The sequence below is a fragment of the Solanum stenotomum genome, chromosome 3, assembly GCF_019186545.1.
Source record: "Solanum stenotomum isolate F172 chromosome 3, ASM1918654v1, whole genome shotgun sequence".
Classification (NCBI taxonomy): Eukaryota; Viridiplantae; Streptophyta; class Magnoliopsida; order Solanales; family Solanaceae; genus Solanum; species Solanum stenotomum.
The window spans coordinates 38,716,103-38,788,191 of record NC_064284.1 but is presented as its reverse complement, the minus strand read 5'-3'; the positions used below and the strand labels follow the sequence as shown (position 1 = coordinate 38,788,191).

At 34.9% G+C, this 72,089-nt stretch overlaps 4 protein-coding genes and 1 pseudogene across 4 annotated transcripts; all 5 read right to left on the bottom strand.

The window, feature by feature from the left end:
• Positions 1 to 23,617: 23,617 nt before the first annotated feature.
• Positions 23,618 to 33,571, bottom strand: LOC125858394 (uncharacterized). The gene is made up of 7 exons (XM_049538153.1): positions 33,443 to 33,571; positions 33,280 to 33,367; positions 33,130 to 33,188; positions 32,916 to 33,055; positions 31,827 to 32,037; positions 30,779 to 30,950; positions 23,618 to 23,821 (listed from the first exon to the last, which is right to left on the bottom strand). Exons 1-6 carry the CDS (start codon positions 33,443 to 33,445, stop codon positions 30,780 to 30,782), a joined length of 672 nt encoding a protein of 223 aa, XP_049394110.1. The 5' UTR covers positions 33,446 to 33,571; the 3' UTR covers positions 23,618 to 23,821; position 30,779.
• Positions 33,572 to 34,260: 689 nt separating this feature from the next.
• LOC125858938 (ubiquitin carboxyl-terminal hydrolase 2-like) lies at positions 34,261 to 36,597 on the bottom strand (annotated as a pseudogene).
• A 1,978-nt stretch (positions 36,598 to 38,575) lies between these two features.
• Positions 38,576 to 57,351, bottom strand: LOC125858937 (ATP-dependent DNA helicase Q-like 2). The gene is made up of 5 exons (XM_049538699.1): positions 57,218 to 57,351; positions 55,061 to 55,147; positions 52,438 to 52,521; positions 51,447 to 51,654; positions 38,576 to 38,785 (listed from the first exon to the last, which is right to left on the bottom strand). The coding sequence occupies exons 1-5, from the start codon at positions 57,349 to 57,351 to the stop codon at positions 38,576 to 38,578; spliced, it is 723 nt and encodes a 240-aa protein (XP_049394656.1).
• Positions 57,352 to 60,524: 3,173 nt separating this feature from the next.
• Positions 60,525 to 61,631, bottom strand: LOC125858936 (uncharacterized). Its single transcript, XM_049538698.1, has 3 exons — positions 61,420 to 61,631; positions 60,810 to 61,329; positions 60,525 to 60,731 (listed from the first exon to the last, which is right to left on the bottom strand). The coding sequence occupies exons 1-3, from the start codon at positions 61,629 to 61,631 to the stop codon at positions 60,525 to 60,527; spliced, it is 939 nt and encodes a 312-aa protein (XP_049394655.1).
• A 67-nt stretch (positions 61,632 to 61,698) lies between these two features.
• On the bottom strand, positions 61,699 to 62,965 carry LOC125858935 (uncharacterized). Its single transcript, XM_049538697.1, has 4 exons — positions 62,729 to 62,965; positions 62,441 to 62,593; positions 61,860 to 62,336; positions 61,699 to 61,770 (listed from the first exon to the last, which is right to left on the bottom strand). The coding sequence occupies exons 1-4, from the start codon at positions 62,963 to 62,965 to the stop codon at positions 61,699 to 61,701; spliced, it is 939 nt and encodes a 312-aa protein (XP_049394654.1).
• Between the last annotated feature and the right edge of the window lie 9,124 nt (positions 62,966 to 72,089).

Genomic DNA, 72,089 nt, shown 5'->3' with positions numbered 1-72,089 from the left:
GATGAAATCTTGACTTTTTCTCCTCCTTTCTCCTCTTGACTTCTTTTCTCTAATTACCGTGAAATTTTAGTGCGTAAAGTGAACCAATTCAGTTTATGCCCCTAATTAGTTTCTAAAAATGAAATATATTAATTGGGTAAGGAACAGACCAAAATAACCCTCCTAAATCCGGGTAACTTTCCTTAGTTGGACAGCCCAACTTTAAACGGGCATATCTCCCTCATACGAGCTCGAAAATTAGCAAACTTAGTGGCGTTGGAAAGAGGATTTGAAGCCCTTTCATTTGATATCTTATTTGCCACCTAACTCCTCCTATACGGAAAGGTGTGGTCGTTTGAAGTTGACCCAAAACTCATACTTAACATAACTTTGCCAAATTTCAGATTTTCATACTTTCCAAAAAAAAAAGGTTCTTTCTAATTCTAGCTCTTTCAAATAGCGGGGTGTTACACTGCTACTTCCTTCAGATCAGATTTTGTAACATTTCTCATTCATAATGAGCCTCAAACCTTCCAAGAAGCAATGTCCTCTGCGGATTCACCGTTTTGAAAAGAAGTTGTCAATAGTGAGATTGAATCAATCTTGAATAACCATACTGGGAGTTGGTTGATCTTCCTCTGGGAAATAAGCCTTTAGGATCAAAATGGATCTTTAAAAGGAAAGTGAAGGTTGATGGTACTATTGACAAGTACAAGGCAAGACTCATAGTCAAAGGCTTCAAACAAAAGGAAGGCCTTGAGTACTTTGATACATACTCTCCGGTGACAAGGATTACATCTATTCGAATGTTGGTTGCATTAGCAACAGTATATGATCTTGAAATCCATCAAATGGATGTATAAACAGCTTTTTAAAATGGAGAGTTAGAGGAAGAAATTTACATGAAACAACCCAAGGGGTTTGTGGTTCCTGGCAAAGAAACAAAAGTGTGCAAACTTGTGAAGTCACTTTATGCACTAAAACAAGCACCCAAACAGTGTTATGCAATGTTTGACCACACAATGTTGGCAAACGGATTTAAGATAAATGAGTATGACAAATTTGTTTACATTAAGGACACTCCAAATTATAAGGTAGTTGTTTGTTTGTATGACAAATGTGGATGATATGTTAATCATCAGTAGAGACTTAGCTGACATAAACACTATTAAGCAAATGCTTACTAGTAGTTTTGAAATGAAAGACCTTGGAGTGGCAGATGTTATATTGGGAATACAAATTCTTCAAACTCCACAAGGTGTGGCTTTGTCAAAGTCTCATTATATTGAAAAGGTAGTTGACAAGTTCAAATATTTGGATGTCAATATTGTCAAAACTCCAATAGACGTGAACTTTGCACTCCGAAAGAATAAAGGTGAAAGTAACTCACAATTGGACTATGTGAGAATGTTGGAAAGTTTGATGTATATCATGAACTGTACACGACCAGATATAGCATGTGTTATTATTAAGTTGAGTCGGTACACAAACAATCCCAATCAAACTCATTGGATGGCAATGAAAAGAGTTTTAGGGTATTTAAAATATACTCAAAACTATGCTTTGCATTATGAAAAATATCCAGCAGTATTTTGAAAGATATATTGATGCAAATTGGATCACCAGATCAGATGAAGTAAAATCCACAAGTGGATATGTATTTACTATTGATGGTGGAGCAGTCTCTTGGAAATCATCCAAACAGACATGTATTGCTTGCTCTAGTATGGAATCTGAATTTATCGCTTTAGATAAAGTCGGTGAAGAAGATGAATGATTTTGAAATTTCTTGGAAGATATTCCATATTGGCCTAAACCATCGGTACTTGTATGCATACATTATGATAGTCAGGTTGCAATAGGTAGGGCAGGGAGCATGATGTATAATGGTAAATCTCGTCACATAAGATGGAGACATAATACTGTTAGAGAACTATTCTCTAGTGGAATTATTACAATTGACTATGTAAGGTCAAAAGATAATGTACCGGATCCACTTACAAAAGGCCTAACTAGAGAGGGAGTTGAAAGGTCATCTAAGATGTTAAGTTTAAGGCCTTAGACAAGTCAAGAATGATGGTAACTCTACCCAACAGACTAGAGAACCCAAGAGCTAGGTTCAAAAAGATCAAACAGAGTTGTGTTTGACGGTCTAACATTGTCAAATAATATAACCCATTCTCATGATGAAAACAATGTTTAGTAACCAAAGATAAAGCTTATATTGAATTTTTTCTTAATGGTTTCTAAGTTTGGCAAGGCATATTTTTTCTTAATGGTTTCTAAGTTTGGCAAGGCATGGCCAAATAGTTTCTCTACAGGAGTAAACATTTAGAAATTGCCTATGTGGGAGTGAAGTGAAAGCCTCTTCAAGGAGAATGTTAGTAAATGCCGATTCTCTAAGCTCTCATGAAACCAAGAAGTGTTCATGGCTGAAACAAACAAAACCATGACAAACATAGATGGTAAAAGGCTGGTTGTGTGACTTATATTGTCTAGGTGTACATTCAAGTTCGATGGTTCAAAGATATCACATCTACCCATTGATCAAGTTCATCCGATATAAGTTCACTAGGAAAAATTCAAAGGGGAACACACTTATTCCGATGCAACTAGTCTTTGTTTGTAATCACACACTAGTCCATGTATATCTATCTTTCGCGTAATAGTCATTCCCATTCATGTGGGAGATTGTTGGGTTCATTTATAATGTGTTGATAGATAATGGTACATAGAATAAAGATTGGTGAATTAAAAATGTCAAAGTGTTGCAAGTATGAATGATGTTATTCCATTTATGAATACTCATGGCAAGTGAATGCAACCTTTCGTATTTCTAGGATACCTTTTCACATATCATGCATGGTTGTAACACTTTGTATTCTAGACAGGCCGAAAATGAAGATTCCAGAAGTTGTAGGTGCCACCTACGGACCGTAGGTGGGGTCCGTGGTTGGCCACCTGCAGCTCCCTTCCCAGAACCCCAAAATTTTTCGGCCAAGTCTTGACCCACGCCAGGACCTATGGACCGTAAGTGGGACCACGGTCCGTGGTTCAGACTCCCCAAAACCCCAGGAAAATTCATCTAAGTCCAGAACCATGCCAGACTACGGACTGCAGGAAAAACCATGGTCTGTGGACCAGGTCCGTGGCTTAGACTCCCCAGATCCCAGCCTCTGAAGCCAGTGATGACTAACCAGGACGGACCATAGGTAGGACCACGGTTCATGGACCAGGTCCATTGGTTGGCCCCGACAGCTTTTAAGTCAGGTTGTTTTGGTCTTTTCACTATGTGTTGGACACCAAGGCTACGTCGTTTAACCCTTAAACTACATCATTTTAGTCAGTTTTAGCCTAGTAACTTAATTAGAACTTACCCTAGTCAACTCATTCTCCAAAAAATCATCAAGTTGAACGAGAAAAAGGAGAAAGAGTTGACCAACCCTCCCCAAGAACGCAACAAGGTTTCCTCACGTTCCAGCCCCAAAATCAAAAGATTTCTCCATGAATTTCGTCACCAGGTATGTGGCATTTCATTAATTGGTTCCTTTCACCCATTAGGTCCCTAGAATTCAGTCAGACTCTTGATTCTCTATATAATGTTTAGACCTAGGGTTTCTAGAACTTCATATTATTGTTGTGATTCAGCTGTTAGACTAATCCAAATCAAATTATCACGTTTTTATGGAATTGTTGCTTAGTTCTTGCATGAAACTCAGAACCCTAGTTGTGTAGATTCGTTAAGTTCATGAATTACACTTGCTAGGTCACTCTATTTAGATATACATGCCTCAGATAAGAATATTTCATTATCAGTATATTAATGTTGCATTTTCAATTAGCATGTCAGCATTTTGAGTTATTCAGTATTACAGAAATTCAGTTATAATGTATTACTTACATAATCAGTTGGGAGTAGGCTTAATACCGAGTGGACTAAGGATCAGTCACCCCCATAGTCCCAGAATTGTGTGCCCTCATAGGATAAGTCCCCTCTATGGGCAACATATCAGTGATCATGCCAATCATGCCTTTAAACCCCTGGCAAGGTATATTGGGTCCTCTCGATGGGACGATACATCGCACTCCATGGATAACTCTCGTGGTTTTATGTCGGTTAACAGTAGCTCCCACAATCAGATTCTAATGCATTGACCAGGTTATCAGTATAGTTCAGTATTCAGTCTCAGCATGTTATGTATTTGGTCATTGCTTTCTGTTTAGTTAATATTCAGTATCCTCAATATATTTTAGTATTTCCATCATGATCAAATTATATCATTGATCTTATTGCTTTGTTCATTTATGTATATATTGTTCATCTTTATCCTGTTCTACATGCTTAGTACCTTTCAAGTACTGATGCATACTCTGCGCTACATCTTCTCGTGATGTAGGTTCAGGTTCTCAACATTCAGATCATGCATACATCGGTTCCCGATCTCCAATTCAGCAGCATTAGTAGTGAGTCCTAATTCTTCGAGGACGATTGACATGTTATCCTTCTATTTTCAGTCTTTCATTTTCAGTATTGCTAGAAGTTAGCTGGGAGCATGTCCCGACAGCTCTAGTCAGTTAGAGGCTTTTATTCAAACATAGTTAGATTCAATTTTAGTTGAGTTTGATCTTTCAATTTTCATTAAACTCAATTTTATATATTCAGATTTAGAATGGGTATTCCCCATCATTTCTCTTTATATCATGTTTAAGCTTTCGCACAGTATTTCTATGTTTAGTAAATCTTTAAGTATGCTTATGATATGCCAACAGGGTTAGTTTGAGGTCACTCGTGATCCTATCTCCCGTGTTTACGTCAAGGGGTAGCCTCGGGGGGTGACAAACTTGACATTAGAGCACTAGGTTCAAGAGTTCTAGGATGTCTGAAAAGCTACACCAAGTAGAGTCCCTTTCATGAATGTGAAGCGCACCACACCTATGAGGGGGAGGATACGAAGTGTTTTAGGAAAACTTCACTTTATTTGCTACTCTTATCGTGCGTAACGTATGATCTAAATTCTCATTTCTAATCCGTCGTTATCCGCTGAAGATCATGCCTCCTCGTAAAGCTTACCCCAGGAATGCTAAAACACGTAATGCTGATGCAGTTCCTCCAGTCCCAGATCAGAAAGTTTATAATGCAGAGTTTCAAAACGCTATTCAATTGTTGGCCAGAGTGTAGCTAACCAGAATAATCAGTAGGTTACAGTTCCTACAAATGCTAGTGGTGGATCAATGGCAACTAGGGTCCGTGATTTTGTTAGGATGAACCCACATGTGTTTCTAGGGTCGCATGTTGGTGAGGATCTCCAAAACTTTATTGATGAGGTCAAGAAGGTCTTTGGAGTGATGCAAGTGACAGGAAATGATAGGGTAGAGTTGGCATTCTACCAGCTTAAGGATGTGGCTCACATCTGGTTCACCTAGTGGAAATATAACAGGAGCTACTTCACCTTTTGTATCCTCCCCCTCATTAGATGTGGTGTGCACTACACACCCATGAAAAGGACTCTACCTAGTGTGGCTTATCAGACATCCTAAGATACTTAAACCTATTGCTCTTATACCAAGTTTGTCACATCCCGAGCTACCCCCGAGATGTGGACACGGGACCTAGGATCACAAGTGACCCCAAGCTAACCCTGCTAGCATGACATGAGCATACTAAGAATAATAAAACTGATGCAAAAGCTAAATAATAATAAAAGTCTGAAATGATGGGGAATACCCATATACTAAAACTGAATATATCAACTATGAGAGTTTAATACAAAAGAAATACCAAACTCAAATACTAAGTTGAATCTAACTATGTCTTAAAAGAGCCTCTAACTAACTAGAAGTGCTGGGACATGCCCCAGCTAAGTCTAGCAAAACTGAAACTAAAATAATGAAAACTGAAATATAACATGACTATTTTCCTCGAAGAATGAGGACTCACCACTGATGTTGTTGAACTAAAGATTGGGAACCGATCTAAGCGTGATATGGATGCTGAGAATCTAAACCTACGTCACAAGAAGATGTAGCACAGAGTATGCGTCAGTACTTGAAAGGTACTAAGCATGTAGGATAGAGTAAAGCAGAAATAAACATATAACTGGACAAGAAATGAAGCAAGAGTATAATTTGAACATGATATAGATACTGAATACTGAGCTAACAGAATGCAATGACCAAATTTAAACATGTTGATGCTAAATATTGATTATACTGAAATGTGATCAATGCAATGGAGTCTGACTGAACTGTGGAAGCTATTAATAACCAATAATAAAACCACATAAGCTAAATGTGGAGTCCGATGTATACGCCCCATCAAGAGGTCCCAATACACTCGGCCAAAGGTGTAGAGGCATGCTGGCGTGATCACTAAAATGATGCCCACAGAGGGGACTTACAACCTACGTGGCTCGTAGTTCTGGGACTATATGGGTGGCTGACCCTAGTCCAACTCGGTATTATGTTACTCCCAATAGATTAAATGATTAACACATTATGACTGAATTTCTGTAATAAACTAGATAGCTCAAAACTGACATGCAAACTGAGAATGCATATTGATATACTGCTAATGACACATTCAAGACTAAGGCAAGTATATCTGAAATACTTAAATATCTGACCTAGCATGTATAATTCAAGAACTAAAGAAATACATAGCTAGGGTTCTGAAATTGATGCAATAAACGAAGTAATAACATGATAATCTGATTTGGGAACATGTAATAACTAATTCATGATAATCTACTAAAGTTCTAGAAACCCTAGGTCTAGTTGATAATAGGGAATCAAGAATCTGACTGAAATCTAGGGACCTAATGGGAGAAAGGAATCCACTAGTGAAATCCCATATACCTGGTGATGAAATCCACGGAGAAATCTTTCGATTTCGGGGTTGGAACTGATGGAATCTTGTTGCGTTCTTGAACTAGGATTCTTGACCTCTTTTCTCCTCTTACGCTCTAAATTTTCTAAGTTTAATTAATGATTTGACTTAGGTAAGTTCTAGTTTTGTTTCTAGGCTTAAACGGACTAAAACCTCATAATTTAGGGTCTAAACGACGTATTTTAGAGGTCAAACGAATAAGCAAAAGACCAAAAAACCCCAGCTTAACTGCTATCTGAGTGACTGACGGACGGGCTTGAGTTCATCAAAGACTATGATATGAATGTGCTTTACCATCCTGGTAAGACCAATGTAGTATCATACTATCTATGGGTAGTGTAGCACATGTTGAGGAAGAAAGGAAAGAACTAGAAAAAGATGTTCACCGGCTTGCTCGCTTAGGAGTTTGCCTTATGAATATATCAGGAGATGATGTGATAGTTCAGAATGGGTCAGAATCTTCATTGGTAGCGGAGGTTAAGGAAAAACAATACAGTGATAGGCTATTTCTTCAACTGAAGGGTTCAGTTCATCAGCAGAGAGTTGAGGTTTTCTCCCAATGGGGAGATGGTGTGCTTCACTATCAGGGTCGTTTATATGTTCCTAAGGTGGGTGACTTAAGACAGCAGATTCTTCCAGAAGCCTATAAATCTAGGTATTCTATTCATCCAGGTGCCACTAATATGTACCGTGATATGCGGGAAGTCTTTTGGTGGAATGGAATGAAAAGGGATATAGCAGATTTTGTGGCTAAGTGCCCTAATTGTCAGCAAGTGTCAGAAACTAGGGGGTATGACTCAAGAGATCAACATTCCTACATGGAAGTGGGAAGTGATAAACATGGACATCATTACAGGTTTACCTCGTACTCGCAGACAACATGACTCCATTTGGGTGATACTTGACAGAGTTACTAAGTCTGCTGACTTTTTGGCTGTCAAGACTACGGATTCGGCGGAGGACTAGGCCAAGCTTTACATTAATGAGATATTTAGGTTGCATGGGGTTCCTTGTTCTATCAGCTCAGATAGAGGTCTTCAATTTACCTCTCATTTCTGGAAGTCATTTCAGAAAGGTCTTGGTACTCAAGTTAATCTCAGCACAACATTTTATCCACAGACAGATGGTCAGGCAGAGCGTACCAATCAGACCTTAAAGGACATGTTGAGAGCTTACGTGACCGACTTCAAGGGTAGTTGGGATGATCACCTTCCTCTTATAGAGTTCGCCTACAATAATAGTTACCATTCCAGTATTCAGATGGCCAATTATGAGGCTATGTATGGGCGAAGATGCATATCTCCAGTTGGTTGGTTTGAAGTAGGTGAAGCAACCTTGATAGGGCTAGATTCGATTCATGATGCTATGGAATAAGTTCAACGCATTAGAAATAGACTTAAGATAGCCCAGAGTCGCTAGAAGTCCTATGTAAATGTAAGGAGAAGGGACTTGGAGTTCCAAATTGATGATTGGGTTTTCCTAAACGTGTCACCTATGAAGGGGGTGATGAGATTTGGCAAGAAAAAGAAGTTCAGTCCTAGATATGTAGGCCCTTACAGGATCTTGAAAAGAGTTGGTAAAGTGGCTTATGAGTTAGAGTTGCCAACAAAACTAGCAGCAGTGCATCCGGTCTATCACATATCGTTGTTGAAGAAGTGTGTGGGTGATCCAGCATCCATAGTACCATTGGAAAGTGTGGATGTGAAGGATAGTCTCACTTATGAGAATGTACCAGTTGAGATTCTTGATCGTCAAGTTCGAAGGATGAGAAATAAAGAAATCACTTCAGTTAAGGTTTTGTGGAGGAGTCAGTTTGTAGAGGGAGCTACTTGGGAAGCAGAAGCAACAATAAAGTCCAAGTATCTTCAACTCTTTCCTTCCGATTCCATTCCAGCTTGAGGTAATAGTTCCTCGCCAGTCTTTCAGTTACTTATGCGTAGATTCAGTCTTAGTATAGTGTTCCTTCAGCTATACTTGCATTTTCACCGTATTTGCATGTTCATTGGAACTTAATTCAGTCAGATTTCAGTTTACACTATTTAGTGGTAGGGTTTGCAGCTCTTTCCCTCCATATTCAGCTAGTTTAGTCTTCATTCGAGGATGAATGTCCCCAAGGGGGAAATAATGTAACACCCCGTATTCTAGACAGACCAGAAATGCAGATTCCAGAAGTTGTAGGTGCTACCTACGGACCGTAAGGTGACCCATGGATCGTAGATGGGATCTGTGGTTGGCCACCTGCAGCTCCCTTCCCAGAACCCTAGAATTTTTCAGCCAAGTCTTGACCCACGCCAGGACCTACAGACCGTATGTGGGACCACAGTCCGTGGTTCAGACTCTCCAGAACCCCAAGAAAATTCAGCTAAGTCCAGAACCATGCCAGGACCTACAGACCCTAGGTAGGACTATGGTCCGAGGACCAGGTCCGTGGTTCAGACTCCCCAAATCCCAGCCTCTGAAGTCAGTCGACGACTGACCAGGACGGATCATAGGTGGGACCATGCTCAGTGGATCAGGTCCATTGGTTGGCCCCAACACCTTTTAATTCAAGGTCATTTTTGTCTTTTCCCTATGCGTTGGACACCGAAACTACGTTGTTTAACCCCTAAACTACATCGTTTTAGTCAGTTTTAGCCTAGTAACTTAATTAGAGCTTACCCTAGTCAACTCATTCTCCAAAAAATCATCAAGTTAAACGAGAAAATGGAGAAAGAGTCGATCAACCCTCTCCAAGAACGCAACAAGGTTTCCTCACGTTCCTGCCCCAAAATCAAAAGATTTCTCCATGAATTTCGTCACCAGGTATGTGGCATTTCATTAATTGGTTCCTTTCACCCATTAGGTCCCTAGAATTCAGTCAGACTCTTGATTCTCTATATAATGTTTAGACCTAGGGTTTCTAGAACTTCATATTATTGTTGTGATTCAGCTGTTAGACTAATCCAAATCAAATTATCACGTTTTCATGGAATTGTTGCTTAGTTCTTGCATGAAACTCAGAACCCTAGTTGTGTAGATTCGTTAAGTTCATGAATTACACTTGCTAGGTCACTCTATTTAGATATACATGCCTCAGTTAAGAATATTTCATTATTAGTATATTAATGTTGCATTTTCAGCTAGCATGTCAGTATTTTGAGCTACTCAGTACTACAGAAATTCAGTTATAATGTGTTACTTACATAATCAGTTGGGAGTAGGCTTAACACCGAGTGGAATAAGAGTTAGTCACCCTCATAGTCCCAGAATTTCGTGCCCCTATAGGATAAGTCCCCTATGTGGGCAACATATTTAGTGATCACACCAGTCATGCCTTTATATCCCTGGCAAGGTATATTGGGTCCTCTCAATGGGGCGATACATCGGACTCTACGGATAGCTCTCATGGTTTTATGTCGGTTAACAATAGCTCCCACAGTAAGATTCTAATGCATTGACCAGGTTATTAGTATAGCTCAGTATTCAATCTCAGCATGTTATATACTTGTTCATTACATTCAATTTAGTTCATATTCAGTATCCTCAGTATATTTCAGTATTTCCATCATGATCAGATTATATCATTCTCTTATTGCTTTGTTCAGTTATGTATATATTGTTCAGCTTTATCTTATCATGCATGTTCAATACCTTTCAAGTACTGATGCATACTCTGTGTTACATCTTCTTGTGATGTAGGTTCAGGTCCTCAGCATTCAGAGCATACATAGATAGGTTCCCGATCTCCAGTTCAGCAACATCGATGGTGAGTCCTCATTCTTCGAGGACGATTGACATGCTATCCTTCTATTTTTAGTCTTTTAGTTTTAGTTTTGCTAGAAGTTAGCTGGGGGCATGTCCCAGCAGCTCTAGTCAGTTAGAGGCTTTTATTCAGACATAGTTAGATTCAGTTTTAGTTGAGTTTCATCTTTCAGTTGTCATTAAACTCAGTTTTATATATTCAGACTTAGAATGGCCATTCCCTATAATTTCTTTTTATATCATGTTTAACTTCCGCAATGTATTTCTATGTTCAGTAAATCTCTAAGTATGCTTATGATATGCCAGCAGCGTTAGCTTGGGGTCACTCATGATCCTAAGTCTCATGTTTACGTCAAAGGGGTAGCCTCAGGGCGTGACAATTGTCCTCACCTATAGGCTATAAACATCTGAATCTTTCTCAAATATTGATAGAAGTTTATGAAACAAGTTTCCAAGAAGAAAAACACTACATAGTAAAAGAAATGTTTCTGATTTTCGAAAAACTTCATGTGTGATTACAAGCCATTAAGTAGTTCGCTGGACAGCAAATTTGAGGTACCGCTATTTGTTTTTCGTGAGTCATTTTATCCTGGGAGCATATATTCCATAACATCGGGTACTTGAGGGGAATAATTTCCTTAAGGAAACTCTTTGAATTCAGAGGACTTGACTCTTCTTCCTTTCATCTTGTTGATTATATGATTTTTTTGTTTCCAAACTTTATTGAACTTCATATTGTATATTTCATAATTTTTATGAAATTTGTTTGAAGTTATTTTGTTGGAAAAACAGATTTTACACTACGGAAAGTTAACAAGATTCACAATCTTGAACCACAAAATCAGTTCATTATGCTTGCCTCTAAAGGGGTAATTGTAACACCACTAAATACTAACCAAGAGTCGTATGTCGATACACCATTGTTTAATTACTACAGTATGTTTTACTCTCATTTTGGGAACTTGAAATGTTGTGATATTTACAAACTTGCTTAACATAAATTGTGATCGTAATTTAAGGGATTGTATTGGGGTATTTACATAATATTCTAATTAGAATTATGTAAAACTTACAAGGGAGGTGAGGGATATACATATAGGTATATATGTATGCATTTTGGGCAGCCAACTTTTTGTTTGGGCAGCCACCTTCTAGTGACAGTTGTACATGTGATAAACATAACTTTTGAGACTATATTTTGACACCTCCTCCAGTAAAATTCGTTTCCTCTATAGTCTAAGAACCTTAGAACATTATCTAACCAGTTGTTCTTCAAAATCACAAGAGAAAAACTTGTTCCTTTGGCTGTTATGGATTCTAAATATGGGACGCAGCATAGGACAAGTTCTGTCCAGATTTTGGAATTAGAAATCCTGCTTGATCAACTGTTAGTGTTCTGATTATATCATTTTGTACAAAATATATTTTGCGGTAATTCTTGATTATTTAAAACCTTAATAGATGTACCTACGTCTTTCATGAAGGATATACAGTCCAGTTTTGCCTTTTTCCTTTTCAAATCTAAGTTGTGACATGAGGTACTAAGTTGGCCAGAATTACTGTTTTGGGAGCATAGTCGTATTTGTACAGGCTAAGCTTACTTGTGATGATAATCCTGTTTTACATCAACATTATTGAGCTACTAGGAATTAAAGAAGTTATTTAATTTTATTTTTAAGGTTGTATATACTCGTGAACAAATTGAGGACCTTAATACGTTGGTTGGTCCACGGTTTGAACTCTTGAAGTTGTGTTGGACTGTTTCTAAGCTAAGTACTGAGGTTTGTGTATAAACCTGTACTTGTACTCTTTTTACCTACTGGCATATCTGAAAGTTTATCTTGGTACCTAGGTTATCTCTTGTCACTTTTGCATTATCGTGTTGTTATCCTTTAAGACATTAAAGACACTTGTGTAACTCGCCCACTTGTACGGATTGTTTGATCACTTGTCACTCTTGTTGGGACGTTGTCCTTCTTGTGGCTGTTACTTTGTCACTATTGGCATGCCTCTTGATTCGGATCATTTTCCATCTAGACTCTGGATTTTTAGTTCGTCTTAAGTATGGAAGTTGTCCATTTTAAGTACGAACTAGAAAGCCATTTTTAATATGGTTCTTGGTTCTCTTGATTATTGGGCTTTGACCCTTCTTGATGCAGGGCGTCGGTCCTATGCTTGGTGTGACGACATGATGTATATATTGGGCGAGCCTTGTTATTGAATCTCTAGTAAAATTGTGCTATGAGCGTTCTTGACATTTGAATCTTTAAATATTGAACTTGATACTCTTTATATATTGTTTACTTGATTTATTTATTATGTTTCAATTGTGCTGCCCAAAGGTAGCTTGGTGAATCTGAGGGCTCCGAACCTATAGTTTTTACACCACTAAGTTATATGATTAGCGATAAGTATTTCTATCGTAGGGAATGATCGAGAGGAGGCATGAAGTAGGCCATTGGAGATGGAGATTTTGAGAGCCTTCAGGAAGATCACATTTGCATATAGGCTTCTATATTTTGCATAAACCTTGGGACTTGTACATGATCTATGTGTTGTACATTTACATGAAATTTTGAAGGCTAACTTGATCATGTCACCATGGGTTGTAATATAAGTATGGCATATGTTTTGTTGTTTTTGGGGTGTGTAAACCCAAATCTTGTAATATACTAGATTTACTATTTGTTTTAAATGTTTGTGTGAAGCATGAACCGGCTAATTTTGGTACTCTGAAGTTGATAATATTCTTTTGAGTGTGAAGATAAAATATGCAGGAAAACCTCGTAAGTTATTTGCTTAGATTATTCTGGAAGGGTTATTCCGTTATAAGATAAAATTCTACGCAGTTTCAATTTGACATCATATTAATGTGTAAATGGACAGGCTTCACTTCTTTAACTATCTTTTTTATGAACCTAATTCCTCTACTAGACTATAACCAATATGCCCTTCGTTAATCTCTTTTAAATGTCGCAAGTATTAAATTAGATTTCTTCTTTAAATGGTAGTATCCTTCTGAAAGGGTCACTACAAGAATAAATTCTTAAGCTCATTATTTCTCTATCTATCCTGGAAATTAAGTTGTCAATCACTATAATGCTATTTAATTTGTTGATCCTTCAGTATCTAATGTGGTCCAAGAAATGATGTGGATCATAATAAATGTTAAGGTATCTATATCTCTATCAAAAATTTGTATGCCCAGCGGGATTTGTACCTCTATAAAAAATTAGCCCCTAAAAGTTACTTTGTGTGTTGTTTTGAATATCAAAATTATGAATGATTATTATTTGATTATTTCGGAACTGATATGTGCATTGTATCTTCCTAGGATCAACTTCTTGTTTAATTTGTGGCTTGAGTAATATATATATTATGCATGTATTATATTTTATTATAAATTATTTGGGTTGAGATGACTTAAAAGAGAGTGAAGTTTGCAATATGTATTATAAATATAATGTTAATGAATAAAACATGTATTATACATGTCTTATAAATTGAAGTAAAGCAACACGGTCAGATTAGTCATGTTTTTTCTTACACATCACCAATAAACTACAAAATGAATTAAACTTGAATTAATAATGTATTACACACATATTAAAATTGAATTAGAAGAGAATTAAACATGAATGTAAAATGTAGCAAACATAAGAGCAGTCAATGATTTGTAGACTGAATAAAACTTGTATAATTAATTAGACAAGTAATCTAATCGTAACAACTGAAGAAACATAATAAACTGCAAAATAAATTAAACTTGAATTAAAATGTATTACACACATATTAAAATTGAATTAGAAGAGAATTAAACATGAATGCAAAATGTAGCAAATGGAAAAACATTATGTGACCTATAAACTGAAAAAAAACTTGTATCAATAATGAATTAAACAAGTAATCCAATCGTAACAAATCATTCAATAAACTGCAAAATGAATTAACTTATATTAAAAGTGTATTACACAAATATTAAAGTTGAATTAGAAGAGAGAATTAAGCATGAATAAAAAAATGTAACTAATGAAAGACCAGATCTATAGAGTGAATTAAATTTGTATCAATAATGAACTAAACAAGCAACTAATAGTAACAAATAGTAAATTACAAAATGAATTAAATTTGCATTAAAAGTATATTACACAATATTAAATTTGAATTAGAAGAGAGAATTAAGAATAAATGAAAAATGTAACTAACAAAAGACAAGACAACGATCTATAGACTGAATTAAAATTGTAGTATTCATGACTAAAACATATATTATATGTGTCTTATAAATTATTTTGGTTTGTATCAATAAGAACATGAGTGATGTTTGCAATATGTATTAAAAATGTAGTGTGTATGCGTTATAAATTTATTATAAGTGTGTTACCTAAATCATTTGGTTGGTATCACTAAGAAGAAAGTAAATTTTGCAATATGTATTATAAATGTATTGTTAATAAATAAAATTTATATTATATGTGTCTTATAAATTATTTTGATTTGTATCACTAAGAAAATGAGTGACGATTGTAATATGTATTATAAATGTATTGTTCATGAATAAAACTTATATTATATGTGACTTATAAATTATTTTGATTTATATCACTAAGAAAATGAGTGGTGGTTGCAATATGTATTAAAAATGTATTGTGCATGTCTTATAAATGTATTATTAGTGTGTTGCCTAAATTATTCTTGTTGGTATCACTAAGAAAAGAGTGAAGTGTGCAATATGTATTATAAATGTATGATTGATGAATAAAACATGTATTATATGTGTCTGATAAATTATTTTGATTTGTATCGCTAAGAAAAAAAAGCAATGTTTGCAATATGTATTACAAATGTATTATGCCTAATATTATAAATGTATTACAAGTGTGTTACCTAAATTATTTTGGATGATATCACTAAAAAGGGAGCGAAGTTTACAATATGTAATATTAATGTATTGTTCATGATTTTAATATAATTTTAATACAATTATGAAACATGTCTAATACAACTTTAATACAATTGTGATACAGTTCTGTAAACTTCACTTTTTCGTGCTTCAATCCAATATTTCTCCTCAAAACAATTCTAAATTTAATCAAACCCTCTTAAAATTGGCATATAAACTCCAAACGACATTTCAATTATTTATAGGAACAACCTAACCAAACTAATCACAAATTCGTAAAACTCTAATAATGAATTCAAAATTTGAAGCTTTATAATGACCATCAATGGTTAACTCTTGATGCTGTAATTTTACAGATTTGAAATTCATGCTTGAGAACATGATTTTATATAAATTTCCGACCTTTCTTTTCCTCTTCTCGTCGTATTTTTTTGGTGAAAATCGTGAAATATGGACAAAAATTGATTTGAGGATAGTTCTTTAAATGAAAATTTCAAAAAAGAAGAAGAAAAGGAGAAAGAGAATAAATGGCAGAGAAAGAGGCAAAGAAGAATAAAAAGAAGAAGAGAAAAAATGGCAAAGAAAGAAGCTAAGATAGACTATAATTTTTTAATTCCAAAAAATTGTTATATTTAGTTAGAAAAATTATATTGTCATAGATGGTAAATATTTTTTTAATATAGCATATTTATGTGATTTACCCATAAACAAACGCACCTTGATTTTGTGATCTCCTGAGTTGTATCTCAAATGACCATATGACCTAGTAGCCATGGATGGCTTGTCGCAAAAAGGAGGGAAAGGATAAACGTTAAAGACCATAATATGGAGTTAGTCATGCAAGAAAAAGATGAGATAATTATGCTCAGACGCACACATACGTGCATGTGCATCCATTGGAGTGAAGGTTAAACAATTTAAATTCAGACTTTAAACGTTAAACAACGATTATACGTTTTGTTATTATCTACATGATGAAAACATGTTAAGCCTCTAACACACCCAATCACTAATGCATCGTAGAGGTGAGACCTCGTTTATCGTTTCGCTCCTCAAACAAAAAGAAAAAATGTAATTACAGGACAAAAGCACCAGATGAGAACCAAACTCCAAAATATGTCTTCCAACATCGAAAAACTTCTGACACACACCTACTATTGTACAGTTGCAGCCTGCAGGACAAAAGTCTAATTGAGTGGACCAAAAGCATAGCAAAACATGATGCAATGTTAACTTCACCAATTGAGAAGTCACATTTATCTACTGGATGAACTCAACCTGAAACATATCAACAAAAATAAGAAGGCTAACGAAATATAAAGAGAAAAGGTGGTATAATAGGAACATGTCCTTCCATTCACAGAAAAAATAAAGAAGGAGATATATAAGCAGGTTAAAGTGCAAAAGAAAGAGCTAAGAGTAGAGTACATATAAAGGGCATATTGACATTTCCCTAAGAAAGCATGGAAATGGAATCAGAAAATTCAATGGTAACCTACCGCAAAACATAGCAGATTGAGACTACAGTTTGAAAAGTTGGCACACCGTTCACAACACAGATCTACTAGATTGATAAGAAAAAACAAAGTCACTTGGTGTTATTGTAAAAGTGTCATCTTAAGAAGCTTATTTTATCTTCTTTTTTTGACAATGGAAACCCGCAGCTGCTACCCTTTGGGTGCGCACAGGGTAAAACCCCTGCTCATATGCAATATCTCGCAAACCACATAGGAGAGGTAACCCGTACTAGGAAATTTTAGTGCAACAGGCTCAACCTAGAACCCCTTGCTTTCGCTGGCAAGGGCTTTCAAACTTGAGACCTCCAAAATGGAAGTCCCAAACCCAAATCATTGGGCCACCTCAAAGGGTAAGAAGCTTCTTTTATCTTTGTTTCATTTCATTATGGGAAAAAACTATTAAGCAGCCTAGAGGTTCTTATTATTTTTTCATTTTTTTTAGATTTTGTTTAAAATATTATTATTTCCCAACATGTTTGTCACTTTTAGCTTACCGAGCGTCAAACTAAGTAAACTTTGATTATCTTCCGTTATGTTTAATTTTTTTATGACCGAAAAATCCACAAGGGTTATTGGTGCGCAGTAAAGAGATACTTGTCGAAAGGAGAGAAGAAAGTATTGATCAAAAGTACTTTGTCTAGCATCCCATATGTTTCATGTTGTTTTTGCGACACCCGATAAAGTGACAAAAAGGTTGAAAAAAATTTCAATAAAAATTTATATGGGATACAATAGAAGGAATTAGAAAGTTCCACCTAATGAATTGGAGAATTCTCACATCTCCTAAGGAAAGGGGAGTACTTAGTGAAAAATCTTTGGGCTTCCACAAAAACTTTTTAAGAAAGTGGTTATGGAGGTTTGGGGTGGAAGAGAATGTATTGTGAAGGGGTGTGGTAGTGAAAAGTGTATGGTATGATGGAAGGTAGGTGGAGGACTAGAAACATCACAATACCATTTGTATGTGGCATATGGAGAAGTATTATAAAGGGGTGGGAAGACTTAAGTAGACATGTTCCTTTAAAGGTTGGGGGTGGTAGTGAAGTTAGTTTTGGGGCATATAAGTGTTGTGGGGACATTGAACTAAGGGAAGTCTTCCCTAATATGTATATAATACTGGCTTGCCAAAAAGAGATACCATCAAACAAATTTGTAGATCTCATGAGGAAGTTCATCGAAATCTGAGGTTAGGAGGAATCTACAAGACTAGGAGTTGAAATAGTTTCTTAGTTTGGTTGAGTTTATGTATGGGCACGATATTCTAATCAATAGACCGATGTATGGCGATGGTGAGAGATTAGAGTTGACTTATTCACTTTTAAATCATGTTATGAGAGGTTATTACAGAGAGATGAATGTATTTTCCCGCATTGTGCTATATGTGTACCCAGAGTTGAGAGGTGTGTTTCTTTGCATGATTGGCAGCAAGAGGTATAATATTGATAGCAAACCCTGATAAAGAAGAAGCTCACCCATGTTAGTTGGTGCTTCATGTGCAAGATCTCAAGTGAAGATGTGGATCATCTCTTCTTGCATTGTCAAGTGGTTAACTAAGTGTCGGTAAAGGTTCTTAATTGGTTTTAGGTGCAGTGAGGGATGTCAAGCTCAGTGAAGGAGGCATTGCATTGCTACGCTTACAGGAGGGGGAAGAGAAATTATAGGGCATGGAATGTTGCCACAATAGCAGTAATGTGGGTTTATTGGAATGTCACGATCCAAGGTAGCCCCTAGGCGTAACATGGAGTATAAGACCCTGAGAGGCCCCACACAAGCCACTTAGCTTTCATCATACAACATAATATAATAAAGAGATTTAAAAGGCAGTTTTAACATATATGAGTTTTATAGAGAAAAACAGGAAATCTAAACATCGTCTCAAAGTCATCTAGTACATAAGAGTTTATCGGGGCATAGCCTGTACATCAAGTTCCAAAACTGAAAGTAAAGACAAAAGGAAAATCAAGCTCAGTCCTCGAAATATGAGGAGTCACCCCAACTTCAAACTTCTATATGAGATCCTAGCCACGGAAATGCAAATCTGTAAGGTCGGTCCTTACATTTGGGGAAATGTAGGAAAGAGTATGCGTTAGTACAAAATATGTATCAAGTATGATAGTCATGCATAAAACATTTGAAATCATGAAAAAAAGGGACATTTTGATATAGTGCAATGACCAAGCTAAATCATGAATGTAAATGGACTAGAAGACATAAGTCATAAAATATGGTCAATGCAAATAGACATCATCGTGAGTCACATGTGCGATACTTCTTGAAGTAACCTTAATTCATTATTGTGGGAGATTTCTCTTTAACCGACATATAAGACCATGTGAGCTATCGACACGAAATCCGATGTCTACCCCACATCGAAAAGGGGTGTCCTACTTGCCAAGGTAAGACCATGAACTTCTAGCTTATGTGGATCCACTAGCTAATGTCTATCTAAGACAATCATCCTATGGGAGCACATAGGTATGGGATAAAGAGATTACTTCTAGAAATCCGGTCTCTACTAACGGGAGAGCTCCCATCTCAAAATTCTCTCGGTGCCAAGCATAAATCCCACAGAATAGTTAATTTCTTAACTTGCCTTTATTATCCATGGAAGGGAACATCGTCTTTCCAATCCAAGCAAAGTCATATGTCATCCATGGAAAGGTACAATTAAATAACCAATTCAAGCTAGGTTTCATTAGAATAGCTCCTTATCTTTGATTCATTTTAGATGAGAAGACCTTTCAACCTTGGAATCCTTTTATGTGAGAAAACATTTCACATTCATGCATGAGGTAGCTATGTGAGCAATCCTTTCATAACAATTAACCACAACAGCATATATGGCTTTTACTCTCAAAGCAATCCACATCATCTCATCAATTCCATAAGAACATGCATAACTCCATAATTCACCTTTCATAGTTCAGAACCCACTTTCAATCATCAATATCTAGAAAATATAAAATCATGTAATTATCTTAATTCATGATTGACAAATCATAAAACAATCAAATAAATCAATATTTAAAAGAGCCCATGACATGGAAGAAAATTCTAACTCAATTGGGGGAATTCTAACTTTGTAAATTGGAGAATTTGGGAACTCCATGGAGGAAAGGGCTCCATGAATGAAAACTATCATACCTCAATTTCAAAATCTTGACTTCAATGGTGGAATTGGAGACTTGACTTATAAACCCTAACTTTCTTCTTCAACTTCTAGAGAGAGAAATATTTGAGAGGAAGACTTACTCTTCTTTTAGAAATTCGAGAGAATGATTTCAATTGGGTAAATTTTGGGGTTGAAATACTTATATAGGGGTTCTAAAAGAGGGCAAAACGACATGGTATTGAATTAAAATAATTTGGGGAAAAGACCAAGAACCCCAAAAAAAAATAATTGTTGTCACCAACGATGGTGGGGACCTACAGTCTGTGGTTCCACCTATGATCCACGCTTCCACCTATGGACCGTCCTGGTCGTCCATCGTTGATTTCAGAGACTCGATTATTGGACCACAAATGGCAGACCCCTTCCTACGGACCATGGTTAAGGCGACGGGATGTGGGTCGCGGCCGTCGTTCTCGACTGTGACTCTGAAATTTCTCTAAGTCTGGGACTCACCTATGAAACCTATCTACAGCTTGTGGATTGAATGATGGGCCATCCTGGTGAACCGTCACTAAGTACTGGAACTTGACAACTTTTGGGATCTTGGGCTGGCCAACCACAGAGCTAAACTACGCTCTATGTGTCAGTCCACGGGCCATAGGTGGATCGGTCGAAACTAGCACCAAATTTCTAAAAACTGAAATTTTCTCGTCTTTTCGAATCTGAGGTGTTAAATGGAAAGAGAAAAATAAGACAGTGTTTAATGGTGTTGAAAAAAATATTGTAAAGTTACAAAATAGTATTTTGCTCTAATTTTATTTTGGTGTTCACAAGAGACCCCAACTTGTATTAGAAGATTGGATCTCCTGTTTGTAGAATCATATTTTGATCTAGGTTTGTTCATTTTGTATACGGGGTTTTCCCCAAATGTTAATAAATTATTTACCTTATCATAAAGGAAAGTGTGCAGTTCAAAACTTAGGTAAGTAGTGGGTCCGCCCCTCTGCCCTCTCCCTTTAAATATCAGGCGTGCGTCGAACCCACACATCACAAGCTGCACTCTTAGCCCAGGGGCTGGATATCATTTATAGCTCTCAATAAGCAAAGAGATGACCAAATGCATAAAAATATTTTATTTCTAAGAAGTGACATCCTTGGATTTATGTTGAATCCAGTAAAATAAAATGCCTCACATTAGGTTTATCCTCATACTAGCACACAATAAATTAAGCATTATTTCGTCAACTTACCCTTCAATTGATATCATCATCTTTTTCATCATTGTCATACCCAATGTAATCCCCCATGTCAAAAAGAAGATTTAAGGAATTGTGAGACTACACTTGCACACTAGAACTGCCTTGAGAACAATTTGAGCATGGCAACCTTCAAAACCTATTCAATATTTATGCATTCAGAACAAAGGATGGATAAATTAATCTAAGCTTAAGCCTCAAAATTCCTGACTCATAGGCTTGATGCCTACCTTGCATTAGCTTGAAAATTATTAAGAGCAAAGGTCGAGTAACCTGTAACTTCATCCTCAAACCTGTCTAACAAGCTTCTTGAGCCTCCAAGCAGTGCCGGCTCTTGCCTATAAATTTTTAGGCCGGCCTCAATTTTTTATAAATAAAAAATCATGTTTAATCTTTTCATGAAAAAAAATTATTTATAATAAAAAGTACATTTATATATATATATATATATATATATATATATATATTATATTTTCTTTGCTAACACTCACATTATTTATCCTTTTTAACTCCTTCTGCACTCTATTTCTTCAAATCTTTAATAGTTAGAGTAATATTCTGTCAAAAATATGAATCAATAGCCAAAAAGTGTTGAACAAAGTAAATTACAAATATTCTCTTATTTCTTCGTAACTGTTCATATTAAAGTAGGGTATACCAAGTTATCAACTTTTTGAATCAAATTCTATGATTCTAACTCTTATCTTTATTTAAAATTTATCAACTAATTACTTATAAAACTATATTATCGATTCATATAATAATTGTCTCAATAATGATGTTTTCAATGTTGAATTGATAAAATCTTGCTTAAAAATAATAATTTTAAAAAAAAATGAAAAAATCATTTATAAAAAAGATATTAAGTAATAATTTACATCTAAAAATTTAGAAAAATAAATAAATACAGATAAAATTTATTTAAATTTTAGGCCTCTAATTAAAATTTTGCTTTAGGCCTCAAATTATGTTGAGCTGCCCCTGCCTCCAAGATTTTCATACACATATTCTAAACTTTAACCATGTCTCGCTACTTGTGAGTAAATATATTATCTCAGGAATATAAACGATTTTTTTTTTTTGAAATAGCGGAATATAAAGGATTCAAGACTATATTTGAAATATATCTCCAGCCTCAGCTTTTTCCTACACAACATTCACTACTGCTGCCTTTCTCTACCCTCTTATGTCAAGCCGTACAAAATAGAAAACCTTCCCCACTTGGCTTTACTTGAAATACTTGGCCAAACTCTAGTTCAGGATTTATCCATTTAAGCCAAAGAAAGCATCTCCAGGGTTGGATCAGATGGACTACATACTTATTTTAGATGGATGTTAGACCTCCTTTATTCAAAACTCTTTCGCCAGTCCTCTTATATATGCCATTTGTCTTCAGTATGGTAAATTCTACCTTTTTGTGAAAAAAATTGACCAATAACACTGCAGATTATGCCTTTTATCAAATAGGTAAAGTACAACCTTGCTTATAAAGAGGATGTATCTCCCTTCCATCCTTCTACCTTATTCTTTTTTTAACCATATCTAGAACCCTTTAATCCCAAGTAAAGTTTAATCCAACAATGAGCCACTTGCCAAGAAGAATAACATGCAATTATAATGGATGATATGAGGCATAAGTGCATGAGTTAAATGTCATACTGAATAGAAAACACATGAACGTCACAGAAACCAATGATTACAAGTTGAAAAAGGAGGCTAAGTTAGTGGTTACCGTGGCAAAGACGACAGCTTTTGAACACCTATATGTTGATCTAGGGGACAAAGATGGAGATAAGTGTACAAGCTCGCTAAGGCGAGAGAGAGGAAGCAGTACAAGAAAAATGGGAATTAACAACCAGGAAAATAGTCCCTAAAAGTCTATTTCTGGTCTTTAATAGTTAATACGGCCAGAAATATCTGGTCATCGGGTCCCTATAGGATTCGTAACTAAAGAACAATAACGACCGGATTTGACTGCTAGTCGTTAAAAGGTTCTAGGGACTAGAAAAATGCAGTTCCCTAAATCGCATATGGACCACATTTCTGGTCCCTAATCATACATTAATTTGTACTACAATCTTCTAGGACCCAAAAAATTGGTCCTTGAAGGTAGTAAGGACTATAGATCTGGTCCTAAAAAATTGCATTCAATTTTCGTTAATAGATCTGCTTGCCATTTTAAATACATGTTTTTTCATATGATATTTTTGAAATATATAACAGAAATTTCAATAGTAATATGCTGCTTTCATATATAAAATTTGCAATCCAGTACAAAATAGACTTCACATCCCACGATGTAAACATCAGTAGGTTTACATAATCTTTTTCCAAAAAACTAAGTAATTTGTCTAACATTCCAACAAAAATGAACCAATTTGTACAGTCTTTTAAGCTTGCGTCTTGAGTTATAAATCCACGCCTTCAAACCTGGAAAAAAAAAATACAAAATACATTTTCCTTAGAACTAATAGCAATGGACTACAAAGTATTTCAGCTAAAAAATGTTCAAATTTATAAAGACTAAGCCTTACAACATGTACTAGTAAGCTAAAAAGGTCAAAGAATGAAGGCTAAATAACAATCATATGTATACCATGTTCTCTCACAAGTTAAGCTTGAAACGAACATCAAGTATCTATATATTATGTTAAGCCTCTATAATTGAAGTCCAAATGCTTCTACTCTTCTTCCAAATTCTAAAGATCTGTGATTCTAGAGCTCTTAATAGATCATCTTTCAAACAAGTTAAACAAAATCAACCAAAAAAAAAAGAACAACATCATAGGTATATGGATCTCAAAGTAAGATCACTAAACAAGGAATCAGTAAACTTAATGAACTAACTTAACAAAGAGCATACTGCATGAATTATAGTAAGACTAGTGTTGTTTTCATTTTCTTTCTATATTATTAATCACTAACTAACATAAGTGGGATATCGTTAATGCATAGACACAGCTCAGCTCAAAAGAGAATTATTCTTTTTGTGGATGTTCAACGAAATACCTAGTAATTTCTTCCTTAATATTGCAACTATCATTTTTAATCTATTAAAGAATTTTTATTTTCCTGTAAACCTCGTTGGAATAATGAATCTAAGTAAAAATATGATGTTAGACATCAACCAGACAAAAGGTTCAGGAAAATCTTAAATGGGATCAAACAAAAGACAAGAATGATAATCACAGCTCAAAATTTTCTTCAAGTAAAAACCCAACAATGAAGAACAAGTGATGGATATTTAAGGTCGAAAAATATTAACATAAGAAAGTGCTAGATTACAAAAGATATTTCAGACATATCTAAGAATAATGGTTTTGCAACCGCCATGAAATACCTTGAGCCAAAGAGAAATTTTCATCTTAGTAGGTTCATTCGGAACTATCAATAACCAACAAAGGTATGTGCAGAGCTCCAAATGCATGACCACTGAGATGCTAATAAAACTAAAATTATTAACACCTTCGAGGCTACCGAAAGAATTATTACAATTTGTATACTTTTCAAATTACGCCTTAATTTCAAACCTTATAATGCAATCAGTATTACTTGAAATCTTCATAAAAATGAGAATAAATGATATATAATATATTCTATTCAACACCTCTTGCATGGTATCCCAAAAAATGATATAAAACTTTGATATAGTCCTTCAGTTATGTTGGAAGTATCAGAGAGCAGACAGACCTATACCTCCCCTATCTCCCCTGTTCATCTTAAGAAAGAAAAAGGAAAGGGGACTTCCTCTTCTACTTTGCTAGTTCTTGGTTTATACTATATACAAAAGCTAAACAATCTTCTTCCCATGAGATAAGAGCAATCTCTTCCCCCTCACACTAAAGCTAAGATGACCAAAACTAGTCAGATTTCAGACTGTTTCAGGAAACATAGCTTGTTGCATCAACTGTCAAGTGCAATTTACAGAGAACCAATTTCCCTAGGTTCCTCTTCAAAAGAATTCATAGGCAGTACTAGGGCACCTTGTAAAATTATCCTAGAAGAAGTAAGTTAACATATTTGATGTTCTGTTGCTTTTGAAGTTCAAAGGTGTTGGAAATATCAGTAATCTCTTCCTCTAGTCAAATATGAGGATATGAACTATAGAATGCCAAAGTTGACATACAAAATCTAGATAACCAGAAAATTCTTCAAAGATACCTCCCGTTGGACAGTGTTCAATAGAAGAATCACCCGACATACATTAAATTATCAAGTCCAATATGCACAATTGACACATGCACTACCTAACAGGTCAAAGTTGCATTTTAATCCAGTCAACAGATTCCATTTAAAAACCAAAAAAATGTTTAGAATGCCAACACAATATGAGTAAGGTCTAAAGTAAAATCGGAATTCACAGCGCACAAGAAAACATTGTTAGGAGGCCTCTCAAGACATCAGAACTAACTAATCGTTGTACGAGAAAATAAGGAACTTAGAGATGAACACTTCTGAGCTGGAGATTAGTACATAAATAACAATATAAACCTCATGTAAATAGGCGTGAGAATCTATCGTGATGTGGTCTGCGCTTCATTTATTTGCTTTAACCTCTTATTGTTATGCTTAACATTGGAGAAACAACAACAAGAATGGCTTCATTGCACTTAATTGAATGTTATGTTGTTTAAGCAAGTCAAAAATTGTGACAACCTAATAGAGGGTGGCATAATTTTTTTTTTTGAGAATGGTAACTTTAGAGGGTGGCATAATCCATTTCTTTAAAATCAATTATTTGGACAACATAATCAACAATAAAGTTATGCAGAAAACTAGTCCATGTTACAATCATCAAAACAACAAGTTATCATCTTCTCTACCAAAAGAAAAAGGGAAAAGAAAGAGCATTAAGGAACAATTGGTTTTCTGTAAAGACAATAGATTGAGTGAACAGTAACAATCCAAAGCTTTCTAATGCTAACTAGGATATCATCAACAAATGTTATTTTTAACAGTAATCAATCCATAAATACAGTTTTTAGCAAAAAAAAGTCAATATTTAACGCTCCCACATCAGTGCTTGAGTTATCAGGCACAAACTTAAGCCAAGACAACAATAGAGTGGGTAAAAGAACACCAATTCAATCAATAAATTTACTCCAACACCTATAATCAATAAATAGAAATGGGTAAATCTCCACTCACCTAACCCACTTGCCCTAGGTGTTTGCACCTAACCAGTAAATACATGGCATCTTTCATAACATTTATCACATAATTAATTAATTAATTTTTTCTATTAACTTGAATTAAAAACGGAGCCGACAGTATAATGCTCAAAACATTTACCTTATTTTGGAGGGAGTAGTTTGCGACAGAAAAAATGCAAGTGAAGAGCTTTAACTAGCAAGTCCATCACCTAGTTTGGAGGGAGTAGTTTGCTACAAAAAAAACACAAGTGGAGAGCTTGAACTAGCAAGTCCATCACTCCCTTTGGAGGAGTAGTTTGCTACATAATACAAGCGAAGGGCTTCAGCTAGCAAGTCCATCACCCCCTCTATAGTTTTATTCAAAAAACATATTCAGTGGCAGAATTCGATAGAATTGTTTCATCAAAGTATTTCTTTGATATGTTTTAGCCGAGATTATACTTGTCAAACGTAATAAGCTAGCTTTAAAAAAAAACCCCATAAAAATCATTGATAAGAAATAAGAAATTGAACTACTGAACCTAATGGTAAAAATGAATTCAATCAATTCGATGATACGAGCATGGGTAGCACCAACTATGAGATCCTTTTGAGCTCACAATAAGGATTCAAAGAGGATCTTGGATTGATCTTATGGAGCACAAAAGGATGGGCTTCCACATGAATGATAGCTTGAATCGACAGCCTATTTTGGGGATGTAGGAAGCACTTTGGCAAGCTTGAGCAACCTTTGGTGATGGCCAGCACACGTTGGCGAGCTAAAGCCATGTGGGCGATCATCAAACCAATTGGGTAATGCCATAACCTCAAAGAAAAAAACAAAAGACACAAAATTTTCTTGGCTTTCAAGCACGATCCCAAAACAGTCCTATAACACAAATTGCAAAGACAAAACCAATAGCATACACAAAACCCTACAAAAAACACACAAGTTTCTCCACCTCACAAGATTTAACCCAATACTCTCATTTTTAGCCCTCACACAACAACAATCACTACTCTAAACAACTCAAATGCATCAGTTAAGAAAGAACAAAGAAACATAATTTCTTGTTTCAATGGAAAAAAAGATACGAAGTAGACAAAAGAGAAAGAAATAAAAAACTTACCATAGCCTAATAATCACTATGGTGGACAAAGCTTGTGTATATGCGTGAGAGAGATGAAAAGTTGTTTGCAGTCCATCTGTTCTGAGATCTTAGAATTGAAATTTAGTGGTTGATTAGCGATTTTAGGGTGAGGGGGGATTTTCGGAGCCCTTTTTTAGTTTATTCTGTTTTGGTTGCCGCCTCTCACTCAATATCGATTGGGACCGGATATTTACTTTTCTTTGGGCTAAATATGTCCCTTCGTCTATTTAGAAAATAAAGATTCTTTTTAGGACCAAAAAAAGTAATCTCTTCCCTATAAATGTACTTACAGGGACCATAATTAAAACTTGTCGCTAAATCCTAGTCTTTAAAAGGCCCTTTTCTTGTAGTGAAGCTTTGAGACTTGGATCAAGTGAAGTGCATAAAAGACAAGGAAGGCAGGGTATTGGTGGAAGAGACTCACTAAACGAAGATGGCAAGCATACTTCCATAAACTCCTAAACAAGGAAAGGGATAGAGACATTGTGCTGGGTGATATGGAGCTCTTCAATCGAGATTTTTGGGTATTGTATGTGTATTAAGTTAAGGAGGTTAAGTGTGTTATTAGTAGAGCGATCAAACCTGATGAGATTCCAATGGAGTTTTGAAAGAGCACACACAAGGCAAGTATGGAGTGGCAGACTGGGTCCTTTAATGTCATTTTTACGATAACAAAAATGCCTAAAGAATGGAGGTCGATGCGTAATAAAATGGTTCCGTTGTACAAGAACAAGGGTGATATCTAAAGCTACAATAATTACAGGGGTATCAAGTTGCTAAGTCACACCAAGAAAGCTTGAGAAAGGATGGTGGAGATGAGGGTGAGTGGTGATTTGCAAAAACCAATTCGGATTCATGTCAGGGTACAGAAGCTATTCATCTTGTGAGGAGACGGGCGGATAAATATAAGGAAAGGAAGACTGATTTACATATGGGGTATTGACCTTGAAAAGGCCTACAACAAAGTCTTGAGGGAAGCTCTCTAGAGATGCCTAGAGGCTAAAGGTGTACCAATGACCTACATTAGGGCAATTAAGGACATGTATGATGGAGCTAAGACTCATATTAGAATGGTGGGAGGAAACTCAAAGGACTTTCCAATCAAGATAAGGTTGCACTAGTACTAGACACAGGGGTTGCACCAAGCACTTAGCTCGTTCTGATATGCCTTCGTGATGGATGAATTGACTAGGTTTAATTCAAGATGAGGCATCAAGATGTATGTTATTTGCAGATGACATAGTACTTATTGATGAAACATGCAACAGAGCTAATGTTAGGTTGGAGGTGTGGAGACAAACTCTACAGTCTAAAGGGTTCATGTTGAGCAGAACCAAAACTAATTATTTGGAGTGCAATTTCAATAATGCAATACATGAGGCAGACGTGGAAATGAGGCTTGACACGCAGGTTATCCCCAAGAGAGATAGTTTCAATTATTTGGAGTCTTTAATCTAAGAGAGTGGGGAGATCGACAGTGATGTCACACATCGTATTGACGCAGCGTTGGTGAAGTGGAGGCTTGCCTCCGGAGTCTTGTGTGATAAAAATGTACAACTTAAACTTAAAGGTAAATTCTACAGAGTGGTGGTTAGACCGACTTTGTTGTATGGGATGGAGAGTTGACTAGTCAAGAACTTTCATGTTCACAAGATGCAAGTTGCGGAAATAAGGATGGTGAGATGGATTTGTCGGCATACTAGGAGGGATAAGATTAAGAATGAGGATATCCCAGAAAAGGTAGAAGTGGCCTTTGTGGTGGACAAGATAAGGGAAACAAATCTGAGATGATTTGGACATGTAAAGAGGAGAAGTGTATATACCCTAGTGAGAAGGGGCGAGAGGTTAGATATAGTGGGTACGAGAAGGTAGATGTAGGTCAAAAAAGTATTGGGGAGAGGTAATTAAAGAGGACATGATGCATCTTCAGCTTAGCAAGGGTATGACCTTAGAAAAGAAGGTGCAGAGGTCGCGAATTGTGGTAGAAAGTTGGTAGGTAGTGGAGTTTTGCTTGTTATTCGAAAGGTTCAGGCTTGGTGGTGTCTACCATAGTATTAGCCTTATTCTTGTATTTCTTGCTGTTGAGAAAATAATTAAATAATAAAAGTGTGCTCTCTCTAACAGCTTAAGCTTTTAGATACGATGGTCACACACTTCAACATGGTTTCCGAGCAGGCAGAGGTCCTGAGATTGAATCTCACCGCCACCCAAAACTAAAAAGAATGTCCATGTGCTTGGCCATGAAAAAGAATCAGGCCCGCACTTGAGGGGGCGTGTTGAGAATATAATTAAATAATAAAAGTGTGCTCTCTCTAACAGCTTAAGCTTTTAGATGAGATGGTCACACTCTTCAACACTTGTTTTTGATATCTTTCATCATTTGTTGTTTGTCTTTGGATTGCCATATTATTGTGTTGTTGCTACTATTTCCTTATTATTTGTTATGTTTCTTTCATTGTCATTGTTCCTCTTCATACCTACTTCGATTTGTTGTACTTGAGTCGATAGTCCTTTGAAAACAGACTTTACCTCCTCGAGGTAGGGGTAAGGTCTGGTACACTCTAGCCTCCCAGGTCCCACTACTTGGATTTCACTAGGTATGATGTTGTATGGCTTCCTCAGAAATAAATGTCATTATCAAAATTTGCATTGATTATTATGATTTACATCAAGAGAGTGGTGCAGAAAATGATTAAGTATCAAGAACTAATCAATCCTATCTATCCTTCACCTTCCAAGGAATGTCTGAATTTTCTACCCGTGTACGAGATTCATTTATAATGGAAGAGAGAAACAAGCATAAAGGAAGAGGTGTAATTGGATAATGTCCATTTCTACCTAACTCTTACCATTTAAAGGAGTCCATCAACTGAAGCAAGTAAAATGACAAAAATACAACTCAAATGTCATAGAATAAAGAGGTAAGATTCTAAAACGTTATTCATCCATGAGAAAATGCACCTTTCGACTCTTTTATACATAGCTTCTAAAATGAAGAGAAAATAAGAAGGAAATATATCCAAACCAAGGAAAAAGTTCCTGGGAGGGGGAGAAGAGGAAACTGAAGCAGAAGAAAATTCCAATAATTTAAAAGATAACTTTACCTCAACAACTTGGTTTTTCATGCACTTCAATGATGTCATCATCCTCCATCCCGAGACTACTGGGAGTTGCATTTGGATTAATTTTATCCCCGTCAAAGCAGAAAACCAAGTTTTGCAACTCAAGCTTGACTTTATCAGCGAACGACTTGAACAGCCTCTCAAATTTATCATCCTAAATGAATATAGAATAGGAATGTAAGTCATAATAACATTTCATTCCTGGCTATTAAGAATGACTTAAGCATATCCTTTTCATGAACTAGAAAAACAACAGAGCGCAAAATAAGAGAAACAAACAGCATACAGAAATATGAACCATGATGAGTTTAAGATGATGTAGAAACAGCTTTGAAGTGAAATAGCTCAAGGCCAAATCAAAAAAAAAACAAGCAATATCTTGATGATTAATGGCATGATAATGTTAATAAGTGCTGATTGCTTCAAGGCATGACTGGTAAATGCTTGATGAGCCTGGATGACTGTCATCTTTCTTTTTTTACGATAATTGTGGTGTTCAGGCCAGCTTGCGTGCACCTCAACTAATTTTATGTCACCAAGGCTAGAATAGATGGGAAGAAATCATCTAGTGTTTTGTCTCAACTGGGAATTGAACCTGACACCAGGTAACTCTGTCCACTAATGGTTAATTGTCAAAAAAGTTTTATTAAGATATGATGTTTCGATTTCCCGGATGGTAATTAAAGCAGTTGTTATTATAAAAGAAAAAAGGTCTGGTTTATTAAGTTCATCTACAAAAATAACCAATTCAATTGTAACGGAGAAAAGGTAGGAAATTAAATCCTGCAGCATTTGGTATATATTTATTCCATCATGAAAGCCAAGCTACAACAAAGTTGATTAGATCCTAAAGTGGCATCTACTTTATAAAATAGGACACTTCACAATGTATAATATACATTATGAGTATATTAAGAATGAAGGAAAGACTACACCTCTTTTAAACATTATGGTGCACATGACATAACTACACAACAGATGTGCAAGCTTCTATATATGTAAATATATGAACTGCAACCCCAGGAAATACCGCATAAACGCGAAATTGCTTCGTTCCATCCTTGTCTTGGATAGAAATGACCATTTTAACTCTGTCAGTTGAGGGTTTTGACGGCATCTCAGCAACACTATCTTGAAGTGAATGGAGCGAAGCACTAAGATCTCTTTTTACAGATTCTTCAACATCTCGCAGCTCATCCTTAGCTGATTGGGCAAATGATGCCAGCTCTTTCTTTTTTAATCTACAAACAGCAACTCATAATAGTAAAGAGAAAAAGAGAATGAACACGAGCAAGTGCAACTTAATTAGTAATGCAAATGTTGTCAAAGACTACAGAAGCCTCATGTTTAAAGAAGATGAAAAAAGAATGACCCTTCCTTTTCACCAAACCCTAAACAGATGAAATCGAGCATAGGTCGGCGTAAGTGTCATGGAACCAGAACGAATTTATTGATGAATAACAATATCAATGCAAATTAAATCTAATAACAAGAATGGATGGTCAATTCTATGCTTTGTCTACTTGACATAATCTACAACAACATCATCATATCTAGTATAGTCCCACAAGTGGGGTCTAAGGAGGGTTTGGTGTACGTAGACCTTATCCTAGTCTACACCCCTACCTTTGTGAGGTGTAGAAGTTATTTCCGATAGACCTTCGGCTTTTCAGACCTTTCGTCATTTGACATAATCTATTTATTTGAATTCAATTATCTCATTTAGGAACTTAACTCATTAAAAATTGGCTATACCGAAGCTAACAGAATTATCTAATCAGTTGCCACCTAAAGAAAACAGATATCAAGTTAGATATACCAAAAGGGTATTAATATTTACTTGGAGAATCCAACTTTAAAAAGTGAAAATTCATAAGATCACGAAACTCATATTTCATTCAAAATAAAGGTGCACGAAAATTCATAAAATCACAAAACTTATTTCATTAAAAATAATAAAAGAGCAGGAAAATCACCATACTCAAATCAGACACCAAATAAAAATTAATTCAATTGGGAACCCACAGCCATTAAGGTTTTGTCACGAAACATGTAATGCAAATCTCAAATCATTGGATACAAAAGAATATAGAAATCAAATAAGGTAGTTTGAATTTACCTAATTTCCTTTATAGTTGAATCTTCAAGAAGGTTACTAGTATGAGCAGAAATGTTTGGGGAAGGTGGCAGCCAATCCTCTTCGTTTTCTTCGCAGTCAATTATTTGAACTGCTTCATTTTTGTCTTTTTTCTTTTCGGCCTATTGATTAAAGGATTAAGAAATTGAGAAAAAAGAGAATTTACAGAAGATTAAAGAAGAGAAGAGAAGTGTACAGTAGAATCGATCATTTTCCGTTTCTTTGAGATAACTGGAGACGAGTCTGGAGTATCATCTGTGATTTTTACTAGTATGAGCAAAAATCTTAAGCCAAAGTATGCACATACAACAGTAATTTCATTCATATATGAGAAAAGGGAGCTGACCGTCAAGGCCGACAACATTGAAGGGAGTATTGAAGGGCTGAACACGTCTGTAATCAAAAAGCGGCTCCAGTTCTTCGTTGGATTCATCCTGCGAACAAAAAAAATATCAAATTCCCAAACCCTAAGATTAACACCTTTACAACACCACAGAACAGAATAGCACCATTTCAGAATTCCTTAAAAGATTTCGATTGATTCGCCCACAACAAAGTCCCAAACCAAGTACCGGATGGAGCAATCCTTTTTCTTTTTATTTTGGTTGACAAAATTGAATAAAGGTGTTGTATTTTTTGAGTCATTTATAAACTTATTTGAGGACCAAGTTACTATTATAAAAACTTTTAATCTTTCTTAAAATATATGTACACACTCATTCCTTAATTACCAATTTAATTACTTATGTTCAAATGGTACATGAAAAATGGAGTTAGATGGTTAAGATGGAACAAGATTAAGTATCAAAATAAATTAAAAGGGTTGTGTATACGTTTGTCCAAAAAAATATCCTATGGTATAATATATACCAAGTCATTAATATTGCTTTTCTCTAGAATGTGGTTAGCTTTCTCAAACTGATAATACATTAAGAATATGAGTGAGAAGTTTGTCAAATCCTTGTTAATGTGAGGTTCAATTAAAAGCAATCAACGTATCTAAATCTTGAATATAATATTCGGTCACATTCTACTGACAAACAAGTGAATAATACTTGGAAACAGAACCACAAACTGGGCTATTTGAATGAACAAAATGCATTTATACCTACTATCATTTAGAACCTAACCATATTTTCAATTCAATGTCATTTTCCAGTGGTAGTTAATGATGAACTGTTCAGTTTGGCCATTTGGGCACTACACTCTAGAACCAGAAAGAGGTTGGCCCAACTTAAATGAGATATGATAGCTTCGGTATTGATCTAACATTGTTGCCAATACATTATCTTCAATTTGCTTGAGAGAGAGAAAAACCACACCAAAGTCAACAAATGAACAATATATTGGCCAAATCCACTGGATTTCTAAAACAGAAAAGGTATACAGTTGTGTTATTTTCAATATTCCATTTCTTGAACTTCTCATCCTCCCTTATTATCTTATCATTAACAACTTCAATACCAGAATTTACTTCTGCTAAGGATTTATTTAGTGATTCCACTCCTTCAGCTCTACAGTATACATCTCTTTCATGTTATTTACTACAGCCATCAGGTTGAATCTTATTTCACTTTGGGAATACCTCTCAATACGTTCCTGAATAACTGGTTGCACCATGCGCAACCACTCAATATCACTTTGCCGACCCAAGACTGATTGGTCCCTCCTTCAATCCATCAAGCTCATAGAACACACCGTCCACATGTATATAGCTGATAAAATGATATACATCATCATCTTTTCCAACAGTTTTCTGCTCCTCAAGCACAAATGGCTCAGGTCTTGCAAAACTATTATGGGTTGTACGAATTGCTTCACTGTAATTGATAGTTAAACCTTTAAGCTCCGGTGGGAAATTCTTTGTGAATTCTTTTAGTGCAAATAATTCTGGGCCAATATCAACATCTAGATTGTTCAAAAGGATTGAAAGGATTGCTTGGGTAGCACAAGCATTGTTTATCACATGTTTCACATCATCAAGCAAGTTACACGTCATAGTGCTAAGAAACTCCTGGTAGTTTAACCACATATATCATGTAAAGGTATTTAACCTCACTAGCAAATAATTGGTTTGGGTTTGGGTCCATCATCTTTTTCACTAGAACGTTATTTGAAAAGGAATATCAAATCGTACACAGGCTTGTAAAAATTAAAACATAAATTATTATTTCCTTTTTTGAAAAACATGGAGAACCACAAGCTCGAAGCCCCCAAGAATAAATTATTCCCACAAAACCATACAACTAATGCTCAAGTGGCAAAATTGATTCACCTAAGACTATTGAGCTCATCAAGATCCAAAGAATACAACTCCTCAACCTGTTTCAACATGGAATAGTATGAGAAGATAAAATGTTAAATCAACCAAAAGAAGGTAAACTAACCATTATAACAGCCCATCCTTCCCAATCCCCCCACATTTCCTTTTGGTTTTTCTCATAGGAAAAGCATATCTTATCAGCTTCTACAGTGAGGGCAAAAGAACTCCTCCATATAGAAATGAGATAACCACAAAGATATTGAAAGAGTTCTTTTTTTGTTTTTTTATTCTTCTGGAGAAAGTAACAACTTGTATTCTATTTCCAAAAAATCAAAAACTTGTCACAACAAGTTACAGATTTCCTAATTACAATTGAAGTAAGTGTATCAGGAAGATCTTCAACCCTTTAACCAAAATTCCAAAGTGCTTAAGACATCTGTAACTGATTCTAGTTCTTCCATATATTCCTATTTACAGCAAAAATGAAACAACACTAAACAATTCATCTTCATCTTCTAGATGAAGTTATTCTTGTTCTGGAAGCACCAAGAAGAAACAAAGGGATTAACAAACAAACATTTGTCAGCTTTTATACCGTTGAAGTACTACAAAACTAATGAGCTGACAAAATCCTCAAAAAACATCAAAATTATTAACAGGGGAAAGGTTAGCCCAACTAAATAGGCTAACCGACATCTAGCCTCCAAAATCCCATTGAAGTTAATACGCCATCAAAACATCTGTGATTCCTCTCGATCCAAATACACCAGAAAATGCTTGCAAGCACCATGTTTCAGATTTTTCTGATGGTCTTGTCAACTTCCGTTGAGCTCCTTCTCACATAGGCATCTCTTGCGGATAAAGGCACTGCCCATTTCAATCCAAAAATATTTAGAAACAGATTCCAGATGTCTGTGGACATAGGGCAGTGAAGGAACAAGTTGACTAGCACATGAAACATTTGTTTACTAGTGAAAAGTTCTTTCTAGTTAAGTTGTCTTGGGTGAGTCAAACACCCTTTAGAGCCAACCAACACTTTAGGTACATCTTGGTGGCTCCCAAGTGAATAGAATACTGGTAACTATGGGCTTCCGTTAAGATTTGTTCCCTCTAGTCATCAACATTCGGAACACATAAACAACCTTGATATCTAAGCACACCATCTCCACCTTGGGAGAAAGTCTCAACGAATTTCTTAAGCACTGTTTCTTTCAACTCAACCAAAATTGGATCAAGACCTTGCTTAGCCTTCACATCCATCACAAATGACGATTCAGACTCGTTATGGACCATGACACCACCCTTGGTGGGGTCCACTAACGGAACACCTAATTGGGCCAACCTATGAACATCCCAAACTAACTCTTTCTTTACATTCTCTACATGAGCAACACTACCCATCGACAACCGACTAAGAGCATCCGCCACCACATTTGCTTTATCGAGGTGATAAAGGACACTTATGTCATAATCCTTCAATAGTTCTAGCCATTTTTTTTGGTGGAGATTCAAGTCCTTTTAACTAAACACATATTGTAAACTCCTATGATCGGTGAAAACATCAACATGTACCCCATATAAATAATGCCTCCAAATCTTTAAGGCAAAAACAACCGCCGCTAAATCAAGGTCATGGGTAGGATAATTCTTCTCATGGGTATTAAGCTACCTTGAAGCATAGGCAATAACCTTTACCATTTTGCATAAGCACACATCCCAAACCAAACTCTAGAGGCATCACAATACACCACAAAACCATTCGTCGGTAAGGTCAACATCGGAGCAGAAGTAAGTATATCTTTCAACTCTTGGAAACTTTTCTCACAAGCTTCCGACCACACAAATTTAGCCTTCTTTTGAGTTAAAGTCGTCAAAGGACGTCAAAGGAGAAGCAATAGAAGAAAAACCCTCAACAAACCTTTTATAGTAACCGGCCGAACCCAAGAAGCTTCTAATATCCGAAGGAGTTAAAGGTCTAGTCCAACTCTTGATCGCATCTGTCTTCTTAGGATCTACCTAATTTCCTTGCTTGACACAATATGGCTAAGAAAAGCTACGAACCTTAACCAAAATTCACATTTGCTAAACTTTGCGACAAGTTGTTGGTCCTTAAGAATTTGCAACACAATCCTCAAATGGTCAATATGCTTATTCTCACTTCTTCAATAGATCAAAATATCATCAATAAACACAATTACGAGCATATCAAGGTATTGTCTAAACACTCTATTCATCAAATCCATAAACGCCGCCAGAGCATTAGTCAACCCAAACGATATTACCAAGAACTCATAATGACCATACCGGGTCCTAAAAGCCGTCTTTGGAATATCATCATCCCTCACCCTCAATTGGTGATAACCCGACCTAAGATCAATCTTAGAGAAGTAACAAGCCCCTTCAAGTTGGTTAAACAAGTCATCTATCCTTGAAAGAGGATACTTATTCTTAATGGTCACCTTGTTCAACTGATGATAGTCAATACACATACGAAGAGACCCATCTTTCTTTCTAACAAACAAAACGGGAGCACCCCATGGAGAGATACTTGGTTGGAGAAAACCCTTATCCAACAAATCCTTTAATTGCTCTTTCAATTCCTTTAACTCAGTCGGTGCCATTTTATAAGGAGGAATAGAGAGAGGTTGCGTATCCGGGAAAAGGTCATACCAAAGTCTATTTCCCGCTTGGAAGGAATACCGGGTAAATCATCGGGGAACACTTCTGAAAACTCATAACAACGGGGACCGACTCAAGAGTATGGGTTTCAGAATCTACATCCCGTTCCCTAACAAGATGGTAAATGCAACCTTTTGAGATCATATTTCTAGCTTTAAGACAAGAGACAAACCGACCTCTAGGCATAGAATTTCCCCCCTTCTACTCTAGGATAGGCTCATTTGAGAACTGAAGCTTGACTACACAAGTTCTACAATCTATAGAAGCATAACATGCATGCAACCAATCCATACCACGAATCATATCGAAATCTAACATGTCAGGCTCTACCAAATCAACAAGGGTTAACTCTATGGGATAATGAAACGGGACACTTTCGATAAACCCTTTTAGCCACCACAGAATCACCAACAAGAGTAGAGATAGAAAAAGGTTCTAACAACACATCCGGAGGAACATCAAACCTCATAGCCACATATGGCGTCACAAAAGATAAAATAGCACCTGGATCTAGTAAAGCATACACATCAAGTTGAAAAACTTTTAACATATCGGTAATTACATCCGGGGAACTCTCTTGGTCACCTCTAGACTGGAGTGCATAAAAGCGGTTTTATTGGGGAGCATTGGAACCCGAACCACTAGGAGGATCTTGCTTGCATGTATCTTCCTTTAGCCATAAGCATTGGGCAATCCCTCATTAAACTTTTTCCACAACCAAAGCAATTGTCTGTGCCGGCCAGACACTTACCATCATGTTTCTTCCCTTAGCACAAGTAGACCTAGCCAAAGAAGAACCACCTCTATTCCCTCCTTGAGGTTTAGGGTTAGACACCCCATCTTTGTTGGACTTTGGAGGAGCATTGGATGAACCTTGACTGGAAAACCTTTGTCGAAATCTAGGTCGACCCTGTCCATTGGACTTTGCATTAGAGAAGTTTCCATCACCGGTCCTAGCCCTTTTTACCTCCCTAGACTTTTCCTTGAGTTTCTCCTCCTCAATTTGTTGTGCATGGATCATAAGATGAGAGATGTCCATGTCACCAATGAGCATGGCGGTACGACACTCTTTAACCACCATTTTGGATATACCCGACACAAACTTACTCATCCTAGCCCTAGAATCCGCAACCATCGTTGGAGCATACTTGGACAATTGAGTGAACTTTAGGGCATACTTTTTCACACTCATACTTCTTTGACGAAGGTTAATGAACTCTTACACCTTTGATTCCCTCATCTCAAGGGGAAAGAACCTATCAAGAAAAGCAGATTTAAACACTTTCCATTCTACGGGACCCGCTCCTACTGGCCTTGCGTCTTTCCATTGGTTGTACCATACTTGAGCAACACATTTCAATTGATAAGAGGCCCATTCCACCTTCTCTACTGGAGTCACCCCCATAATAGTAATTACCTTATAGACCTTATCGACAAACTCTTTAGGGTCTTCCTCAACTTTGGAGCCATAAAATTCCGGAGGGTTCATCCTTTTAAAGTCCCTCACTCTTGAAGTCACTGTACCCACATTTGGGTTCACGGGGACTACCACCTCTCTATTGGCTTGTGCCGTCATGGCTTGGGCCAACATTTGAAACGCTGACCTAAACTCTGCATTTGTTACATTCTCAGCCAAAGGATCTATCGAAGCTTGAAGATGACCTCATTGTTCCACATTGTCACCCTCCATCCTTCTAGTAGCCCTTCTAGTAGTCATATCCTGAAGAACATTGGGCAAGGATTAAGAGAGAGATCTTATAGAGTTAAACTTTATGGCACAACTTAGAGTAATGAAAGAAGTGGAGTTTCCTAATCATCTTGTAGCCTCTCACTCATGAATGTGGCGCGCTTCACACTCATGAACAAGACTCTACTAGATGTGGCTTATGAGACATCATCCTAGGACAATTCTAAACCTTGTGCTCTGATTACCAAGTTTTTCACAACCCAGGGGTACCCCTAGATGTAACATGGTGTATAGAACCCCGAAGGACTCCATATAATCCACTTAGTCCTCATAACATAAGAAATAGAACAATTAGAGTAAAACAACATTTGAACTCCAAAAACAATAATATATAAAAGCGGAAGTCTAGACACTTGTCTCATCATAGCCATCTATTACAATCGAATGAAATTGGGCCTAGCCCATACATCATGCCAAAAAGGGAAATACAATGGAAAAGGATCTAAACAATAAAACTCCATCCTCGAAGCATGAGGATTCACCAAAGCTCGAAATCTCTAAATCAACACTTAGCCACGAAACTGGTGACCCTGACTGTCGAACCCTACATTTGGGAAAAATGTAGGCAAGAGTATGTGTTAGTACAAAAATATTCTAAGTATGATAACTATGCATAAAAACATTTAAAACATGCTAAAAGGGACATTTCATTTCAAAGAATGCAATTTACCAAGTTTAAACATCATCATAGAGATAGTTGGAAAATATAAGTCATAACATCATCTTCAATGCAAGCTAGCATTATCTTTAATACCTTTGAATACTACGAGATACTTCTTGAAGCATGTCTTAGTTCATTATTGATCTTGTTATTGTGGGAATAAGCCTTAACCGACATGAGACCACGTGAGCTATAACATGATCACCCGGTGTTACCCACACTAAAAAGAGTTGTCCTACTTGCCTAAGGTAGAACCATGAACTCTTAGCTTAAGTGGATCCACTAGCTAAATAACCTATGGGGGCACATAGTTTATGGGATAAGGATATTGCGACTAGAAACCCAACCTCTACTAATGTGAGGGCTTCCATCTCAAGAGATTGCTCCTAGAAACCCGGCCTCTACTAATGTGAGGGCTTCCATCTCAATAAAATATCCACTCAGTGCTAAGCATAAATCCCACGGAGTAGTTATTAAGTCTTAACTTAACTCATTTCTCATGGAAGTAGGGGTGGAGCCACGTAAATTGGACACCCTTCGTCGAAAAATTATACTACATATACACGTAAAGTTTTGACTTTATATTGGCATATATAGAATTTGAAAACCCTGAAATAACAAAGTAATGCGTAGTGGAGTTGGCAATAGCCATCGCAATCTCACTTTTTGCCCCAGTTCGATTCCCCGCGGCTATATATGAATTTATGATTAATTTGATTTCATGAAACATCAAGTAGTTGAAATATTTTTACATATTTGTCCTTTATTATTTTTATGTTGTATTGATATATTAATAAATTTTTCATATTAACACTTTACTAGTTAAAAATATTTCACATAAAATGTAAAATATCATAAGATTAAATGACATGTTAGTATATTTTGCATATATTTTTTTTCAAATCCAAAAGATTGAAAATATTCTTTACATTCTTAAATTTGTGTCAAACGATAATAGAAAAGTAATTTAAAATAGAGTCAATATTAAATAATGTCATAATAATAGAAACATGTACATGATATATACATTTTTTTATTAATCATTGAAAATAATTAATTACAAACAGTGAATAAGTTACTTTTAAACTTTTGAAAAATAAAATAATAATTTAATTTTTTTTATCAATGATTAAATGTCAAGGAACTTATCAATTTTTCTAGTATTCTATTATAGTAATTACTGCGTAAATTCCTTTTATGACTGTTATAAAATTTATCATATTTTTTAGTACTTATTATTTTAATACGACTTGTAATCTTTATTTATTATTTTCTTCAAATTGTTATTTTTGTATAATCATAAAAAATAATACTTACAACAATTTCTGTTTTTATTAACTTAAATATATTTTAATACAAAGTGTAATATTTACTTACTATTTTCTTCCCCGTGTTATTTTCTTTAATCATATATCAATAATACATACAACAATTTAATTTTATTAACATAAATACTTTTAGTAATAATTCTTCTAATGTTCTATTAATAATAATGATTGAAATTATTATGATCACTATTAAAGTTTCTACATAATTGAGATAAAAATTGAGGTACGTACAAATAAAAATATTTTTGAACAAACAAAATAATTACATGCACTATTAGAGAGTACTTTCTAGTTATATAATTATCTTACAATTATGATAAAGTCGGAAAAGTGTAACTATCTTCAAAAACTATAAATATTAAATTCAAAATATGAACTTTTAATTTGTCAGTCTCAATTATTTCAAAAATTACAAATAATTTTATAATTTTAAAATAACTAACTTATCATTTTAAAATAATTTTATAATTCCTAATTAAATATTTAAAAATTTATATAAATTCTATATTTTTAAAAAAAGTCTGAATTCCACGTTATAAAAAAAATAATCTTAATTTTGAGTTCGCTTTGATCTAATATTTTGAAACAAAATAATTTCAAATTATCTGATATCTTGTAATATATGAAGTCTTTTTTGTACATTTAATTTTTAGAATAGTTGTATATTCTATAGGTTTGAAGGTTCTAAATTTCAAAGATAAACCATTTATTTTAAGTATAGTAACAATTTTTAAAAATTATATTTTAAATAAATTTAACTGAACAAATGAACAAAATTTTGTTCATACTTTAATATTTTATCACTCACAAGTATATTACTAAAAAAATATGAGAAAGTGGAATAATATGCATAAATCATGATATTCTACATTTATCGATACATTATATTAATATTTCCATAATAATTAAGATTTCAATTGCACATATTTAGCATTTTAAAAATGTGAATATATTACCAATAATCCAACAATCCAACAATCAAAAACATATTAGTGTAAATGATTGAATAAAAATTAACAGAAAATGAAAAAATAAATAAGTATTAGAATAAATTCACTAAAATTAAATTTAAAAATTACGTATAATCTAAAAAATATATTAATCACAGTAAAAATATCAAAGATTACAAATACAAATGTAAATAAGAAAACATAGAAAACTCATTTGATTTAAAGAATTTAAGTACATAATATCACAAAAACAAATCAAATTGTATGAAATAAACTAAAAAGCTACAATAAGACATTATACTTATCAATATCAGTTTGATAAATTTTGTTCTTTTTCTTGCACTTCCACTTTTTTATTTGCAAATATATTCAAATTTTCTTCGGCTAGCCATCAAATAATCGACCTATTCACCCCATAAAAAAATGAAGATAAGAAGAATGAAACTAATTTAACAAACAACATTACACATTTGAAGAAGAATAGATTCATGGTTCAGTCATTTGATTTAAAGAATTTATGTACAAATATGACAAAAACAAATCAAATTGAATGAAATAAACTAAAAAAAAACCATAATAAGACATTATAGATCTAACAATATCATCATTTGCAGAGGATTTTCACTTTGATAAATATTATTCTTCTTTTCTTGAACTTCTACTATTTTATTCGCAAATATATTCAAATTTTATTCGGCTAGGCATCAAATAATTTACATATTCACTAAATAAAAAGATGAAGATAAAAAGAATAGAAATAATTTAACAGACAACATTACACATTTGAAGAAGAATACATCCATAATTCAATAATAAACACATAAAAATTAACAGAAAATGATAACATAAAAAGCATTAGAATAACTTCACTTAAATTAAATAAAAAATAACACAATCGTAAAAAAATATTAATCACAGTAAAAATCATCAAAGATTACAAATGTAAACAAAAGTAGAACATAAAAAACTCATTCGGCCCAAAGAATTTAAGTACAATATATGACAAACAAATCAATTGAATGAAATGAACTAAAAAAAATTCACAAAAAGACATTATAGATCTAACAATATCATCATTTGCAGAAGATTTCAACTTGCATAAAAATTGTTCTTCTTCTTCTTGGATTTTCACTTTGTTATATGCAAGTATATTCAAACTTTTTTTTTCGGCTAGCCGTCAAATAATCAACCTATTCGCTCCATAAAAAGATGAAGATAAAAAGAATGGAAATAATTCAACAAATAATACTACACATTTGAAGAAGAATAGATCAATTAATTTTGTTAATGACTTTATTTATGTATATATAGGGAATATAAATAATGGGTAGAGTAGTTTTAGGTAACCACTTTAAATTCAAATTCAAAAAGTAACTATTTTGCCTTTTTTTTAAAAAAAATAGTTATGTGAGTTGGTTACTTATTTTGAGAAAAACACATTTAATTTTTTTTTTTTTTAAAAAAACTAAAGTATTTCTTCATTTAACAGATTTTTTTAATATGCGGGTAGTTTTGCTATTTATTTATTTAAAATGATTGATGCACGTTTTTTATTTTATTTTTTATTTTCTACTTTTTTAAGTTATAAAGAAAAAATATTATTTTTTTTTAAAAAATATTCTTTAAGAGATCTATCAAAATGGCAGTGTTTTTTTTTCCCTTTTTCAATTCACGTAAGTTTTACACTGCTATTAATTTAAATAAGTTTTGTAATGTTAAATAAGTTTTAAAATGTTTATTTAAGAAATACTTTTAAGTTTATATTTGTTTTTTTTTTAATTTGTTTTTTTCAATTGTTATTTATTATTTAAAATATATTTTAAAAAGTTGTCATGAAAACTGATTAGCAATTTAAATACATTGCTATAAACATTATTATAATATTATATTATTATTACTTTTATTAGTACGATAATTATTTATTATTATTGTTACTATTTAAAAATTTACCTTTTAAAAATAGTTGGTTACTCTTTTTTTATTTCTTTTGGTTTAATTTAAGATACATATTTAAAAGATTTTTAAATTATTTTTAAAAATTTAAAATTATTGAATTTTTGTGGTGCTGACATGTGACACTTTTTACTTCTCCTATTATATATAGATAGATGTTCAGTAGCTTGGTGGTTAATAGTGTCATTGCTTCAGGATCCAAGTTCGAATTTTACCTCTAACTATTTTTTTTCCCAATTAAAATTGAATTATTTCCTTAAATTTTAATACATTTTCCTTGTGAAATAAGATTTCCTTAAATTTAATACTTTTTCCTTGTGGATTTTTTTCAATTTGAATTATTTCCGTAGATTTTAATACATTTTTCTTGTGGAATAAGATTTCCTTAAATTTTAATATTTTTTTCTCGTGGAATAAGGTTTTCTTTCTCTGTAAATAGGAGACTCATTTACCTAAATTATATCACAATATAATTAAGAATAGAATCTCAATAATTCTCTCTCTATTTTTTCTTATCTTTCTCTTATTTTATAACAAAAATAACCAACTTAATATTTTAGTTTCAAGTTTCATTGGACATGAGGAATTATTATAATAAAGTACAAAAAGTTCAACTTCTCTAAGTTAAACAAATAAAGAAACAATGGTAGATCAATTAGAGATGTTGTCACATTCTTCTAAAAAACAAAGCATTGATTTAAATACTCTAGAGGTTGATCCAGCAAAAAGAACTTCAATTTTAAATTATGATCCAAATCTTCGTGATGAAATAAGAAGAGCATATATTAAACTTGGTCCTTGTCGACCAAATATTACAGAATACCCTCAATCATATATTGCTAAAGCAATGTGTCGTTTCAACTCTGATTGGTATCAAGCGTATGTCTGGTTAGAGTATAGTGAGAGTGCAGATGCAACATATTGTTTACTTTGTTATTTATTTAAAGGCAATAATATTTATCAAGGTGGAGGTGAAGTATTTTAAACAACATAATTTAACAATTGGCATAAAAAAAGCAAGCTTGATGAATATGTTGGTGGACTGAATAACATTCATAATCAAGCAAAGAGAAAATGTGATGATCTAATGCAACAACGACAGTCCATTCGTGTTGCATTTGATAGGCAATTTGATCAGATTAACATTGAATATTGGACTCGCTTAAATGCTTCAATTGATGTGATAAGACTTCTTTTAAATCAAGGATTCTCACTCCTCGGTCATGATGAAAGTGAATCATCATTGAACAAAGATAATTTTGTTGAAGTTCTTTCCTAGTACAAAGATAGGTGTGAAAACATCAAACCTTTCGTGTTAGAAAATGCTCCAAGAAAAAATAAATTGACTTCTCCAGATATTCAAAAAGAACTTGTGACTGCATGTAAGATAGAGACATTAAAGTATATAATGGAGGATCTAAATGGTGATTATTTTGATATATTAGTTTATGGATCTTTTGATGTGTCACGTAAGGAGCAAATGGCTATTGTTTTACAATATGTCCATAAAAAAAGATTTGTAATGGAAGCATTTATTGGACTTGTTCATGTTAAAGATACTAGTGATTTATCTCTAAAGAAAATAATCGTTAATGTACTTGCTCAACATTCATTAAGTTTATCTTATGTACGTGGACAATGTTATGATTGAGCAAGCAATATGCAAGGTGATATCAATGGTCTTAAAATGTTGATTAAGAAAGAAAGTAAACCGATTCATTCTATTCATTGTTTTGCTCATCAACTTCAACTAACTCTTGTCGCACTTTCAAAAGAATGCGTTCAAGTGGGAGGAAGCTAAGCTTTCAAATTAATTGTTAATGTATTTGAAATTGAAGATTTTGAAGGAAAATGTATCCATGGATGAAAGCTACCATACCTTAACAAAAAAGCCCAAAGAAATTGATGTGTAAAAGCTTGCTTCTTGAAACCTAGCTTGAATCTCCTTCTTTTTCTTCTTCAAGTTTCTAGAGAGAGAAATATTTTGAGAGGAAGAACTTTGGGGATTTGTTTTGGGTTTTGGGAATAATGACTTGAATGAGTTAGTTTTAGAGTTAAAATCACTTATATAGGGGTCCTAGGCCTAGGCAAAACGACTTGGCTTTAATTTAATTAAAATCGGAAAAGACCAACTTAACCCCCACTTACATTGCACTGCCCAAGGACCACGTGAGGTCCCACGAGCCGTGGTCCTCTTCGTGGACCGTGGGATAGTAGCTAGGCAACCCCTCCTTTAACACCCTAAATGCTAAGGCATCTTCACGACCCTTTCCATGGCCGTGGTGCCCTCTGTGGTCCATGGACCAGTGGCTAGGGTTGCCACACCTTGCCCCCACATGGCCAAGTAAAGACCACGACCCCTCCCACGACCGTGGTGGCCTTCACGAGCCGTCCAGTGGCTCGTGGGGAAGTGAACTTTTGGGGAAGTTTTGGCATGGATACTGCCTCACCACCATGACACCTCCCACGACTCGTGATCCTCACCACGAACTGTCATGGGGGTGTGGTAAGGTGGGCAGTGCTTGGGAAAAACTAGGCTGCCCAAACCCCCTTCTTGGCCCTTGCCCTCTTCCTTGGCTTTAGCCCTCACACACTTAGCCCTAGTTTAGTCTACTAGTTTTCGGGGTGTTACAACAGTGATATGTAAGAAAGAGTCTAATACATATATATACCAAAGATGCAATATTTAATGGTAAGAGAGATATGCTTAACATGCAAATAGCCTATCCTGTTTCATCATCAGAGTTGTACATAGCTTCAAAAGGGTCTATCTCTTTTGCCCTTAGTCAGGAAGGTAGAGAGGGATCTGCGATGATATATATATCCTTAGATTGGGCTTTGTTGTAATTATTTTGGGCTGACCCAGTTGCCCTCCATTCCATTTTATTTTGGGAAAATTATCAAACTAGTCACAAGCTCTAACATAATTATTAAAAACATCTACACTTTAAAATAATTATTAAAAATGTCAATATGTCAATATTTTAGAAAATAAATTGTATCCTAATATAATTAATTTCCTTTCTTTTTATTTCTCTCCACATTGGACCATTTTTTACTCCCTATCCGATAAAAATAAAATAAAAAATACCCTCATTACTCCCACTTACCCCTCTTTCTAGGTTTTACCCCAAATCACTCATTTCTCTCTCTTTCCTTTTTCACCATTGTTATCTCCTTCTCTATTCAAGAAAATCAACTATTTGAATTTCCTACACTTTGTTCAAGAAATCTCACAATTAATTCAAAAGATATTTTTCACTCATTTATAAAGGTAAATTCGAAGTCAACAAGTATTTTGTGAAATTTCTTGTGATTTTATTTTCATATTCATCAAATATTTTGTGTTTCAGATTTTTCGTTTTCTTAACAATATTGTTTGATTTTTTGTGAGTTTGTTTTTATATTCACCAAGTATTTTGTGAGATTTTCCTTTCTTATGTATTTCAGATTTTTCGTCTTTTAAGCATTATTGATCGATTTTTTTGTGATTTTGTTTTTATATTTGAGATTTAGTAGATTGTCGTAATCTACATTGGCATTCATACTTCATATATTTATTGATTTTTTATACATTCATATTTAATAATTTTGAATTTTGCTTATAGGGTTACTAATGCATAAGCAAAAACAGATTTGGACTTGAGTTTGGTGAACAAAAATTGGAAAAAAGAAAATGGGTGTGCAGAACTTTGCATCAGAGAGGGACCGACAACAACACACCTACAAGAAATGAATTTGAACTCTTATGGACCAAGATTAGTTTAATGTATTTTTGCTTTTAGCTACATTATATATCTTGGGTTAGTGATGAAGAAAATTGTATTCTACTAGATCCATAATGTATTCTTTTTGTCCTTTTTCAGATTGTATTATTGTTTTGTGTATTAGTATGTTATTAAATTGAATTCTTTTTGTCTTTTTTCAGATTGTATTCTTGTTTTGTGTTCTTAGACTGTATAGTTATTTTGTGTATTAGTATGCTATTAAATTATTTTCTTTTTGTCTTTTCCCAGATTGTTTTCTTATTTACTGATTGTATCCTAATATATTTAATATTCCAAAGAACCAGCTATGAAATAAAAGCATAAACTTTTGTTCATACAAAAAATCTATAATGAATGCAATCAATACCAAACTACCATTTTTTTATGTATTCATTATATAGGTATTCATCCTATAATTCCATGTGTATTAGATAATTTGTATTTTATTTTGTCGTATTCAAAACAACTGGCTACAAAATAATAGCATGACCATTTATCCATACCAATTTCTATAATGGATACACAATTTTCTTAAAAATCTAAAAATAAACAGCCAAACACAAGTTCATTTCGTTCACAAAAAGTATTTCTATATTAAAATTTTGATTTCATACTAATTTTGTATTAAAATCAAACTTAAAATACAAATGTCAAATACATACACAGATCCAACTACTTTCATAAAAAAAAAACAATAATTGAAACTTAAACAATACCTAGCAATTTTTTGATTTTCACTGATAATCTTGAACTTTAAAAGAAATCGACGGAATTCAATTTGAAATATCAATCAATTAATTCAACAGTTTCTTAGCCAAATAAAACTGACGCAAATCAACGAAAACTCCACTTCAATTTCAATGGAGTTATTCGAAAATGGATATTGAAATTTCTTAGAAGAATGGTGAAAGGACGTTTGAATGAAGAAGAGAGAGATGACAGGACTCTAATAGTAATTAATTAGAGATTTAAGCATGTTTACCTTTTCTGAAATATCTTCTCCCATTATTTTCTCCATTATGTTGTTAAAGATTTGTATTCTTTCAAATTAAATAAATTAAATAAATTAAATAAATACAAAAGTCATCCTTATAACAAATCAAATTATTGACATTTTAAATAAATATTGAAAGTGTTGACAAGGGGTCCTATTAGATGCTAAAATATTGTTGTTTTGAAAATTTTCCCCTGCTTAAGAAAATTAGTAAACTAGTCAAAATCCCTAACATGATTATTAAAAATATCTACACTTTAAAATAATTATTAAAAATGTCAATATGTCAATATTTTAGCAAATATAATAGGGGTGTACGTGGTCGGGTTTTACAAATATCAAACCAAATCATTTGTGTCGCAGTTTTAAATTTATAAACCAAACCAATAAAACTCGGATTTTTCAACCTCGAGTTTTTTCGGGTTTTCCGAATTTTCAAGTATTTTCGGATTTTTCCGTTAAAGTATTCATACAAACATATAATTTATTTGTATTTCAAATATTTCTTTAGTTCTACCAAAATACAACTATCTAAGGTATTTCTTAAGAAAATAACACAAAATATGATATGATTAATGACACTAAATATCCAACAAAAAAATAATGATGAAATCGTGTAAGAAAATATTGCAAATTAATAAGTCATAATGAAAATGATCATAATTTAAATGTACTAAATCATTCTAAAATAAGTTTAATAAGTATTAGTTACATGACTAAATATTAAAGGAAATTAAAATTAAATTATGTATTTTAATTGTCTAAACCAATGTAAAACTAAAGAACAAGTATTCAATATTATTGTCATTCGTTGAATTGATTTTCTTTTTGCATTAGTATTAATTTGATTTTTATTTAAGCTTTATTATAGTTATCAACATCTATAGACTAAATCTTTATTGGATCATTCATAATTTTAAGTTTCAGATTTGAAATGATATATTAAAAGATAAAACTATGAAAAAGTATAAGAAATATTTAAAAATTATATCAAAGTAAGTATTTTTATGTATAAAATAAAATTTTAAAATTATCTATATAATGTCAGATTGGTTTGATCTCGGATTGATTTTTTTAAGTTAAAACCAAACCTACCCAAATATAATCGGGTTTTTTTTTCAATACCAAACCAAATCTAGTTGGATTTTTTTTTCCAGTTTGACTCAATTTGCGGTTTGGTTCGATTTTATACACCCTTAAAATATAATATATCCTAATATAATCAATTTTCTTTTCTTTTATTTCTCAAATCAGTCCCAATTGGACTCATTTTTATCCCACTATCCGGTGAAAAAGATAAAAAAAAAAAATCTCAATACCCACTTTCACCTTTTTCTAGGTTTTTACCCCAAATCTCTCCTTTCTCTCTTGCGTTTTCGCCATTGTTCTCCCCTTTTCTTTCTCATGGGGTCCATTGGGATGGTTAATTCCCAATGAGATTTATACGCTGCAAGTTCGATCCGTAGCACAAAGCGTCACCGTCTCCATGAACATGTATTCACGTTTGGGGTGGCACAAGTTTTCTTCATGATGTGTGCTGGATGAAGTTTGGGTTGTTCATCTTCTTTGTGTTTATTATGACTCTCTTTGTCTACTTTTGCGTGAATGAAGAATGATGAAACCTATGAGCCTCCTTGCATGCTTTATTAGCCATTTGACTATGGTAGATTCCAGCTTTGATTCCTGCCTCAAGAAGTGATTTGAAGATGTACAAAAACCATGATAATGGTATCATAAGCCAAGTCACTAGGTCATAGCAGCATTGAGACTCACTAGTAAAGCATCATGCACTGTTATGATATCATGAGAACAACAAGAAGGATCAACAGTCTGTTGAAATCATGAAATCTATCAAACCTAGCAGGCTAGCACATGGAGAAACAGAGTAAAGAATAAAGGGAACTACTAGAAGGAGAAAACGTTCAGCATTTTCTCAACTGAAACAAACTGCAAGTGCCAAGCAAGCCAAATTTCATGCATCTAACCACAAACCTTGAAAAAGGATGACATGGAAGTAGAAAGCACAAGGACTAATACTTTCAACATTTCTGCTCATTAAGAGATGTAAGCAAAGCACATCCACTGGAAACATATCATACTAGAATGCTACAAATGTCCCAAGTTGGCAAAAAAGAAATCATAGTTTTATCATGGAAGAGACAAAATGTGACCTCTTCAGTGTCTTTGACGGTTGTACAATATACTATAGTTGAATTTGCATTATCTACATATTTAAAGATCTCCTCCACCAGCTGATCAACAAATTGAGAACTACGACTAAAAGATTTGACTCCGTAAAAAAGATTTTTGAGATCAAATGAGCCAATAGCAACATGATGGCCTTTCATCAACAAGGAGTTCATAATGTCACTCCGAACTCTGAAAATTAAGAAAAGAAATGATTATTCATCCAAAGCTTCTACGAGCTAAATAAAGAGAAGAAAAACTAAGAAATACAAAGTGGTGTGTCAGCTTATATATACTGGTCCAACAAAGCTATAGTGCAAGTTCGATATTTTTATTTTCCGGTAAATGACACTTCATGCTATGAGAGACGCAATAAATATTTGACAGTGATTAGAAGTTGTGAGTAGTTTAACCAAAAGCATAGATAGCATAAACCTGATCCAGCTTAACTCACAACAGAAGCCTACTACAACAAGAATGCTTGAAAATTAGGACTAACAGTCAAGAGACGACAGAAGTTAACACAATGCAATAGACTGTTAGATACAAGAGAAGCGAGGTAAGGTGGTATAGTTAAGGCTGATTTCTCAAAGTAAAGCTAGCTGACAGTTGAGCTTGGATATAAATTTTCCTTGTATTACTGGGAAACAGCCAATTCACTTTAGTAAACTTCCCTACAGTACAGTTGTAGATTACATCAAACACTGGAGACCCAGCCAAACAGTAGAAATTAAAATATAAAATAGTGTTTGGTAGAAAGTCTACTGTGTGGTCCAGACACTAACAAGCAGCAAGGAAACAAAATCATGAGATGAAATAAGATTAGAGAAAGAAATTACATCCAATTAGATATCCTGTCCACCTTGTTTCTGAAGCAAAACATGACCCCAAAATCAAAAGAAAAGAAGAAATTGGGGAAGTAATGGAAAAGAAAAGTAAGAGAAAAAAAGTTATAGAACTTGAAAAAGTATTTACTTTTCTGTAGCAGTTGCTGTCAAGCCAACAAATAGAACATTCAAAAGAACATTACGCAGCTTGTCCAACTGCTTATACTCAACCCTGCAAAGGAGAAAAGCAAGTTTTTTTAGACAATAGGTAAAACCGTAAAAGGGCAAAGAAATATTATTAAGATAGAAGTAGGTTAATACTGCAAGAGACGACTAAAATGTCCAAGAAATATAGAATTCGAAGAGCAAAGGAATAATGAAGAACCATGCCTGACAAGGCTGAAGTAGACTCGTGCTACAAGAAAGAACAAAAATATCTTGATGGAATGATGCTATAGATCCACTATAAATAACATCTTTAGTTTTCATGCTGTAGAAAATAATATTCATCTGAAGAAACTTTCAAGCTAGAGCTCCATGAACCAAAGATAAAGATACGAAAATTCTAAATCTACTTCAAGGAATTTAGGTCCACTGATCAGTGCAAATTTATAACCTTAATTACTATGAGTGCTGCTTGCACCCTCAGACAGTTGAATCATTTCAAGTTTTCTGATCTTATACAAACATATATCTGTCTTAACATTCATTTTCGCAATTTTCACAATGTGAACGAGTTGGGTCTTAAAAGGTTCAACATTTACTACCAGATAACATTGTTGATCTTAAAACCATTCTATACTGGGTGTTAGAAGGTTCAACATTTACTGCCACATAACATTGTTGGTCTCAAAACCATTCTATAGGCCTTGCCTTGCGATTAGGTATCTCTTTCAAGCAGTACAGAGAAATTTCATACAATAGCACCAAGATGTGAGAAAACAAAAGTACACCATTAGAATAGTCTTCAGTGAAAGGAATAAAAACTATCAGTTTTCAGCCTACTGTACATATTCCTTTATACAACAAAAAATACAGTTAGTCCTGATCTTCAGCATGGAGTTAGCACTTCCTTCTGAACACCTGTGTTTCGCTTTTTCCACATTGTCCACCAAAAAGCATAGACGAATGGTGTTACATATTATCTTCCAGACTTTACCCTAACCTTTTTAGCCTTGGCAATCTATCAGTTCTCTTTCTCAAAACAAAAGAAATCTTTCCTCTGGTGTTGTTCCAGGCATAATTCAAGTCATCCCCAGTGCGTTTAGGAAAAAGGACCATAATTATCTTGCTGTAGAGCAGTGCAAAAATACATGGTTACTTCTTTTGATCTCTCCTCCAAATAGATCCCATCGATTTCATAGCCGAACTCATCTCTTCTGGAGGTTCTCTTGAGACAAGCACGCTTGATGAGACACCATCCAAGAGAAACAAGTCTCTTTCAAAAGATGTTTCAGATTTCCAGAGCTTCCTCCACCTTGCTGCATTGTACAGTCCATTCCTTTTTGTAAGAGCTAGGCTGCATGTCGTAAAAGTAAACATCCCCTATCCTTGTGCCTTCCACCCCAGAATCTCGCTGCATTCTAGAGTCTTAAAAGACTGCTACTTTCAAGCGCCCAGTAGTTCAAGTTTCTTCTCAACCTCACATCCTATCCCTTTACATTGCACTGAGATAAATTTGTATCACTATAAAGCTGAGGAAATTGCTTCTTTCTGGGGATCTACTCTATCCAGTTGTCAAGAAAGAAGGATATTTCTTCTGTCATCTATTCACACAGCAATTGCTTCTTGCTGGTAACTTTATATAAATGTTACTTTTACCGATAAAAAAAGAAAAACATATATTCTTCTATCATTTCCAATTTTAAAACCAACTCTTTTCTCAAAATTTAGTGACATGACCATAAGATTTTTCCAGCAACCCACCCATAAGTTCTTGCCACTGCTTTGGTACACCATTCCCCTAGTGTTCCTTTTTTCTTTATCAAACATATCCACAAGGAATTCCCCTATTTACTGAACCTCCAAAGACACTTCTTTAGGAAGCTTCTATTTTGGATACTAATTAGTATCCGTCTTTTAACACAGGAGGGACCTTTCCTAATGTCAAAACACTCTCATATTCTTTATGCCCAGTCTACCTTAGTCTTTAACCCATTGTAGTAATTCCCTATTTCATCAAATGGTAATTTTTCACTTTGCTAGGTATCATTTCATCGCATAGCACTCCACCAACACTGCTACAATTTAAGTAATTAAATTTCAATGCTATGTATTACAACTACACTCGTCATCTATCATTTGGTTCTCCCGTCAAACAGAGTCTACGTGTTAGCATTGTCTACATTTAGGTACTGCAATTGCATCCCATCTCACTTCACCTTCATTTCTAGGGGACTATACTTCCAATTTTATGAATTATTTCTACCTCTCATAAAATCATTATACTCTAGAGTGGTTCTCCAGATGGTGAGAAAAAAATGAACGTCTAACCAAGAACGAAACTGGGTACCAAGGTATTTAACTACCATTGTTTCCCATTTAATAGCTAGGAAAAACTGTATAACTCAGAAAATATAATCTTCTTGAGCTTTATTATCTTCAGCCACTGCTATTCGTATCTCTAAATTGAGATTTTTTTGAAGCAGCAAACCATACACAGGCAAGATACTCAAATAATACTTCTGCTAAAATCCTTGCCAAATGGACCGGAGAATCCATGAACAATCAAAATGTCAAAATATTAGGATAATGTGTGAAGAGGATCTAACCTGAAATCATGACCCCATTCTGAGATGCAGTGTGCTTCATCAACCGCCAAGAGACACATCCCTGCTTTCAACAATCTTGACCGGAAACTGCAGCACATTTTGCGAAAAGCATATGTATAGTTAAAGATGCTAAACTCATTGGAAAATACATCTTAAAGATTCTTAACTTGAAAATCATCATTATTTCCAAGTGATGACAAAAAACAATAAAAGCAACAACAGCAAAAATAGTTCAATAATAGTTAGTGGAAACCTTTACTAACTGTTTACTGAAAAGTTCCAGTGGTTTTCCTCATGTGCCAAATAGGGACATCTAAAGACTGAAGTAAGAATCATGCAACAGGTGAAGATGAAATTGAAGGCATCCATCAAAAAATATTGGAGCATAACAAGTTATACAGAAAAATGCTCTTGCCCACAACTCGATATGAAACTCACACCTGGAGTGGAAGTAATCTAGTGTGAGGTATACAAAAAACTTGTAAAGAAAAATCATGTATCTTGATGAATTTCTTCAAAAAATATAATTATCTGAATCACTGGATATTTGACAAGGAGCTTTTCCACTTAGAGTCTAGAGATACATCTTTCCAGATTACTCACCAAACCTTTTCTGGAGACATATAGAGAATATCATAGTGACCTAACTCAGTATTGGACTACACCCCACGATCAGTCTGAGCACTTGAAAGATAGTCAGCTTTAATGCCATGACCTACAACAGGACATTATTTTTCAGAACACATATTTTTTTAAGCTATGAGCAATACAAAGTATTTAACTTGATCTTGCATCAAAGAGATGAGAGGACTTATAACAACAGCAGCCTTTCCGGTTATCAGTGGGGGAACCTGATAGCCTGAATAAACAATTCAAGCAAAATGTTCAGCGCATGTGTATAGTGTTTAAATATTGACAAAAAAGTTGAAGCTTACCACAATGATTTGCCACTGCCGGTGGCAATTATCACCAAACAGTCTTTTCCATCTAAAATCTTCTCTATGAGGGGACTAATTGTGAATGTTTTGGTATATGTCCGACTGTTTCAGCTTTGGGCCCTTCTCTTTTCGCGCCATTTTTTTTTACCAATGTCATCTAATCTTGGGGGAGTACATACATCATACATGGTAATGGATGGTAGAGTGTATTAAAATAAGGGAAAAGACATAAATTCACCTTTGATATTGTCTCGAAAAGTCAGTTACATGCTTAAACTATTATAACGATCTATTACACATCTTTATTATTTAAAAATGAATTTTTTTACCCCTAAAACTGACTTGGTAAAAAAAAAAAGTGCGTTTAACGGTAAATAAAGTAAAAAAATAAATTAAAAGTCTTCTTTTTTACTATCACCCTACCCCCACCCAATGCATCTTCTTCTTCTTCTTCTTCTTCATATACAACCATCTTCTTTTTCTTTATTTTTATCATCATTTTTTCATACCCAATTTCCATCCACCCCACTATACCTCCACCAAAATTCTCTCCCCCACCCCCCGTCATATCCTATTTTAATGCTTATTCGATTTCACCATTTTCATTATATTTGATTTTTTTTCTTCGGCTTTGTTGGTGGTTGATAAAATTGATGATTAAGTTTAAAAAATAAAATAGGCGAAATGGTCTGGTGGACCCTTATACTTGTATCAATTTGTATTTTGAACCCTTCTACTTACACCTTTGTCATCTGGACCCTTAAACTCAATTAAAATGCGACTTTTAAGTCCCTCCAACCATGTGTGTAACTCACTCTCCTTTATATAATTGACATGTCATATCCACGTCAGATATATTAATGCCACATCATAATTATTTCATAACTATTTTTAAAAATTATTAACCAAAATTATTTAATAAAATGTAAAATAATAACATTTTAATTTATTATTGGCATTTCTAATTCTCCCTATTTCACGACCAAAAGAAATCCATCGCCGGCGTCGTGCCATTTTTGTCGGCGAAATCACATATGCTTTCTCCCTCACCCGTCTTCATCTCCGCCGCACACCATCTCTATTTTTATTTCCTCCTCTAATCTCCATAGTAACAACAACCTAAGCCACCGCACAACCAGATCTGGCCAGACTTTTCGTAATCAACACCGACTACTATTTTCACACCTCAAATTGCTTACAAATACAATTTCACACCAACCTCTGCCGTGAAAGTTGTCGAAATCTACCCATTATTGTTTCTCCCCTTCCCACTGTTTCATGGCCCAAACCGTCGCCGCCGTCGCCATTGTTGCCGGCGAAACCACTCATATTCCTTCCTTTACCTGCCTTCATCTCCGCCACACATCATGACCATTTTCGCCGCCATGATTAGATCCTCGCACCCTCACCCACCTCGTTTTCCTCTCCGTTGACCAGCCGCGCCTCTCTCTCACTCCACTATGTATCAATGGTGTTCGACGATCGCACCACTAGCATCGTTGTCTCCCTCCATCAGTGAATTAGTTGACTCAAGGAGGTGCCCAAGATAATCTAAATAAATGAAAATAATTGTGGAAAAAAAGAAAAAAAGGGTTGGGCAGGGGATGAATATGGCTGAAAAGGAGGTGTAATGGGTGAAGAAGAAGGAGTTTTTTAATTAATGGTTTAAAAATATTTAAAAAATTATTTTTTTATAATTTTTAATATTTTTTAAAGTAAAAATACTCCTCACTCGCCTTAATAGGCGTGTAGTTACACACTTTTGCCAACTCAGACATCCTAATGCCATATAAGCAAGGTCAATGGTCAGAGGGGTTTGTTAAATTGCATTTTATTGAGTTTAAGGGTCCAGATGACAAAGGTGTAAGTAGAAGGGTTCGTACTACAAACTGATACAAGTATAAGGGTCCACCAAACCATTTCGCCAATAAAATATAATGATGGATTTGTTGGCGTGGGGTGACAAAAAAGTGGGAATTGAAGGTGGTGGAGAAGAAAAAATCAATATTGACAATGGTGGTAGTGATATTTGGTGGTGGGTTTGTACCTTTTGATGGTGATGATGTAATTTTGGTGATGAGTTTGTTTGTGGGTGTCAAATTTTCTTGTGGATCTTTCTAATTTTTCGATGGTGAATTTGATCGTAGGTGGTGAAATTTATGGTGACTATTTTGATTTTCATGGTGAAATATATAGATTTGGTAGTAATATGGCGACAATGGTAGCAGGTTCATGGTGGTGTTCATTCAAGAACAAACAATTGAATGATATGGAGAATTTTAGTCAAAATTTGACATGACATCTGATATGGTAGTGACATGACATTGATGTGGCGCAAGTGTGATACACCTCCCATTGTGAGAGTGGTGCTTCATGTCTTAATGGGTAAAAAATTTCACTATTTAGTGGCAGAGGTGTTTAATAGGTCACCATATTAGTTTAAGCGTGTAACTGACTTTTCAAGACAAGTGCGGGGGTGAATTTATGTCTTTTAGAGTGTATTAGTAATGCTTTCATTAGCAATGCATGTATTAATTATTTCCAGTGTTTTAAAAGACTCTGCAGGGACTCGCCTTGGGGCGGGACTCTAGCAAAACACCTCGATACTCAAGTGTGGGGCTTAGTTCTATAAGACTTACGCCCTAAGCGTCTGACTGTATCTCCTAAGCACGCCCAACGCCCAACGCTTAGAGCTCGCCTAACAGATCTTACACAAATTATGTGTTAAAATCTTTAGTTAACATTATTCACCCTCATAATTCTTGAATAAATGAATGATACTTCATTATATTTTAATCTAAAGAGATAAGAAGATTGAGAGTAACTCAAATAACAAGTTGTAGTATCACATCTTTACTATTTGATAACATTGTGAAGGTGATTATACATTACGTAACATTTCTTTTAAAAATATGTAACGAAATTTTACTTTTTCACTTATCTGTGGTCTTTTTGGTTTTGTCATAAATCTCAAAGTTATCATATTTTATTTAGCTATTTGAATGTAATTTTATTTTTATTCATGATGGAGTGATGTTTTTATTATAATATTAGTAAGTTTTATTTATTATTTTCTTTTAGTAATTCTTTTATTATTAAAAAGTTAAGATATTAGATTATTTATACTTGTATAATCATATTAGAAGTTTTATTTTTTATGAGTTTCATTAATCATGTTTGTAATTATTTCAAACTTTGATGTATTTTTATAATTTTGTATTATTATATTATTATACTATATTATAAATTAAAAATTTATAGATCCATAGGGCTTACGCCCCACGTCTCGAGGCTTACGCCTCTCCCTAAACTAAGTAAAATGCCCCGCCTTTTAAAACACTGGTTATTTCATTAAGTGAAAAGACACAATTAATGATATTAATAAATATCAAATTTTGAATGGAATATATAGTAATTCACACCAAATTTGAGAGTAGTTTTCTAAAATTAGTTGACTTAACTATGGTTATGCTATTTGTTGATATAATATAATCTTGACTTTTAAACTTTAAATAAGACACATGTCTCTCATCTCGACATGCACTTGACGAAATGGAAGGAAGGGTAATAAAGGGGAGCCGGATCTAGCAATGCATGTATTAGTTATGCTTGCATTAATTATAGGCAGAATGGTCTGGGAGACCCTCGTACTTGTCTCATTTTGTCACCTAAGCCCTTATAATCTAGAACTAAACCCTCGAACCCACTGAAATCCAACATTTTAAACCCTTTTTTTGACCTGTCATCCCATGTGGCAAAAGTAGTTCAAGTGCGTGAATTACACCCACTTTAGGAGCGTGAGATGCTTTTAAAAAGCCAATAACGGTCATTTTTGGCCATCTTCCCCAAATTCCCCTAATTTCTTCTTCAAATATCCAAAATGTCTTCTCTTTCTCACTCGTTTATCTCTCTCCAAATTTCTTCTTCTTCTCCATAATTGATCAGGCCTTTTTTGTGTATATTTTATTTTTCTCGCCTTTTTCTTACTCGTTAATTTTTTTGTTTTTCACAATGACTGTTTGTTTTTGCTATTGTGGGCTTCATGCTGAACTTAAGATGTCAAGAACATCAACAAATCCAGGAAGAATGTTTTGGGGCTGTCAAAAATACACAAATGGTAATGGATGTGGATTTTTTCGATAGGCTGATATGGCTGATCCTACCTACCAAGAACAACACTACATGAAGAATCAATCAACAAATGTTGATCATGGAAGGCATAGGCATGAAAGGCAGGGAAGGCATGGAAAGCATAGAAGGCATGGAAGACAGGGGAGATCGAACATTAGTATTGATATCAGTGTTGTTGTGATTGTTGTCATTTGGTTTCTATCTTTTGTATTTAAGATGTATTGATGATTTGTTCATTTGAGTACTATGATAATGTATGAAAATATCCAGATTAAGACTTATAATTATCATAGCAAATTCATAAGAAAAAATAACTTGTTTGTCATAGCAAGCTAACACAACAGTTGAAAATTAAGTTAATAGTGAAAAGTATCATAGACAATGTCATTGAGAATTTAGCTAGGCAAAACATGAGTCTTTACTATGAAATTTATGTATCTTGAGTGCTTGGTGTGGACTGAGTGGCTCGCTTGTAACTTTGTTCTTGTAACTGCAGCTCCACCCTTCCATCTTAGTCCATTGGGTTTGTAACCAAGATCGATATTGGTAGGCACTGAACTCTTCAATGGTGCACAATGTAACACTTTATCAGTAGTTGCAGACTGTTAAAAGGCAATAATGATATTAGTTAGAGAGATTCTATAGAATCAAATTAAAGGTCCCTAAATGATAATACTTACCCTCTCAATCACACTACCATTTGCTCCAAATAGCACACCAAAACCAGCTGTTTTTGGCTTCTCTGTTCTTGGCCTCTTATATCCGGGATTTGCACCACCTCTTTTAACTTTGCTACTCTTATTTGAGCCACTAGCACTAGTAGTTGACCGTTGAGTACTTAATTGACTTGTTGGTTGAGCAACACTTGCAAAATTTAAAGAAATATTTGCAGCACGTCCACCAGTAGTTGTTGCAGCAGTAGTTGCACCTCCAGAAGTTGCTGAAGTAGTGGCTGGTCTTTTAGTAGTTGCACCACCACTTCCACCAGTAGTTACACCTATAGAAGCTGCTGAAGTAGTTGCACCACCATTTCCACCAGTAGTTGCACTTCCAGAAGCTGCTGAAGTAGTTGCACCACCACTTTCACCAGTGGCACCACCAGTAGCCCCACCAGTTACGCCTGTAGAAGCAGCTGAAGTAGTTGCACCACCACTTCCACCTGTAGCAGTTCTTGCAGTTCCAGTAGTATAACCATTTTTATACATACAAAATTTTTCCAAATTGAATTAAGAAGTATTGATAAAAATAAATTTCATTAACAAAGTTGAAGAAGTTAAAGCAAAACTTACAACAATTGGACATCTTTTCTTGTTATGTCCAAAATTCCTGCACAAAGAGCATTTCATTTTTCTCCCCTTCCTTGTAGCCTTTCCAAACTTTTTCTTACTAGGCTCATCACTATCTTTAGTCCTTTTTTTCCTTGGTCTTCCTGGCATAGGAGTGATTTCAGGTGGCTCAATGGATGACCTTGTGCTCTTGGGCCACATCTTCATGTTTGTCATAGGTTGAATGAACCTACTGTAGGCCTTCAAATATGTTTCCTTCTTGTACCAGTGATCAACAAATGACTCAATATCTAGATCCTTGTAATGCATTGTAGTAATTGCATGTGCACAAGGAATCCCCTTCAGTTGCCATGACCTACAACTGCACACTTTCTTTTTGAGATTAACAACATGTTTATATGGTGGATGCTGAATCTCATAGCCATTATCTCCATTAAATTTAACTTCACATATGGCTGCATGTTCAGCATTGTCAGTAAGAATTTGCATAGCCATAAGTGACACATCAGTTATCCATTTTTCAGAAAACTCCCTCATTTGAGTCATTCTTTCCATGACTTTGACTCTAATTTCCTCTAACATTGTGATGATTGATTTGAATCTAGCTGCCAAGATCCAACTATTAAATGTCTCACACATATTATTCTCAACTATGTCACACTTGCTATGGTCCTTGAATAATGCCCTACACCATGCATTTTTGTTGTACTTTAACAAAGCTTCCACAATACCTTCTCCCAACAGACTCATTTCATCAAGTTTTGATTGTAAATGAACTTCAAATGGAGCCCTGGCAACCTGCCAAAACTTCTTCCTCCTTTCTTCACCACTCCATACCTTCTTCCAGTTGGCCCATATATGTCTAGCACACCATCTAATCTCAGCATTTGGTAATAAATCAACAAGTGCTAGGTTAAGACCCTATCAAAGAAAAAAGGCATGCCAAGGAAAAACAATAGGAACATAAGTGTAACATAGAAGTTGCTATAGCAAAGTAAAACAAATACTACAAAGTGTTCTCATACCTTCTGCATATCAGACATAACTGTTAGGCCTTCACCTTCAGTTTGTGTCAGTTCCAAATCATGTTGGATGCACTTGATAAACCAAGACCATGTGTCCTTGGATTCTTTATTAACTACTGCCCATGCTACAGGGTACATCTGATTATTTCCATCCTTGGAAATGCAAGACAACAATTCACCTCTATATACACCTTTCAGAAATGCACCATCAAAACCAATTATCCTTCTACACCCCTCCATCCAACCACTTTTTAATGCTCCAAGACAAATATAAATCCCTTAGAATACCTCTTTTCCAGGAATTGTATTCTTGGATGTCCTAACAACCACAGTAGTTCCTGGATTTGTAGACTTCAACTCCTCAGCATAGTCATACAATCTAGCAAATTCCTTTATGAAATCACCCATATGCTCATTCATGACTTTCATTTTTGCTCTTCTACAACTTGTTTTACTAACATATAATCCATAATCCTTTTGTACCAAGCCTTGAATCTGATGGAGTCTGATGCTAGGCTCACTCATGATTCTGTCTTTGTAAGTCTTACAAATCCAGTTTGGAGTACACAACTTGTTTCTTGTTCTTTTGAAACACTTATGGACAGGAAAATATGTCTTCACAATAAAATTTACAGTATTACCCTCAATACTTCCAAGAATATGCCAAGGACAACCCTTCTTATTTCACTTTGCCCTGATTCTCTCCTTTTCATTAGGTTTAAGTTTAATGTTCACACCCTTCTGAATAGAGTAAGTCTGTAGTGCTTCTCTAAACTGAACATTATTCACAAAAACCATATACAACTGAAATACAACTTTTTTAGCAGTTGGGTCAAAATAGACCTTTGTACTTGAATTTCTAGCTGGTGGATCTACAACCTCATCAGAATCAACACGATCCCCTTCATCCTCACTAATATCACTGCCAAGATCTGAGCTATCAAAATACAGGTCATCCCCACCCAATTTTCCTTCATATCTTCCCCTCTTATTCTTATAAATATCTTCAAAACCAGCATCTATACCTACAGGACCAGAAGGTATCTCATCTACATTTATTCTAGCAGCCTTCTCTTTATTAACTTGTTCTTGAATGTTAGACTTCCTAGCTTCAACAAACTCAGAATCCAAGTCACTTAAGTCATCAATGTTCTCATCAACAGCATAAAGTGACTCAAAATCAGATTGTTTAGCATCTACATCTACATCAGATTCATCAGATGTATGAAGGTGGTAGGAAGAAAAGTCATTACCTTGACCTTGACATTCATCTTCATCTAAGTCCTCTAAAGAAACCTCAGGAGCAGCAGCCTCCTTATTCTTACCCTTGTCTACACTAGGTTGCTAATCTTCTTTTATATTTGCATCATTTTTATCAGATGGTTGAGGGGAAGACACATCAGCCCTAACATTTATAACAGTAGGTGGTGGGGGCTTACCTTTTTTGGGAGTAAGCAATTGGGCAATTTGCACCTCAGTAGGATCCTCAACAATTAAAGGAGTACTAATTTGATGTACCACATACACATCAACAAAGTCCCCACCCTTTAAGTTGTTAATAAATCTTAACACATCAGCATCACTTTTCAACATATAAAAACCACCTCTTTTGTTAACTTTGCACCCAAAGGTTTCAACTTGTTCAACTCCCAATTCTCTAGCTAATTTATGAAAAAAAATAATATGAAGCTCATCCATATCGATTCTTATTTTTTCAAGATCAGAAATTCCATTAGCATACCTGAGTTCAGGATCTGATTAAAAAATAGCCCCCATAATGCATTTGAAGTGTAATAATTGTTGAACCCATATTCTTACCATGCCTGCAAAGTCACGAGAATATAATTAGATGATTGACAAAAAGCCCTAAATGACCAAAAAGCCCTAATTCACAAAAAGCCCTAATCGACAAAAAAAACTTAATTTTAAACTAATTCTTTATGGAACACAACAAAAACCTCTATAATAATCTAATATAATTCAATTGGAGCACTAACAAGAAAGAAATCCAACGCTATTGATAAAAAAAATAAAAAATTCAGATACAAAAAAACCCTAAATTCAACAGATATTCACGACAAATGCCATTGAATGCATAATACTTCTACAAATTGTTATTAGGCATGTAAAAAATCAAAATCCTCCCTAAAATCACACCACGACCTCTACAACAACTAAGCCCTAACAAGAACTCAAAACAACAAAATTCAAAATGAAAAACCAAAAACACAACTGCAAAACAAAGAGAATGAAAATTAGTCAAGAAACTTACAACTATGGAGTGAAACGCGAACTCAAACACTTAACAAAATCGAAAAAAATCGCAGTGAGCAACAATGTAAATCGGGATTAAGGGAGTACAAGGGTCTAGTTGAAAAGGAGAAAGGAAAGAAATGTTTGAAAGAAAAAGGATTAGCCTATTTTTAACATGTCATATCCTATGTGGCATTTTTCCATGACGTGGAAAGCTACATGTGGCGTTTGTAGTTCATGCACCACTGAGTGGTCAAAAAAAGGGTTTAAAATGTTGGATTTCAGTGGGTTCGAGGGTTTAGTTCTAGATTATAAGGGCTTAGGTGACAAAATGAGACAAGTACGAGGGTCTCCCAGACCATTCTGCCTTAATTATACATAGATTATTTTTATACATTTTTGGTTTGATGCTCATTAAAAATAGAATGCATTGCATTAAAAAAATTATTTACAAAGATACCCTTCACTATTATGGTGGACAAGATATAAAAAAATGTACTGGGGAATTGGGTCTTTAATTGAGTTATTGCATGCATTAAAACCATTGCATTGCTAATACCTACAAATCCATGGTATTAGCAATACACACCTTTAATACACAATAGAGTGTATAACTAATGCAAACATTAGTTATACATAGGTTGGAAAAGAGTACCAAATAAGGTACTAGTAATACACAAAGCTAATGCATGCATTATTTTTCTTAATACACTTTACCAAACGACCCCTAATGGTGATAAAAAAGTTTCAAAATCAAGTATATGTGACTCAAGTCTTAATTATTGAGTAGCGTGACAACTTTTAGATTAAGGATTAAGGGGATGGATTTTTCATCTCTGAGCTTTTAATTTTACACTTTGACTCATCTTATATAAAAAACTAATAATGAGAAAAAGAGGGAAAAAGAATGCATCCAATGACTTATTTTCTCCTTTTTCTCTCTTTTCGCTATTCTTCCATTGTTATTGCTCTCCTGTTGCTGCTCATCTTCTTCTTGTTGGTGTTTGTCATCTTCTTTTGTTGTTGCTTGTCGTGACATTCATATTGTTGTTATTGTTGCGCGGCTACTACTGCTATCAAACCAAATTTTGTTCCTATATCACTAAGCATTACTTCATAGGTGATTTTGGTAAGTAAAATAATAATTTTTAGTCTAATTTATCTGGGTATATTGGGTGTTTCTTGGGATAATTTACAATCACATATACAATAAGTAAGTTATCTGTTGCAACAAATACAAAAGTTGTTACTACATATGTCTTAAGTAAATTCAACATAGTAGTAATCTATTACAACATATCACTTAGCTGTTAGATAGCTTCTATCAGATTTGGAACAAAATCGGAAGCCTGTCCTAATAGGTAAGCCATCTGTTGCAACAGATGACTTACCTGTTGGATACATATAACAGTACCAAGCTAAGCTGGGACAAAACCAGGAGCTTATCCCAACAGATAAGTTATTTAAACAGATGATTCATATGTTGCAATAAATGACTTACCAGTCGGATACATGTTACATTACCAGGAAAAACTGGGACAAAACCAGAAGTTTGTCTAAACAGGTAAGTCATTTGGTGCAACGAATGAGTAATTTGTTGCAACAAATGACTCATCTATTGCAATAATTGACTTACCTGTTGGATAAGGTTCTAGTTCTGAACATGTATTCAACAAGTAAGTCATATGCTGCAACGGATACCTTAGTTATTGCAATAAATGATTACTTGTTGGGACAATGATTATGCATATAATTTTTTTTATTGTATATAGCCACTCAACTTTACTATACAATCATTATTAAATATTTTAAATAAATTTACTTAGGTACAATTAATGGAAGAATCAACAATAATAGTTATTGATTGTTATGGTGAATGGATCGAAAAGAACAATCAATTTATTTGGCGTTGGTAGGATGGTGACCTGTTAAAGTAAATATTGATGACAGTTCAAAGGGAAATTTTGTATGATGATTTTGTGAACATAATTATTAGCTATTGTGGACTAAATTGTCAACCAAAAGATCTTCTCATCAGTTATATGCACATGTCTTTTGAAAATCAGAGGGTCCTACCTTTTAAGATAAGTAATCAACTTTGTTTGTGTGCTTATCTGAGTGATGCAGCTTGTCATGATCCAGGGGTACCCCCTAGATGTAGCAAAGCACATTGAACCCCGAAAGGCTCCATGTAAGCCACTTAGCATATCATAACATAAGCATAGAACAATAAAGAGTAAAAACGCATTTCAAGTCTAAAATTTTCATAAAAGAAAAGCGAAAGTCTAGATTCTAAGTCTCAACATAGCCTTCTATTACAATATTCTAATGAGAAAAGCGACACAACCCATACAACATAGTCCGGAAAGTAAATACAAGAAATGAACTACAATGAGATAATATCAGTCCTCGAATCATGGGGACTCACCCACAAGTTAGGAGAATAAGCAAATCCAAGCTTTAGCCACAACGATTAGCACCTTGAGAACCTGACTCTACACTTAGGAAAAATGTAGAAAAGTAGAGGTTAGCACAAAACTGTACTAAGTATGATAGCCATGCACAAAACATTGAAAACATGCTAAAAGGGACATTTTATTTGAATGCATGCAATTTACTAAGTTTGAACATCATCATGAAGATAGTGGAAAAGCATAAGTCAGAAGCACAGTCAACATATAGATAATCATAACCTACGAGAAACACTTCATGAGTACCCTCAAAGCATACTTGTGCAATACATGAATAAGACCCCATAATTTTCACTCATGCTAAGTAAAGCCTCTTGAGTAACCATACCGCGACTGCTCGTCGCTTCTGGCCACCTTATTCCATCACCCGAGATCCAAGTCAGCGTTCATGAATTCATATTCTTGTTTATACTATTATGGGAATAAGCCTTAACCGACATAGACAATGTGAGCTTAACATGGAATTCGGTGTCTACCCTACACCGAAAAGGGGTTGCTCTACTTGCCTAGGGTAGAACCATACTCTTAGCTTAGGTGGATCCACTAGCTAAATACCTATGAGGGCACATAGTTTATGGGATAAGGAGATTGCTACAGATACCCGACCTGTACTATTGTGAGGGCATCCATCTCAAGAGATTGCTTCTAGAAACCCAACCTCAACTAACGTGAGGGCTTCCATCTCATATCAATATCCATTCAGTGCTAAGCATTAGTTCCCACATATTTCATATTAAGTCTTGACTTAAGTTCATATTCATGGAAGAATGTCTTGACACTCAATCCAACATAATTCATAAGATAACTCCTTTGATCATGCGTGAGAATAACCTTTCACCGTCCATGTTTACATATAGATTCAATAGGTGAGAATAACCTTTCAACCTTAGAATCCTCATATTTTGAGAAAACCACTCACATCATATCATATTCGTACACATGTGTGTAAATGAGAATTTCTTTCAACAACACATAACAAGATCATAATCATAAGCACTTTACTCTCATAGTGTTCTTAAAACATATACATAAATCTCATAATCATGCATAACTCTCATACTTTACCCTTCAAGGATCAAAGATCATATTCAGTCAACACATCCAGAATTCACTACATTAGACGTGGATATAATCATAATTCAAGTAATCAAATCACTACATGCATAATCTCATAATACTCATCTTTCATCAACAAACCCACATCACAAGATCATAATTGGGAAATATAGGGGTTTCATGGGTTCTTGGGGAGTTCATCATAAAAACATTAGTAATCATCAATTCATTCATAGTATAACATAATTAAAGAATAAAAATCGTTTTAGAGAGAAACCCATGACTTTGGAGTAAAACCCTAGCTTTTAGGGATTTTTATCTTTGAAATTGGGAGTTTGAAGGGACTCCATGGATGAAGGACTACCATACATTAGCAATCAAACCCAATGAATTTGAGTAGGAAAACCTTTATCCTTGAACCCTACCTTTAACTTCCTCCTCCTTCTTCTTCAAGTTTTCTAGAGAGAGAATTTTTGGTGAGGATATGAACTTTGGGAATTATTTGGGTTTTGAAAAATAATGAGGTGAATGGGTTGGTTTTTGACTTAAAAAGGCTTATATAGGTGTATAAAACGAAGGAAAAATGACCTCACTTAATACCCATCTAAAAAGGAATTACCTAAAATAACCCCCACTTAAAGTGGGGTTCCCAGGGACTACGCCCATCTTCACGAGCCGTCAAGGGCACCATGACCCTTGAAGGTGCCCGTTGGTCCCTTGACCAGTAGCTAGGCTACCCTATCATTTCCCCCACAAGGTGAAGGCAACCCCAAGAGCCTTCCCACGAGCGGTGGTCTTCACCACGAGCCGTGAAGTGGCTCGTGAAATGGAGCCTTTTTGGGGCAGTCTTAGGGAGGCTACTGCCTCACCACCACGGGTGGCACCGTGGGGCGTGGTGGCCACCACGAGTTGTGAAGACCCTCGTGGTCATGGTGGGCAGTGCCTTGGCCATTTTTGGGAAGCCTTTGCCCTTGCTCATTTTCCTTGGCTCTTGCCCTTCTCTGATCCCTTGACGTTAACCCTCACGCTTAGCTCTAGTTTAGCTTACTAGTTTTCGGGGTGTTACAATATATCCCCCTTGGGAACATTCGTCCTCGAATGACGATCTAGACACCTTACAGAAGTAAAGACTCAAGACTAGCAGTCCATCATGAATGCAACATAAAAAATAATACACAATTCAAAGGAGGAAACGTCAACTCCATCTCAAACATAATCAATGCAACACAAGGAAGTAGGAACTTGTAATGCCCCGAAAATTAGTAGGTTGAACTAGAGCCTAAAACGTGTGAGTTAATGTCAAGGTACGTGTTAGACCCCGTAGTTAGAAGACCATCTAAGGTTTGATTGAGGGTTGCAAGGGCAAGGGCCAAGGCAAAAGGGCAAAGCCTAAGCCAAAGGCCAAGGCTGCCCCAACCTTGGCCAAGCACTGCCCAAAGACCACGACCACCTTCACGACCAGTGGTCTTGAACATGGTCCATGAAGGGGCTCGTGAAGGCCCCTTAGGCGTGTGGTAGGCAAGGATTTGAAGTCTACCTACTGCCTAGGGACCACGACCTTCACCACGACTCGGGGTCTTGACCACGGATCATGGGAGGTCTCGTGGTCATGCCTTCAATTGTTGGAGGCCAAGACCCCAAGCCTTAGCCATTGCCCAAAGACCATGGGCAGGACCACGACTCGTGGTCTTGACCATGGCTCGTGAGGGCCTCTCGTGGTGCCTAGGAGTGGGCTGCCTAGTCGAGGGTCAATTGGTAATTTTCAAATTAATTAGTTATTTTATGGGGTCGATTTTAATTGTTGTATTTCACATGTATAAATGATTTTGAGTCATTAAACACCCCATTTACTTCATTATTCCCAAAAACCCAAATCAAACCAAAAGTTCATCTCCTTCACAATATTTCTCTCTCTAGAAGTTCCCAATGAAGAAGAAGAAGAAGAAGAAGTGGAGGCTAGGGCTTGAAGAACCAAGGCCTTTCTTCACAAATTTAGGGGAAAAATTCTGTTAAGGTATGGTGGCTTTTCATCTATGGGTAGCTTTCACCCATAGAGTCCCTTCAAAACTAGATTTCAAAGTTTTCAAGTTCCCCAAAAGTTAGGGTTTCACTCTAAGTCATGGGTTCCTTCCTCAAACATTTTCAAAGGTTGATTTATTATAGATTATGATTGAATTGATGTTTAATTGCTGATTTATGATGAAATTCCCCCAAGAACCCATGAATTTCGTAAATTACCAAATTATGACTTGATGATGTGGGTTGATTGATTATGAAAGCATGCGAATAGAATGTGTCAATATGGATTGAGTTTATTGAATTATGTCATTATTCATGCCTAAATTGTAGTAATTATAGGTGTGTTGGTGAATTATGATTCATGTCCTTGAAGGACAAATTGTGAAGGTTAATGTATAATCATGATGTTATGTATATCCGTTGTGATTTCAATGAAATTAAAGTAATGTGATCATGACTTCAATGAAATTGTGTTATTATTGAAAAGGTTATCCTCAATTATACACTTATGAATGATGATGATTATGTGCAAGATTTCTTCAATGTAATGTTACATCTGGAATCGGTTGACCTAATGGTGGCAGCCCTTTCATAAACGATTAATGAAATATTCTAGGCTTTGTCTTGAATCGGTAGACCTAATCTTGGTAGCCCTTGCATGATGAGTCTATGAACTATTCAAATGATGAATCTTGGATTGGTAGGCTTATGGCACCCTTCCATAAATGACAATGATGAACCTTGAATCGGTAGGCTTATGGCACCCTGTCATGATGATTCAATGAGCTATCCTAATAATGTACCTTGAATCGGTAGGCTTATGGCACCCTTTCATGTGTGAATCAACGTACCTTGGGTCGGTAGGCCAATGACACCCTCTCATGTGTAATAATGTTAATGTGAATAAACTACTCTCTGAGAATGTAAGCTTAGCACCGAGCGGATATGGTAAGATGGAAGCTCTCCCCACGTTAGGCCGGGTTTCAATGAACATCTTCCTTATCCCATAACTATGTTCCCACATAGGTCTTAGCTAGTGGCTCCACCTAAGCTAAAATGTTACCGGTCCTACCTTAGGTAAGTAGACCAACCCTTTACGGTATGGGATAGACACTAAATTCCATGGTTTGCTCTCATGGTCTATGTCGGTTAATGCTTATTCCCATCATGTGAGATACGTACTATGGTTACTTGAGAAGTTCTATGAAGTGTGGGTGGTAGTATGAGATGTCATTTATACATTGCACGAGTAGGCTTTGAGAGGGCTATGGTGTGATTCTCTAATGTCTTAATGTCTAATGAAATGAATGTGCTCATGATGAAGCTAATGAGAATGTTGACTTAAAGGCTTTATGTAATGATGAATGCTCTACTTGGAAATGTTACAATGAGTTGCTTTCCTTGTCATGACTTATTGTGTATAAATGTTCCTTGTCTATGGTGGCCTCAAATGGGTACTTAGTGTGAGTGGTATTATGGGATTCCATTCATGCATTGCACAAGTATAACTTAGGGTTGCCTAAGATGATGGTTCTATTATGTTGAAATGATATGCATGTTGAATATGTTTGTATCGTATGCCTCTTATACTAAAGTTCATGATGTCTCTCAAAATTGGCATAATGCATGGTTTCCAACCAAAATGTCCTTCTAAGGCATGATTTTTGCATGGTCATTATACTTAGTACATTTTTGTGTGCTAACCCATATTTCTTCTATTTTTACTACAAAGTGTAGGTTCCGGCTCTTAAGGTGATTCCTTTGGAGTAAAGCTTGGATTGACTATTTTCTAAGCTAGTGGTGAGTCCTCAAGATTCAAGGACGTATGAGGGTCTTTAGTAGTTTCCTTT

What these genes read in the sequence shown, in the direction of transcription:
- LOC125858394 (XM_049538153.1), bottom strand. An exon ending in GGAAAATGATCGATTCTACT is followed by an intron (nt 33,056 to 33,129) that starts GTACACTTCTCT and finishes TTTAATCAATAG; the next exon opens with GCCGAAAAGAAAAAAGACAA. An exon ending in TCAACTATAAAGGAAATTAG is followed by an intron (nt 32,038 to 32,915) that starts GTAAATTCAAAC and finishes TGCTGTTTGTAG; the next exon opens with ATTAAAAAAGAAAGAGCTGG.
- LOC125858937 (XM_049538699.1), bottom strand. Translation starts at nt 57,351, where the DNA reads ATGAAGGCAGGTAAAGGAAGGAATATGAGTGGTTTCGCCGGCAACAAT. An exon ending in CGACAACTTTCACGGCAGAG is followed by an intron (nt 55,148 to 57,217) that starts GTTGGTGTGAAA and finishes AATGTGCTGCAG; the next exon opens with TTTCCGGTCAAGATTGTTGA. An exon ending in CCGTCAAAGACACTGAAGAG is followed by an intron (nt 38,786 to 51,446) that starts GTCACATTTTGT and finishes TCCAATGGACAG; the next exon opens with GGTCGACCTAGATTTCGACA.
- LOC125858936 (XM_049538698.1), bottom strand. Translation starts at nt 61,631, where the DNA reads ATGACAAACATGAAGATGTGGCCCAAGAGCACAAGGTCATCCATTGAG. An exon ending in AAGAAAAGATGTCCAATTGT is followed by an intron (nt 61,330 to 61,419) that starts TGTAAGTTTTGC and finishes ATTTTGTATGTA; the next exon opens with TAAAAATGGTTATACTACTG. An exon ending in ATGGTAGTGTGATTGAGAGG is followed by an intron (nt 60,732 to 60,809) that starts GTAAGTATTATC and finishes GCCTTTTAACAG; the next exon opens with TCTGCAACTACTGATAAAGT.
- LOC125858935 (XM_049538697.1), bottom strand. Translation starts at nt 62,965, where the DNA reads ATGAGTGAGCCTAGCATCAGACTCCATCAGATTCAAGGCTTGGTACAA. An exon ending in ATACAATTCCTGGAAAAGAG is followed by an intron (nt 62,594 to 62,728) that starts GTATTCTAAGGG and finishes TGCATTTCCAAG; the next exon opens with GATGGAAATAATCAGATGTA. An exon ending in AACATGCAGCCATATGTGAA is followed by an intron (nt 61,771 to 61,859) that starts GTTAAATTTAAT and finishes GTGCAGTTGTAG; the next exon opens with GTCATGGCAACTGAAGGGGA.